Raw genomic sequence first — 68483 nt, forward strand, 5'->3', positions numbered from 1 at the left:
TTTAGGACAGTTATGTATAATTATATTGAAGAATGAAGAAAATACTGTAGAAAAAAACAGGGCCTGAGTAAATGAGAGATATAGGTAAAGAGAGACAGAGGTTATATAGTATATAAGCAAAAGACCCTCAAAGCCAATTGGATCTTAGATTTTCAAGAAGTCAGCTATAATGTTGGCATTCTTTAAAACTGTCATTCACAGCATCAATTTTTCAAATTTCAATAGCACTTCCTGTAATGATGAAAATGTTCTACATCTGTATATCCAATATAGTAGCTGCTAGCCAAATGTGGCTATTAACCACTCAAAATATGGTTAGTACAACTAAGGTACTAACAGTTTAATTTAATTAATTTAAATGTAAATAGGCACATGTGTTTAGTGTAGCACTAAACTATTGACCCTCAAGATACCTGGAATAACTTGTTCCAAGCTTCATTCATTCCTTCTCTTGTGCCCAACCCTGGATTTTGTTTAGAGACTTTGCTCCTTTCTCTGATCCAGCCTCCTATTCCGTTTTCTTTGACCTGTGTACTTAGATGGGCTGTAATAATATGCAATTTTACTTAATTTTTATGGAGAACTTTTCTTGTATTTGTGTGTGTGCATGTGTAACCATTCTTACTTGGAAGACTCTATAAGGGATTCTCATAAGGGTAGAATACAAACAACATTAAGAGCCTCTGCAGCACTGCTCTTTCATTCAGTCCTGAACCCTTACCAGCTGTGTGGCTTGGGCTAGCTTCCCAAAAAGGTACTAGCTCAGCTGTGCATGTGGATATATCTTCCTTAAGATAACAGTAAATAATTTAAATAGGAGAACTCTAATTATGTGGCACCAAGATTTTAATATCAATTTTTGTCACTGCAAGTGTTAGTCATTAATGTCTATAATGGCCAATGGGTCTATCTAAGCCTTATTGGAGTTACTGTAGGAAATACATTTGCTGGTAGCTTGGGGTACAGTGTATTAGAAGAGCCACAAAGCAGTATGAAATTCAGACCATGAGAAGTTAAGTCTAGTTGAGTTTCCAACACCGGGGCTTTTGAATTCAGACCAATGTCACTTTCATGACATTCAGACCACGTAAACAAAGTTTGAACCAGTCTTTGGGAGATACTCCATGAATAGATTTTGTCTGACTGAACCAGTTGCAAACTGTAATACTCTTTGCAAGTACTAGAGGGCATTCTGCTCCATGAGGTGTAGCAGAGAAATAGATCTCAGAATTCCTTTCCAGATATACCTGAGGACAGAGAAGTCCAACTGCCATGAAAAATGAAGAACATACTGTAGAAAAAGACAGGGCCTGAGTAAATGAGACTGAATGGGAAGACTTGGAATATTTCTGAAGATGTGCTAAAGCAAGTCTTTGCTGGCTCCTCCAGCTATATGCTTTTTATTAGTGTGTCTGTAATAAAAATTGCTACAAACCTAGTGCCTGTAAATAACTTATTATCTCACAATTCTGTAGGTCAGAAGTCCAACAATGGCTTTCACTGGGCTAAAATTAAAGCATCAGCAAATCTGTATCCCTTTCTCAAGACTCTAGGAAAAATCCTGTTGCCTTGCTTTTTCCAACTTCTAGAGGCTACCCATCTTCCTTTGCTCATGGTCCCCTTCCCTTATCTTCAAAATTAATAAGTCATGTTGAGGTTCTTTCATGCTGCTATCTCTCTGGTTCTCTGAAGCTGGGAAAATGTTTTCACTTTTGAGGACTCATATGACTAGTTTTGACTTACCTGCATAATCCAAGATAAATTTACTATCTCAAGATCTTTAACTTCAATCACATCTGCAAAGTCCCTTTTGTCAGTACAAGCTGGCAAATAATTAGGGCTCTAAATAATTAGGTCTCTAACATCCTTAGAGACTATTATTCTGCTTTCCAGGGTGTGTCTTTCCAAAGTTCCCTGGGAGACAAAGTAACTTATCCCCCCACTGCCTGTTGCATGTTCAGGTCTTTTTCATACCCACACACTCCTAGGAATGTAGAAGGCCAGAGTTGTAAAGTCATTAAGAGGATTTTTCTCCTCTGTTCTATATCATGCAGCCGAAAGATTGAATACCAAAGAGAATCATGTCTAAATCTCAACAATTGAACATCACAATCAAGATATACACATATGCACACACTTGCACATCTGTGTTTATGAATGGCCTGTATGTTACGTTTGTGTTTGCTAATATTTCCTATATGGGTATGGGCATCAGTGTTCATTACCTGCATAAATGTGCAATGTCAAGTTCTTCCTTAGCAAAGAAATAAGACAGCTAACTCTTTGATGTTTCTACATGAACTCTTTCCCTATTGGGTGGGGTGTTGATTGAAGTTGTTTTATCCCCCTTGCATTTTAGTATATAATGTTCAGTAATAGAATTATTACTTCATGGGGCAGGGCCATTTGTTTCTTTATAGGGCTGTGGACATGAGTGTGTTAAAGTAAAATTTAACTCACTCTCTCTTAGGACTACCATCTCATTACTTACTGCCACTGATTCGTATTGAAGACTGTTTGACTTAAGTTTTTCTCCTTTCGCCTACTCAGACTTGCATTCCACTATGCCACCATTCAACCAAACTACTGATAACCAGCAGACCTTCACACTGACTGGGATTCCAGGAATGCCAGAGAAGGACTTCTGGTTGGCCTTGCCCCTCTGTCTCCTTTACAGTACCACAGTCCTGGGTAATGTCATCATCCTTATTGTTATCAAAGTTGAGCAAAGTCTTCATGAGCCCATGTATTATTTCCTGGCTATGCTAGCTGCCACAGACCTCAGCCTTTCACTATCTTCCATGCCCACTATGATAAGTGTTCACTGGTTCAGCTGGTACTCAGTAACTTTTGATGCCTGCATCACTCAGATGTTCTTTATTCACACCTTTGGGGGAGTGGAGTCAGGGGTTCTGGTGGCCATGGCCTTTGATCGCTTTGTGGCTATTTGCTTCCCTTTGCGCTATGCTACCATTCTCACTCATGGCGTCATTGGCAGCATTGGGGCAGCAGTCCTGCTGCGGAGTGTGGTGGCTGTGCTCCCTGTGCCTTTCCTCATCAAAAGGCTACCTTTCTGCCACTCCAACATGCTATCTCACGCATACTGCCTTCATCAGGATGCCATGAAACTTGCCTGCGCTGACACCCGTGTCAATAGCATCTATGGCCTGCTGGCTGTGATCTTCATTATTGTACTAGATGCTTTGGTCCTTTTGGTCTCTTACATTCTAATCATCCAGGCAGTATTGCACATTGCTTCCCCAGAAGAGAGAGTCAAAGCTCTCAACACCTGCCTCTCTCATATCTGTGCAGTGCTACTGTTCTATGTGCCTCTCATTGGCATGACTCTGATTCACCGATTTGGGAAGCACTTGTCACCAGTAGTACACACACTCATGGCCAATATCTACCTGTTGCTCCCTCCTGTGCTCAATCCTGTTGTGTACAGTGTTAGAACAAAGCAGATCAGGCGGCGGATTGTCCAAGTGTTTTGTGGGGGCAGGATTGCTCCTTAATAATGTCTACTACTTCTGTGAAAATGCAATCAAGTCAGAGAAGAGTGTCAAACATAACACTGTCCAGTAGAAATTTATGCAGTACTGGAAATGGTCTGAATCTCTGTTGTTGAATACAGTAACTATTAGTCATGCATGGTTATTGAGCACTTGAAACTTTGCTAGTGTAACCAAGGATCTAAATGTTAAAATTTTAACTAATTGAAATGTCAACTTAAAGTCACTTGTAGCTTATAGCTACTCTATTAAAGAGTAAAAATCTAATGAATTATGACATGCCATTGTATAACAGTTTTGATGAAATCAGGAATTTATATTAGATAGCTTGATAAAAATTGAACTTCAAAATGGTGTATAAAAACTTTTTCAGCACTTACATACAATCAGATTTACTCTTTTTGGTATATAGTTCTGTAAGCTTTGACAAACATGTGAACCATGAACCACCAGTGACACCAATGTACCAAAAAATTACATTACTTCCCAAAATTCCTTCATGATGCCCCTTTGTAGTCAACTTCTCTATCCATACCCAGTCTTTGGCAAACACTGATTTGTTCTCTATGACTATAATTCCTCTTTTTCCAGGGTATCTTGGAACCCTGAAGTATGTAGTCTTCTATGTTTGGCTTCTTAGCACAATGCATTTGAGATTCACCTATGTTGTTTTTTGTATTGGTAATTAATTTCTTTTCTTGCTGAGTAGTATTCCATTGTATGCTATATTATTGTTTAACCACTTTTTTCAATAAAAATTTCCAGATTGTTTTTGTTCTATTGTGATCACTCTTGTATTCAATGCTGAGAATGGCATATTTTCTTTTGCCTTTTCTGTTATTTGTATGTTCTTGAAGTATTTTTTTAATAAATGCAATGTGTGTATGTGCAATGGGTTGGAAGCAAGACAGAAACATATTAAAAAGAAAATAGCACATGAAGAGCATGAAAGCATACTGCATTCAGTGGCCCAGATAACTAAGGAGCTCTCTATACACTTTAGTTATCTGTGTCAACCTCACTTCAGTCCAGAAGGCTTTTCTGACATGCCTTTTACTATGTTAGAGTTTCTCACACAGTATATAATTGCCTAGCAGCACATCTTCCCTGCTATTTTATATACTTTATAAAAACAGAAACCCTTTATGTTTCAGTTCAGTCTATCCCAAGTACTCAATGTAGTTTAGATTCTACTTTAGAACTTATGGAGGATACTCAATATGTATTTTTTGAACTAAACAATGAGTAAAAATTTTACTTTATCAAGATCAATCTTATGCTTCCCATCTTGTTTGTCTCATTTAATATTAGTAAGTCTCATTCAAAATTTCCAAAGGCATGCATCTTTCTTGATGGAAACCAGTTTATAGTTTTCCATATAAAACAATACAATAATTAATAAATAATAATACAAGACTAAACTGTGTTTTGTGTACTCACAACTGCAAACCTACTTTTGCCACACCTTGTGTATGAATCTGAATATTACTTACTATGGAACTTTATGGACTTTGTCTAGTCATTGGGATAGTCAGCTTTGCTCAGTGTTCCTGATAAAAATATAGTGAGAATATGAATGGAAAAATGTTTTAAGGAAGATAAAAAAAGTCAGTGATTATTAGATATGGTCAACATTATCTAGTGCTTATGATAGAGAGGTAAATTCTGGTCAAATGAGCCTTAAACCAGATGTGGGCATGCAGTTGGGGATCAAGCAATCCATATGATGGATGAATTGAAGACAATGTGTTGGAACCATATTTCCTGAATATATGAGTGGAAGGAATTGACCACAGAAGGTAGTACAGCAATATTGGTTAAGATCAGAAAGAGCTTTAAAGTAAGATAGGCATGGGCTTAAATATTAGCTAACTTGCTAACTTTTAGTTAAGTAAATTTATTTAAAAGCCACCTGAGTTTCAATTTCTTTAATTGCAAAATAATGGAGAATAATACTTAACTCATAAGTTTGATAATGAATAAATACAACAATGTATTTAAAGGGTAAAGTGTAATTTTTGTTATGTATTATGAGTTTATCAGATGTTTAGAAGGGGAGGCGGGCTGTAGATGTGACTCAGGTAATGAGGTGGCTTCTTAGGAGAGGTACCCGAGTGAGAGGAATAGCCAGGGGAACATTGGGGAAAAAAAACACAAACAAACAAACAAACAAAGAAACACCAGAGGGGTGACTCCTTTTTCATTCTCCAGATCTCTGTCTGAAACTCAGGGAGCTGCCTTGGCTGAGAATCTGTAGCCTAAGGCAAGGTGAAGAAGGATGTTGTAGTTGTCTCACCCAGGCAGGCAGCTTTTGAAGGTACCCATTACTGTCAGCCTCCAGCTCCAGAACTCTACTTATAGCCCCTGATGTATGGAGTTTGCTTGAGCCCCTGAGCAAGATTTGAACATGTGTCAGGGAGATATGTCTGAGCTGTTGTAGAGGAACACATCCATATGGGTCCTGCAACTCTTGCTACAACCAGTATACTCACTCATTAATGAAAATAGCTCTCTGTTGCCTGGTGACTCTACTAAGCTGCTTATAAAGCTCACACCCTCGGGAGCTAGTTTAGTTCCTGTCCTGTGATGGAAATGAAGTTGGTCGTGTTTCCCCCAGTATAAGCAGGTAAGAAGAGTGCATAAATGCAAAGGGATAGAAGGGGAGGGGTTAAAGAATGAAGAAGGAGGGAACAGTGATAAGTGATTAAATGAAGAAAGGTACAAGTAAGGTGGGATGGAGAAATGGAGGAGTGTAATGGAGCCTGGAAGAAATGGAAATTGGATTATGAAAGACATGAAGGAAAGATAAAAGAGCAAAAGAAATAGGGCCCAGAACTATCTGTCTGTGGTCAAGATTATTCAACAGTCATTCAGCATTATTAACTGAAGCTCTCTATTATTCCAGATCCTACTTTAGTAGCTCACATTGAGAGATGATAAACAGGCATATCAAATCTTTTAAAAGACTCACATGTCAGGCAGATAAAAGAGATAACACTTGCATATAAAAATTACTACTATCAAGCATAATTAAGAGTCAAATGAAAGGTATAAGCATTAAATGGTGCAGAGATTTAGAAGCAGAGGGTAAGTTTCAGGTTAACATGGCCTGGAGCTGTCAAGGCAGGTTCTAGATTATAGAAAAGAGTAGATTTCAATGTCACCCTGGCCAGGTGCTTCAGTTGATTGGGGCATCATCCCATACACCAAAAGGTTGTGGGTTCAATTCCTGGTCAGGGCACATACCTAATTTGAAGTTTCTATCCCTAGTCAGGGCATGTCCCAGAGGCAACCAATTGATGTTTCTCTTTCACACTGATGTCTCTGTCTCTGTCTCTCTCTCTCTCTTCCCCTTCCTCTTTTTCTAAAATCAGTAAACATACCCTTGGGTGAGGTTTAAAAAATAGATTTCAGTGTTGAGAAATAAACAGAGATGGGGATTTATAAATGAAGAGTATGGATCTATACCATCATTGATAACACAAAGCAGGGATGTTGACCTTTGAATCACTGAGTTATTGAGTTGGTGGGATAATATCCTCATTTAATCTAGCTTTCTGTATATGAATTGGAAGATGTTACCTCCTGCCTGGCCAATCAAATAGAGAACTAAAGATAGAAAACTGTAGCCTATTCTTCTGGTTAGTGGGCAATGCAGAGAAAACCTTGATGAACTAAGGAGCAAAATTTGTCCTACAACTGGTTCCATAGTGTATGAGCTCACTGGGTCTGGAGAAAAGACCCTTTGATCCTTTTCCTGTCCATTGTTCTGCATTCTGTAGGAAACAAGTTCTTCACCAACAAAATGAGCTACTGTCTCTTCTCCTCCTAACCCTCACATCATCCAGTGTCATCTTGTTGTCCTTTATGACTACAACTCGAATAACAGAAGATAATAATTATCTGTTTTTTAAGAAGAGTAACTTATTAATTACTCTGTCATTCCAAAAATTCGTTTCTACATACACCAGCTCATAGAGACCAACATACAATACAGACATGTGGACATTCATATATTCTTTTAAACACACATGGACTGAATCTACACACATATTCTTTTTAAAACTATGAAGACATTTTTCTTCCTTTTACTTATTTTTCTGTTCCTCCTCTAAATCATATATATATATATATATAATTTATATATATATATGATTTAGCATGCAATATATATATGCATGTAATTCTTATATTTTAAAAAGAGGAAATTATACTGTCCAACTGTTCAAATTTTCTCATAAACCTGGCTTCTCTAATGGTCTATGGTTAAATAAAAAATAAGACAGTTTGTAGTTAATAAATCTGGCTTTTAATTTTGAATCTGTATCTAATTCTTTTACTTTTGAAATACAGTTTACCTTGAGGGGTCATTTTTGTTAATAAGAGAGAGACATCTATATCATTTTTCCTGGTATTATATAACATTATATATAAGATGGTTAACAAATGTTGACATATACAAAGGATCTTAATTCTTTTTCTTTTCTCTTAACCTACCCCTTTCTTCTTCCAATTAATGAGAAGACAATTACTCTCCTTCTGTTCTGTGGGCTCATGCTTCCCTCAAAACTTCCATGATCAATCTATATTTCTCTTCTAGTCTTTATCCATCCCTGTAACATCTATTATTTATCCATTCCTCAATACATTTAATATTAATTAGACTATTAGAGTTTGTATCATGTACCAATAACTGTGTTTTTTCTGGACAAAATATAAAAACGATCACATACATGGTATGCTACCAACAAACCAGTATTTTAGGGGCAGAAAGAAATGTGATAAGAAAATAAGATTGTAATGGTATAAAAATCATATATGAAATACTGTTGGAGAGGAGTGAATACACTGAGCAATTTTGCATTGCATAGAGATTCCTGAATTGTTGTCACAGAGTCACAGAGAAATAGATTTAATATCTGTATATATCAGATTAAGAAAAAGAAGAAGAATGAAACAAATCTTAACAGCCTTTTAATTTCTTGTCTGGCTAGTCTTCCCTCATTTTCCCATAGAATAATTGCTTTCCATGAACATTTTGCCTTGGCTTCTCACATTATTTATATCAATAGGTTGAGAGAGGTTAGAATACAGAAACTGTTCTTTACTCATTTCCATCTCCCTAGCCACCCACAAAGTAACTGGCACTAAACTAGTCATTCAGAGTCTGAGTGGTTGATTTAATTCAGCACGTCTAATCCATATCTTATTTGGCACTAGTTTTCCCGATTCTTAGTGTTATTTCTCAACTGCGCTGTAATGTAATAATACTAAATATTACAGCAGAAAAAGCAATTAGTCCATTTTCTCCCTTTGGAGTAACAAGTGATTATTTCTATCACCATCACCAGTGGACTGAAGGAAGGAGAGAAAAGTACTAACAATTCCTCATATTTGTTCTTCTATAAAAACTGACAGGGTCTGGTACTAGCAAATTTCTTGTATCTACTCAGACACAAAGACAGAAAGCCTAGACTACTGAAAAATAGAATACTTTGGACTGGCTATATCCACACAACAACTGGGCCAGGTATTTCATTCCTTGTTAGCTCTCTGTCAATAACTAAATGTCTTAAGTAAAAATTTGAAAATCAGCAGTGATGATACCAACACTCAGTGAACAAATCATGAATAGAATTGCAATGGTAATCTTAAATCTAGATTATACATTTTGCCTCCTCTTTAGACACCATTTCTATTGCTTTGCAGCTATCATTCTGTGTATTTTTTCACTCAGTGTACTACTTGACATTCCAGTTTGTAGTGTCACCTGATATTTGTAATGCTTATCTATCCCTAAGTGACTTCCCCTTAGTTATTAATTTCCACTTCTATCCCATTCATGTTTTTTACAAAGTTATTCATCACATGTTGCTGAGTGCTCCCATGATTTTCATATGGTGTTTTTTTCTAGGCTTACTTCCTGTGCCTAGATTACTATGCCTCGAGTCATGTATTTCAGAGTACTATTTGAAAATTTTCACAGGATTCATATGGCAGTCAATTTACCTTGGGCTGGCTCAGAGTAACATGGTACAATAGATATCCAAGGGAAGGGGTAAAAATAAGTACCCCAAGGTATAAGATGGAATGAAGAACAAAAAGACCCATTGTTTCAGTAGATCTGGACAAGTACAGAGAAAAACAGAATTAGAGCACCAGGTGACATTGTCTCATACACATGTGGAGTGGAGAAGGGAGGAATTATAGGAAACGGAGTAAAGAATCCCTGATACAAAAAGATACTTCTAATTGAGTCTAGCAGGAGAGGGTGATGGATGATTCAGGTACAAGGATGCTTCCGACTACAATATCCCAGATCAGCTTCTAGCAAGGACATCATAGAATTTGCTATCATAGGTGCTTAGTGGCTCTTATGTGCTTCTCCATTATTTCTGGAGCAACATATAATTTGGAGACAGAGGCCCACTGGTTGTAATTGTTGCTGTTTTGCTGGTGTGTGTGCATTTATGTAATATAAGTCTACAAGCATTTTCTATTTCAGGTCAAGGTTTGTCTGTGCAGTAGAGTGAGGATGAGCTTAGAGAGTTTGATTGTTATAATTGGGAAAGGCTAGAGGAAAAAAAGTCAGGCCAGACTCTGACAAGAAAAATTCAAGATACTATGGAATTATGTGATAAGAACTGTAATTAGATTTGGGGTTTTGAATATAGAGAAACAACTGTGTAATTTGAAGAAGTCTATAAAAGAGTCAGACTTGAAAAAGGGATCAATATGAAACTCTCATTTTTGTCTCTCTTTCCAGGGTGTGTGCTCAACCCACCATGGTAATTTTCAATAACACCACATCCTCCTCCTCCAATTTCCTCCTCACTGCATTCCCTGGGCTGGAACTGGCTCATATCTGGATCTCTATCCCTGTCTGCTGTCTCTACACCATTGCCCTCTTGGGAAACAGCATGATACTGTTTGTCATCATTGCTGAACAGAGTCTCCACAAGCCCATGTACTACTTCCTCTCCATGCTGTCAGCTGTTGATCTGTGTTTGACCGTCTCAACCCTCCCCACTGTGCTTGGGGTTCTCTGGTTTCATGCCCGTGAGATAAGCTTTAAAGCTTGCTTCCTTCAAATGATCTTTGTACATGCCTTCTCCTTCCTAGAGTCCTCAGTGCTGGTAGCCATGGCCTTTGACCGCTTCATGGCCATCTGTAACCCACTGAAGTATGCCACTGTCCTCACAGACATGATGATCATGGTGATTGGATTGATTATCTGCCTACGACAGCTAATTTTTGTTTTTTTCATGGCTCTAGCCTTGAAGAATGTTTCTTTCCATGGAGGCCAGGAGCTCTCCCACCCTTTTTGCTACCACCCAGATATGATCAAATATGCATATTCCAACCCTTGGATCAGCAGCTTTTTGGGCATGTTTCTTCAGCTCTACCTGAGTGGCACTGACTTCTTGTTCATTCTTTTCTCCTATGCCCTAATTCTCCGTGCTGTCCTGAACATTGTGGCCCCTAAGAAGCAACAAAAAGCTCTAGGCACTTGTGTCTGTCACCTCTGTGCTGTCACTATTTTCTATGTGCCAATGATCAGCCTGTCCATTACACACCGCCTTCTCAACTCCACCTCTACAGTGGTTTGTAGCATTTTGGCCAATGTTTATTTGCTCTTACCACCAGTACTGAACCCTATAATTTATAGCTTGAAGACTAAGACCATCCGCCAGGCTATGCTCCAGCTGCTCCAATCTAAAAGTTCACGGGGCCCCAGTGTAATGAATCTTAGAGGTGGATAAAATTGAAGGGGAAAATTTGCCAGTACATAAATTATATTTAAGTAGGAAAAGGATTTGGATTCACCTCATCCTCAGGTACTTTGACTACTGAAGCAGTTTCAATTAAATTATAGGAGCAAGAAGAAGAGAATAATTTTCTCCAAAGCTTATCAAAAAGTTTTTTTTTTTTTTTTTTTAGATTTTATTTATTCATTTTAGAGAGGGAAGGGAGGGAGCTAGAGAGCGAGAGAGAGAGAAACATCAATGTGTGGTTGCTGGGGGTTATGTCCTGCAACCCAGGAATGTATCCTGGCTGGGAATCGAACCTGGGACACTTTGGTTCCCAGCCTGCGCTCAATCCACTGAGCTACGCCAGCCAGGGCTTATCAAAAAGTTTTAAAAAACCCCCACTACAATTCAAAACCAAATTAATTATGCATATACTACTCAAACATTTAAAACAATTACATGGTCTCTGGTGCACATTAAAAACATGATATGATCATTTATTCAAGCTGAACAATTTAATTATCTACTTAGAAATGATAATTCTTAGGCCAAAAATAAATGACAATAATTTTATTTTTGTATTTAGCTGAATAGAATAATTTATTAATGTGGTAAAATTTCCTAGAGGCAATGAAGATTTTTATTTTGGGCTGTAGATAAAACAGTTGCAGATGTGTGCAAAGGTATGTACACAGAAATTTTTTATTGAAAATGCCATGAAATTCTTACATTCATTTCAGTTCCTAGAGTCACCTGTAGGGAGCCCCATCTCCTTACAAATGTACTCCCTAAACTTCTATTTTTCCATTAATCCTTGTTCTCCTCAGTTAAAGTGAAATTTTCACACTTCCAATTGCTATTTGTTATATCTGAAATTAGTCCAATCAATATATAAAATCATATATTGTCTTATTATTTTTCCCACTGCCTAGATATTCTAACACAGTTTTGACTCTGATTCCATAGTCCCTCTTCAGTGTCTACACTGCCTCAGGAATATACTTTTTAATCTATTTGCCCTTATTTCTTGGGTTGTTCATTTTCTATTGAGCTGTTAGTGTCCTCAGACTTTGGTGTTCTTGTCGCTGTAGAATTGCATAGTGACTATGTGGCTTTTTAATAGAAAGTCTTTGGATAAACTTTATTTTTTTTTTGTAACAAAGTAACTCCTATATAGAGTTGATAGGATGTTGGGAGAATGCTCCTAACTTTTTGTTCACACATGGAGTTATGAAACCCTGATAATTATTCTGATAATTGTTTCACTCTCAATAATTCATGTCTGAGTCCAATGAACTAAGCAGGTATTTTGATCTGAGACACTTGTCTCCACCCCTACATCAACTCCTTACTCCTGGCTGACAGGGACTACCACTCCCAAAGTCTATTTGGTTCAGCTTTCTGTTTGACTTAAGCAATGAAAATTTTGTGACTCTACTTTACCCAACATCCAAGCCCCTTTTTTCCTAATTATTAATGACAGTATCCACATATTATTTCTGGTTAATGTTGTTTATGTGATTTCCCTTTTATACAGTATATTCAGGTACTTTTGATATTGCCCTGGTAGTGTGTCCCACACAGAAGACTGCATTGCAGAAGCCAGTATTTTAAATGGAAACTAAGCAACATGGGATCATCCAGAAAATAGTGCAATTGGACAAAAAATTCAGTTTTTCAGAGTTCAAGGTCAGCAATGCAACCAGAAAGTCTCTTGGCCTCATACACTTTCTGGGAAGGCTTTGTGTTCCATTATACCACAATTTAGTATTCCAAGTTTCTATTTTTCATTCTCTAATTGTGACCAAATAAATGTCTATTTGGCTCTCTCCCCTTCAATAGGATAAAATATAACTACTATGCAAGAGTTCAAGAGTCCCAAGAGGCATTTAGTTTCTAGATATCTTGTTCCAGAGCAAGGATTAAGGATAGAAGACTTTTTCTTAGTCACACAGTCCCTTAGTAAGCCCAGAATAAAACAGCCTAAAGATAAGAGAATTCAGAGAGTTTGTAAATGTAGATAAGGATTTTAGACATGTGGTTTAGCTGAGAATTGGGGGCCTGGGAATGGGGCAGAGAGAGCTGTTACAAAATTGAGCATGTTAGAAGTGCTAGATTGGGTGACATGGTATTTTCTGAGGACTTTAGGGAATGATACAAAATGCTAAATAGTTGTCAATATTCATGATTTGGAGCCCAGGCATTGCTGTGCTTAGAGAGGGAAAAAAGCTTGTTCAGCAGTTAAGAAAGGCCAGTAGCGATGAACTAGGAAACGGGAAAGAAGAGAGCATTACACAAAAGTGGAGACCGTGCCTGAAGTCAGCCTGTGCAGAGTAGAATCCTCTACCACACCCTAATCTAACCAGCCAAACTTTTCTTCATCAGTTCTCACTAATAACAATGGCTCTTTAACTGCTTCTTGGGAAGACCTTTCTAAAACTTTTTGGGCTTTTTTTTTTAGATCCCCAGCTATTCACAATTCCTAAATTTCAAAATATCTGGAAAACACTCAAAAATTTTTTCCCTAAGTTTGATACCAAAACATATTGGTAGCAAAAGCTAATATGAACTGATATGAATATGTTTATGGTCATTATAAAGCACTTTTTCATGTTTGGTGCCAAAACTTATTAGCTTCAAAAATTAACATGAACAAAAAAAATTAACATGAACAGATGTGCATATACTTATAGTCATTATCTATTCAGCATTGAGTAAATAGTCTACACATCTCACTTCAGAAATATAGTGTGTTTGAATACAGAATGATGCCTCAAGGGTTGCTGTGTCTTTTTAATGTATGAAAAATTATAAGTTCTAAAGGTTTTGGATAAAAAATTATAGAAATGTGCAATTATTCTTCCAGTTTTACAATGGTTAATATGTAACACAGCATGGAATATGTGCATTAATCTTTTATTTCTGTAAACATACTTTTCACATCTGGCTCAAAATATCACTTACCTGCTCAATACAAAAAACATTTTCTAAGTAATTGTTAATAGAACATGAATTTGTTCTTTGTTGTTACTTCAAAAAATGTTTTTAATATGTTTGGAAATTGTTCTGGTTGTAAATGTTACATATACACATATAATTCTACATGCATATACAGTGGGGCAAAGGTGGGTTTGCACTTGTTCATGTGGAAAATAATACAGTGATTAATAAATAATAATACAAGAGTAAACTCTGTGTTTTGCATACTCTCAACTATAAGCCTATTTTTGCTCCACCTTGTATTGTATATCATTAAAATTTTGAATATATTGAGAAACAGAAAAGTATTACAGAGATAAAAATCACTCAGAATCCTTAATGAGAGACTATATGATCTATGATGTAATTTTTTAAACTAAGCCAATATATGTACACACACATACATATTTATAAACTAGGATAATACTGCATATTCAAATGCATATCTTATTTATTCACTTGATATTATTCATTGTTTTCTATTATATCATATTTTATATCAGATCTTACTTCCTCCAGGAAGCTTTCCTTTGATTCTCTGCTAAAATAGGCAAGTTGTCATTTTTTTATTTGTACTCTTTACTACATATGCTTAAACTTACCATACTTTACTAAGTGAATTTATTTGTTTATTTGCTTTCCCCATCACCAGATTGTAAGCTCCTTGACAGTGGGCCTACATTTCATGTTTTATTTAATCTTTAACATCTACTTCAGTGCTTAGTAAATACCACTTAGTGGTTGATGCTGTGATGCATAGGTGGGTAATATTTAATATCAATATTATTTGTATATAATGGTTTATGTGACCATTTTCTATTATTTAACATTTTCATAGTTGGCAGTAGTTTTATTATAGAAAATAACCCTCTCTATATGTTCTTATAAATATCACACCTGTTGTGTGTGTGATACACATATGTTCTTAGACTCCAAGAATGTAAATAATTAAATATCAAAGGCAGTAAAACGACAGTTTCTCTAGCTTATTGGATGGGTTTGTAGGCTCTGGAAACATTGCCTGGATTTTGTTCAAGCTCCTAACACTTTATACTTATGTCCTTAGAAATGTTGCTTAATTTTTCAAAACTTTATCTTCTTAATCCACAAAACATGGGGAGGTAATAAGATCTAACTTCCTACATCCTTGCAAAAGTTGTTAGAGTTAGTACAGGCAAATTTATAGCTCAATGTCTGGTACCTGGTAAGCACTAAATATATCCTATGTTATTATCATCTAAACTATAACTATTTAAATGTTATTTATGTATCTAATTGCTTTTCAATGAAATACATAACCCTTTTTCTGCTTTTCCATTTTTGTCATTTCCTAAGAAAATTGTTTTCATCTACAGAGTACTTACAGAGTATTTATTTACATATGTTTAAGTAAGTTTTAAAATTATTTTTGTATTTAATTCTTAATTTGTTTTAGTTTATTTTGTGTGGATAAATGTTCACACACAAATATGGTTTTTTAAATAGGTTGTAATTTTTTTCTGCCAATATTATTTGAATAACCAATCTATTTTCAACAATGTTCTGGTATTCCCTAATTACATGTTATTTTCATATCATGTATAGTATATTGCAATGTGTTTATTTTGGTGTGGATGGATACCGACAAGCAGTATCCATCTCGGCTGTGGATGTTCATCAACATGCGAGAAAAACATACACAGAGACAACCAGGTCCTGTGGGGGAATAGGAACAGCAGGGCCACTCCTCACATGGGGAGCGCCTTCACCACCCTCTCTCCTGGAGGGCACCGCTTGGCCACCCTCCCTGGTGGGGAGAGCGCCCTGTTCCCCTCCCCTGTTCCCCCTCTGGAGAGGCTTTTTACTGGTTTTGTCTGAATAAGAATTCAGGTAAAAGCTCATTACTCATTGCTAGGAAGTAAGGATCAAACAATAGATAACAAGGAAGTCTGAGGGCCTATTTTGAGTCAGGGTCAAAGAGCTATAAAACTTTAAAGAACAAATTTACTTCTTCCTTGGACCCTTATCATTCAACTGAGAGCATTCTAAACAAAGCAGGTTTCACAGGACTTTACATATTCTTTCTTAGGCCTGATCACCCGGGGTACCCTCCCTTTTCAGCACAGAGCTGCACCACGCTGTCATTGTTTCAGGCTTAGGTGGAACAAGGGAACTAAGGCAACCAAGAGATTAGGAGATTTTCTCCCAGATGATGAGGACTCAGGCTATGTCAAAGCCGAGGAGCAAGGGTCCATCACCCCTTTTTGCTGTAGCCCCCAAAGTCCTTCCTTGGGGGCCTCCTACATAATCGTGCCTGTCTTAGATCGTTCCCCCCTTGGGGAATCTTACCTGTCATTGGCTAACTGATGAAGCTTTGGGGTTCAGTTATGAATGAAGCAGCAGAAGCAGTGCTCCTGCCAGGGAGATAAGCTTTTGTCTCCTTGCTGGTTTATGGTCCAAGGCCACTCCCTCAGCCTTAGCCTTGGTGGGGGTTACAGCTTCTGATACCAGGCAGGGCAGTTCCCAAATTTTGGTTTTTCTTTTTCTTATTGATTTATTGAAGAAACTACTCACAATTTTAATCTTTTTAATAAATGTCACTATTATGTGAAACTTTATTATAGTTTCTATTTTTTTGTCCTACATATATTCTCCACTTTACTCTTATAAATCTATTTTTAGAATTGTTTTGGTAAATTCTCAGTGAAATATTTCTTGAACCTTGATTGAAAATGTACTAAATCTGTATTATAATTGAGGGAAACAAATACATTTTACTCTATTCACTCTTCTGATTCAGAAATAACCTTTATTGACATCTCACCACTTGGGCTGTTTCTGACTTTTAAAGATTTCAGTTTCTGAGTTGAGGACACATACTAAAAGGGGAATAAATATTCTTCCATATTTCTTTCATGACAAGCTTTTTCTTGTGCTTAAACAGGACACAAACTGTTTTTCAGGGCAGGCTTTTTTGACTTAAAATTTACAGTTACTTCTTATTGATTTGGCAGCAGGTTTTCTGTCATTTCAGATGTTCTTTGAGCTTGTAATTTATCATCATATTCTGCAGCAAAGGATTTTTTTTGTTGCTGTTACAATTTTTTTCTAGACAAGTGGGAAAATGTCATTTATATACACTGTACAAGTACTGGAGATATGCCAACAAATTTGATGTGTACAGTTCTTTTGAGAAAACAAAACATGAGTAAGAAAGACGGACATGTGAACTGATAATTATAGCATAATTGGAAACCACCTGGAAGGAGGCGTCAAAGGCTGTCCTCCCTTCCTGGATTAGACCAGGTGTTACAGATAGGCTCAGCTATTGAATAAGAAGAACTCAGTTGAACTCACCTGGGGATGCACAATGTATAAGAATATTTATTTATCAGAGAACTTTTTCAAAATGATTCTTTAAAATAGAAATGATGTTAATTATTTGTGAGTTCACCTCAGCAGTGAAACATTGAAATTCATTACCAATGGTTTTCTCCCAATTCACGGTACAAAATTTTAAGGGTTGGTTGACCTACTCTACATTTTATGTTTTATATCTTTGCCTGCTAAGAAGTACTTACAAGTAACAGATAAACATGAAACAAATGAATTTTATAGAAAATAATTTGAGATAGCTAATCATATTTAGTTTGCTATTTATCTTTTTTTAAATGGAACCATATATATATGAATATAATTTCATATTGCTAACTATATGGTCATTTTTCTGCTAGGTAAAAATGATTTTTAGCTTGTTTAATGTAATTGAATTATCATAATTAAGAATACCAAGTATCCAAACAAACATGAGAGTCATTATTTTAGAACCTATATTTCAAGGTAATCAATAACATCAATGCTTAAAAAGTTTCTTTGCTATTAGCTTTTCTATTTCTCTCCAGTAGCAAAATAGTCCCTCTATTCTCCTTTTAGTAACTATAACTTTTTGGAAGCCTTTGTATAGAGAAAAAATGGCTATATTAAAGAGAGAGTTTATAGTCATAATTCAAGGCTTAGGGAACCCTACATTAAGGAGAACCAATGGTCATTCCTATGTGACTATTAAGGAAAGTGCAAAGGGATAAAATCTTCAACCAATTCTTCTGACAACAGACTTCATTCACTTAAATGGGAGATCAGGAATTTGCATTAAATTGACTGAAGACTCCTCAACAAATACAACATGTCTGAAGCTGCTTGAAAGAAAATCAGTAACTGGATTGGGGTGGCATCCTTTAACTTCCAGCTCCTTTAGCATTCATTCTCTATAAAGGGGCACAATCTTAGCTTCCATGCACATTTATTCCAGTGCTGCTAACAGTGTCACTGAAATTCTGTGTCAGTGGACTGACTCATGATTTTAATAATATTGCCCATGTCGGTCTCAAGCTCACAGACATCAGTACCCTGTCCATATGTTGTGCTGTTTGTAAGAATGGTTAAAAAAATGTAGATGAATCATTCATAATACTTAAATAGAAAGGTATTATTTAATTCTCTAATTCTGGCTGACTCTGCCTCACTTTTCCCCATACCTTTATTTTAGACCCAATTTTCCCAGGATTTTCTCACGAATTTGCTGTGTCTTTACACAGTATACAATGGGGTTCATCAGAGGTGGCACTATCAAGAAAATGTCAGCAATGAGGATTGTGGCACTTGGGGACTCATGCTTGCCAAAGCGGTGCATAAAGGCCAAAACAGTGATGGGCACATAGAAGATGAGCACAGCACATATGTGTGAGACACAGGTGTTGAGGGCCTTGAGCCGTTCCTTATGGGATCCAATTCCCATCACAGTCTTCAGGATGAATACGTAGGACACAGCAACAAGCACACTGTCTGACATCATACAGAGGGCAACAAAAAAACCGTAGAAAAAGTCAAGTGTGTTGTCAGAGCAAGCCAGGTTCATGACATCCTGATGGAGACAATATGAGTGAGAAAGCAGGCTTTTCTTACAATATGTCAAACTTTTGAGAGCTAAAGGAAATGGAAGCATTAAGAGCATGCTTTTAGTGAAAAACACCAGGCACAGCTTAGCAACTCTGGCATTGGTGAGGATGGAGCTGTATCTCAGAGGGTTGCGTATGGCCAAAAAGCGGTCAAAAGACATTATCAGAAGCACTGAGGACTCCAAATCCATGAATCCATGGATCAAGAATTCTTGAGCAAAGCAGGCATTTGGGGAAATTCCAGTAGCATTAAAAACAAAGGTCCTTAGCATAGTGGGAAGGGATGAGAGAGAGAGGCCCAGGTCAGCAGTAGCCAACATGGAAAGGAAATAGTACATGGGTGCATGGAGTGAGGGTTCTGTTCTGATCACAAAGAGGATGATGCAGTTGCCGAGGATGGCCACCAGGCACATGAAGCAGATGGGGATAGAGATCCACACATGAAGGTGCTCCAGTCCTGGGATTCCAACCAGGAAGAAGGTGGTGACCTCAGTGTTAGAGGAATTGAGAGTGTGCATGATAAATCAATTGGAAAATATTTATTCCCAGATCTGAAGTGGCACTTTCAATGTGTCTATTACACTTACCTCACTCCTTTAAGTGCTTTCGTCTGAGACATAAACAAAGAAAATACAATTTGAGAGATTTCTCATATTAAAGAATAAATGAATGAGCTATTTCTTTAAAAAAGACAATTGGTGATAGTCGGATAATGTAAATTGACAGAGAGAACCAGAAATCTAAATACTGTCTTGATCACTCACACTTCTCCACAATGTCCTCAGAAAAAACTACCCATGTACAGAGTAGTGACCTGCAAATAAATTCCCCCTTTACTCTTTGGCTTGCCTGTCCGTATTCTTACTCCAATGAAAAAATTTTATAGTCAAGCTGAACTACAAGATAATGTTTTTTCCTTGTTCCAGAGTGATCCTAGATTTTTTTTTGAAAGATGAAACTGCAAGAATTAGATTTTTTAAATAGCCAATAATAAGTAGTTTCTCTTTTCTAGAGATTTTTGCTCCAGGCAGTTTTTGGGCCAGGCCTGGAGCTTCTAAAGGTGATTTTACTTAAAAGGTGATTTTCTTCATAATTTCTCCACAGGAAGCAATACAAAGATAGGACAGAAAATAGGTCTTGTGAGCTTCACTGTTAATGCTCTCTTCACAGTGAACAGATAGAATGTCCTTAAAAATGACTAATCCATAGCAGTTTTCTTCATCCTTGACCTGGGAGGAGAGAAGGGATTCTTGAACTTTCTCTACAGTCCAACATAGACTATATAATGTGGCTTATCAATTGGACTGTTGGTGATGAGGGAGACTGGTATTGTCTGAATCTATTTTTTTCTGACACCCTAAAATACACAGATGTTCTATAACTATATATTTTTTCACAGACAACTGAAAAGGTACCTATGCACCTTTGAGAGGTTTCTTTTAATGGAATTAAGTTCATCATGGACAATGAGGTTCCAAGATCCAGGCAGCATGTTAGTTTCTACCCTTTTACCTACAGAAAGTGAGGGTTTAATTGAGAGGCTCCACTGTGTCAGTGGACTCTTGGCAACAGTGTTAGGAATCAGAAACACAGCTTTTCAAGTGGTTCATTCTCCAAAGCGAGGAGTTGTCGCATTCTCCAAAGTGAGTTGTCATTAAGGACCGTTCTTCTAGGAACCTGAGCTGCCTTTCCCAAATGATAGAGCAGTTAAGTCATGATCTGTGTTAGGCCACCCCCTCCGCTCTAAAATTTCCAGTGTGAAAGTATGCAGAGGTCTTTTAAAACCATGTTACTAGCTCTTTGACAACTCTAATTAGGTCAACTCAGGAGCGGCTTGTTCCTGATCACTCCAAGCAGAGTTCGTGTAGCTTTACCATAACTTGCATTCTAACTCTGATACAGTACTGAAATTGTCCTGTGATGTGTTATTTACTTATCTGCCTTCCTCAGTAGCCAGTGAGTTCATGAAGAAGATCAGTCTGTGCCTTAATATTAATGATCTTGATATTAGCGACACCAAGCACATTTCCTGACAAATAAAGCATATTCAATCACTATTAATTGAATCTTTTTAAATGAATTGGTTTACATTCTGTGTAGTGGAAGAGGAGGGGGGCTTCCCACACAACACCAAGCAATTGTCAGAACACCAGCAGGGTGTCATAAAATTATTCAACTCAATTCTGACCCTATCTCTTCTGAGATACCATCATATCTTGCAGGTTAAGGGCTCAGTCCTACAAGATAAACCCTCTTCTCAACTTCAAATGCCAATCAAATTCCAGGTTATCAACTGTGCTTCTGATCAATTGGCTACAGATAGGAGGGTTCCACCACCCTCTTCTTGGACTTCAGATGCCAGTCACAAGTCTGGGTTCTGCTTGTGACCAGATGGCTATAAATCAAAAGTTCCCACCACTCCCACCTTGGGTTTGATTTATTTGCTGGAGCAGTTCATAGTACTAGAGAAACCCATTTACTTACTAGATTATCAGTGTGTTATAAAAGTACATAACTCAGGAAAAGTCAGATGTAAGAGATGCACAGGGCAAGCTATATGGCAAGGGCCCGGAACTTTCATGCTTCCCTGAGTGTGCCACCCTGCTCCACATCTCCATGTGTTCACCCACCTGAAAGCTCTCCAAATCCTGTCTTTTGGGGCTTTTATGGATCCTTCTTTACATAGGCATAATTGATTAATCATTGGTCATTGGAAATTGATTCAACCTCTAGCCCTCCCCCAACCTGGGAGGTCAGAGATTGGGAGAAGACTGAAAGTTACAACTCTCTAATCTACAGGGTTGGTTCTCGTGGCAACCGGCCCCCAAAGTAGGTGAGGTCCAAAAGTCACATCATTAAGGTGACAAAAGACATCTTTCTTGCTCCTATCACTTAGGAAATTCCAACAGAGCTCTGTGCTAAGAACAGGAATGAAGATCAAACGAGCATTTCTTATTATAAATCGCAATAGCACAAGGACAAATTCATTTAACTCATAAAACATTAATCTCCCTAAATATCCCCCTACTAAGTCAATCTTTTTTTCAGCATGGGTTTAACCTTCTGGCTTTGGAAGGATCAGAAGTGCTGCTTGTATCTTTAGATACACAGATGGAAAATAAGCGTGTAAGAAGATACTGAATCCCATTAGTCATTAATGAAATGCAACTTAAAACCACAATGAGATGTTACTCCACACACATTAGAATGGATAACATTTAAAAGACTTACTCTACAAGATCTTGGCAGGGAACCAGAGCAACCAGAACTCATATACACTGTGAGGAATGTAAAATGATACAACAGTCATTTTGGAAAACTATTTAGCATTTTTTAAAAAAGATAGACACAGTTGTCTACCATATAATTCAGACATTCCTCTTCTAGGCACATAAGAAAATAAAAGTCTATACTCACACAGACTTGTAAACAAATATTTACAGCAGTTTTATTTTTAATAGCTAGAAATTATAAATAACCCAAATGTTTATTAACAAGGAAATGGGTAAACAAATCATATCCATAAAATGAAATACTACTGAGGAACAAAATGGAATGAAAAATTGATACAATAACCTGGATGAATTTCAAAATAATTATGCTGCATGAAAGCTGCCAGATGTAACAGCAGACACATGCCAGACCGCATGCATCCTAATCCCTTGTACAAGCAAGCCAATGTGTAGTGATGGGAAGCAGATCAGCGGTTTGAGGGGAAGGGAGGGGGAGGGAGGCATTACACATGGGCCTGAGAAAGCTTTTGTGAGTGATGTATATGTTCACTGTCTTGATTGTGTTGATGATTTCTTGGATGTTTACAAATGTCAAAATAAATTGTATACTTTAAGCCTGTGGGGGAAAAAAAAGGAAGTGCTGCTTGTTTCTTGTCTCTCTTCCTGATTCCTGGGACCATTTTTCAACTTCGTTCTATATGCCATCATCAAAGTTATTTTTAATGCCGCCTCTCCTTTCCTCCTTGTTTGCAAAACTTGTCTAAGTAATATATGGATTAGATAAACTTTTATTTAAAGGTTCAATTATCAAAATAAAAGCAGCAAAATCATAAATGGAAAAGTTTTTATTATGCAACTTATCTCTCATTTCTTTGGTATTTTCCTTCATACTTACAATAAAATCTATAGTTTTTAATGTAGCTGATAAGCACTAATAAGATAAGGCCTCTAGAAACCTCTTTAGTGTGCTACGACCACATTTCTTTGTGCTACTCCTCAAACATTGCAACAGTCTTCCTGTCTCAGAACTGCTATAAATGCTGTTTCCTTGGCTCTAATTGCTCTTTCTCAAAAGTCACATGCTCAGAGAGGACTTCACTGACCAGTATAGTCATACTCTATTCCATTGTTCTTATTTCTCTTAAATAGGTCTCATATAATTTTTACTTTAAGAAGGCAAATTTAATTGCCTTTGTTCACCTCTGCCATGAGGGCTTATAAGAACTTAATTATCATATTTTATGGCCCCAAATTTGGATTTTTGTAGCTTGGGCTCTTAAGCTGCTTGCAAGGCATGATTTTGTCCTTTTGGACTCCAGAACCAGCAGCCCCCTGCCCCACCCCTTGCTGATTGCACTCTTTGATAAGTTGTACTCCTTGCATTGCTGATAAATAATACTCCCCATACTATAACTGTGTGATCAAAGACAGACTTTTTGTTCTACAGCTCTGAGCTGAAACTAGGACTTGATAAATGTTTAATCATATATTATCCATTGCTCTCCCCTTACAATACCACTTGCTTAATCACTGAGTCAGGCAACCATTGAAAGTTTAGTTGTCTTCACCAATCAGAAAACAATTAATGTAAGTTTACGGTCCTGTTTCCCCTACAACCCATCCCTTTGATAAGCACCTCTTTGTAACTTTTGCTTTAATAAACGTTGCGCAAAATTCCTTAATCTGTAATGTATTCTCAGTTCATATAGAGGGCTATATTTCTGCGTTTCCAAATTATTACCTGAATAAACACTCCTTAAAACTTCAGATTTTTGTTTATAGGCATACAGTAAATTCTCAATAATATTTGTTAAATATTATTAACAAATATTAAATGAACAAATCATGTTTATTAAGACACTATCACATATTAATTGAAGTGACAATATATTTCCTGTATTTTAAAAATACAATATAGAAAAACAGGGTTAATATTAGTTTAAAAGAGTATTTTTTATAAAATATTAAAATAATTAAATTTAAGTGCAATGAATAGAATATGTGAAATTAAAAATATACTTATCAGGATAGCTATTAGCCTTTGTATATGTCATTATGTAATTATTAAATACATAAATAAATAAATCTCTTCATAAATAGATACATAAGAAACTTTACTTTGTTCCCAGATGCTAAATTTGGGGAAGAAAAAAAGAAAATTAGAGTGGATTGAAAGAGAAAATAGGGTAATAAGATGGGTGGATATTAACCTTTATTGCATTGTGCTGGATATTTTATATTTGTTATTTTATTTAGCCCTCACATGATATTATTATTCCTGCTTTTCAAATTTTAAAACTGAAGCAAATTTTAAAACTGAATCTCTCTAAAAGATAAATTTCTTGAAAAAATATTGTTATAAACACATATGTTTTGAACTGTTATTTGATTTTAAGCTTTCAGTTATACCATGTTTCTATCTTGTTTTGATTAATATGTTTAAAAACTGAATAAAGCACAAGGAAATTGCATTATAAGGGAGGATATATAAAAATTAGTGATGTAATAGGTAATATAAATCTCAAAGTAGGCTGAAGCCTTAAATTTATTACATGCCAGTCCCAGTGCCTTATAGCACTACCTCTAAAACTATTTTAATTAATACAAGTCATTTCAATTTTATTTCTGAAAAAGATTGCATCAGAGGGGAGCTAAATGGCCCATAGAAATTGTTGGGGGCAAAATTCAGCAAGTAGCACCAGCTGTGAAACTGTAAAAAAGCAAGGGCACATACATAGTCAATACCTGCTCAGCCAGATCCAGAGGTGAGGAAGATAAGAGATGGCTCTTAATAAGGTGAGATGGGAGTAAAGCATGGAAAGATAGTTTAAAAAGAGGGGAAAACGAGAACACTGGGGATAATTACTATATGCAGACATTGCGTTAGGCTAATTTCATATGTAGGTAGTTCTATTTTCAAAATGTTTGCTCTACTTTTTATGTGAACTTGAAAACAGGTATTTATATGTGAAGCCTCACAGCCTTACTGCCGAACAGGAAGTAGTAAAATATCAGAATTATGTTAAGGATAAGAGATATAGCTGGTAAATCCCTGATCAATTTGAAACATAATAAACATCTTACTAACAACAGTTATTGTCAAAAGAGTCGAATACATTTACTTTCTAAGAACAGTGTCTTATGTAGAAAAGTTACTCAAATATTTCTCAAGTAAAGTGTTATGAGAGAAAGCCCCAAATCTTATTGCTAATAAGAATTAAAATTCAGGGATACTTTCTCAGATGAATGATATCTTAAACTCTTTCTATATGTCATTTTATTTAATTCTTAGAACAACCTCACAGGGCAAGTACTATTATTACCTCTACTCTATAAATTGGGAAAGAAAGAAACAAGCAGTAAGAAAGAGAACTGGAAGTCAAACCTAGCTGTGTCTTACTCTCCTTCTGAATGCCAAGCACTACCCTCTACTGCTTGTATATTACTTCCTCTCCAATTGCATATGACTCATTTGACATAACTAAGTTGTTCCCTGGTTTCTATTAGAAACTTCTTCTAATAACCTGAGATCATAATGTCATATCACTTGTCTTTACTCCCCAGACTAAAGCCTGGGGAGTATTTTTTAGTCTAGTGGCCAATATGGTTATCCACAGCTTGACTTCTAAACCTGGGAAATCTGCCTTCCAATTCTTTGCTTAGCCAGATAAAATTTAGCCTTTTGCCAGACTAGTTTTTCTGTTTCTCAGTCTCTATGTCATATAGAGCTCTGTCTCTAGCTAGCATTTTGTCTAACTGTGCATGAATAAGTGGATGATTTTTTTAAAGACGAACCATAGATAGGTGGGTGAAGTGAATAGTGAAAATGGGTGGCTATAAGGAGATTTAGTGCATTTTTAACTTTCATAGCTTCTTCCCCAAATTTAAGTTAAATTCTCCTCTTGTCAGGCAAACATAGCTCCAAGAAAAAGCTCCTTCCATTCCCCCATGACAATTAATTTTTTTAATTAAGTCCCTTCTATATAAAAATTATGGAGATTTCAGACAGTCAGGCTTATTCATAGCTTTCTTTAAGTTGCTGTTCTTAGAACACTCTGTTTCAGACACCAGGAGACTAAGACCTATTATAAGACAACATTATGTTAGGACCCTGCTAAACTTACCATATCACCACAGAGGGAAACAGAAAGGACTTTAGGCTAGAGGCTTCTCAGCTTCAGTGCCCAAGATCTTTATTTATAGATCCCAGATTCCCTGAGCTGCCTTCTGAGTTTTGTACTCATGGGACACCAATTCCTCCAGCTTCACTACCCTCTCCAAACAAACGATTTCCCTGAGAAATTTCCCAGAAATACCCAGAAAAGGACTGGGTTCAAAGTCATAGTTTTAGTTTAGACTAAGGTGTTCCACAGATTTTGGAGCCCTGACCAAATTAAGAAGAGCCTGCTCTACCCCAGATATTAAGGAAAACAGTTGGGCCTACAAAGAAACTAATTTCAAATAACTTGACATATTAGTTTAGGTTCACCATATCTTTGTTTCTTTTTTTCTCTTATAATCATTGTAGGTGTTTTTTCTGTTATTATTGAAATATAATTTACATATACTATGATGCAGAAACCTGAAGGGATCAGCTCAAATGGTTTTACCTACATCTGCAACCAAGTAGCATTCAACCAGGGAAGTGCTAAAATCTCCAAATCTGATTATGAATTTGTCTTTTTTTTTCTACTTCTATTCCTTCTTCTTTGTGATTTTTGAAGCTTTCTTGTTACATGTATAAGCATTAAGGTTGTTACAAGTTCTTTTTATCTCTGCAAAATCTCTTCTTTTTCTTGGTGATATGGCTTGCTTTAAATTCCATGTGCTCTGAAATATTATGGCTACATTCATCATATACATTGGTATGTATTACATGTCCTCTTATACTTTTAACCTATCTTTGTCATTATAGTTCATCTGCAACTTTTGTTTTGTCATTGAAGTCTTCAGCCAATCACAGTTACTATAATTATTAACACCTTTGTTTTATGTCCACCATTGTTTTGTTTCTTCATTGTCCTGTTTTCTCTGTTATACCTTTGCTCACTTTTTTAATCTTTAAATCAAATCAATTCACGTGTGTTTCAATATTCTATTTTATTTTCTCAATAGACATTTTGACAATTCTCTGGGGTTTTTTGTTTGTTTGTAATTGCTCCTTGGATTATGGTATGTAACCTTAATTTACAGAGTCTACCATGAATTAATATTATACTGCCCTGTAGGTTATGTGAAAACTTTCAACAGTTTAATTCAATTTATCTATTTTTAACCTGTATGAAATTATTGCCAAATACATAGTTCTACATATGTTATTAATTTCTCAATACCTGGTAATTTTTTAACTTTAAAATGTAAATTATTTTTCCATAAATTAAGAAAATAATACTTTATGTTTAGTCACATATACTCCTTTTAACATTCTTCATTCTTTTTTGTTTATCTGAGTTTTCATCTTATAGTTTAGTTTACTTTAGCCAGATAATTTCTTTTAGCATTTGTTGTGTGCAGGTCTAAGAGCTTTGCATTTTCTAAGGTTTTGCTTATCTATAAATGTATGTATTCATCTTCTTTTTGAAAGATAATTTAAAACATTTACTAACCTCTTCCAGAAAAAAGAAACTCCAAAACCCATCTCTTCCAGTTGTTATTAGTTTGGGTCTACTATTTAAAGTAGGATTCATTAGAGAAAGGACTCTTAAATGAAGATTAGCATAAAGGATATTTTTTTTGTTCTTTAATTCTCTGTCTGTGTGTAGACTTTCAATAAAAACACCCATAAGTATATAGAAAAAAATTCCTGAGTATGTTACTGGAAGAGGTGGTAAGTGGAGCCACTCTTACTTTGTATGTCTTTGTCCCCAGACACATGTATGCTCATTATTGAGGTCCATATGGTTGTTGATGTATTATACACATTGTATCCGGAATACATTGTCCCATCTTCACAGAATATCACTGACTCGATCAAAGTAGTCCTGTTTTTGGTATTTGGATAAAAATGTTGGAAAACTGACACTTTAGGATAAATTGTTATAAGTGAAATTACTATACTGGAGAACATAAACAGGTTTAAGAATTTTTAATAAATGTTGAAAATTGCATTTTATTAATACTATGTCAAATATGCTTCTGAGTACAGTATATAAAAAAACTGCTTTTCCCTATCACACTTAATTTTATACAAAAGTATGACTTCTTTTCGCTTATGTGATTTTCAGATCTGGAAAAAGAGCTCATATTTCCACTCATGTCTATTTTCAATAACTCTGAGGTCCAGCCTTTTTTCTGATTGGAGTCCCAGGACTGGAATATGTCCACATCTGGCTCTCCATCCCCACTTGTCTCATGTACCTGGCTGCCATCATGGGCAACAGCATCATTCTCTTTATCATAAAGACAGAGCCCTCATGTCACAAGCCTGTGTGTTATTTCCTTGCCATGTTGGCCATCTCTGACCTGGGCCTCTCCTTTTCCTCCCTTCCTACAATGCTGAGAATCTTCTTGTTTAATGTCATGGGAATTTCACCCAATGTCTGATTTGTCCAAGAATTCTTCATCCATGGATTTGGTGTCATGGAATCTTCAGTGCTTCTAGTCATGTCTTTGGATCGCTTTCTTGCCATTCACAATCCACTGAGATATAGTTCCCTCTTCACTAGCAAAAGAGTTGCTAAAATGGGACTGATCTTAGCTGTCAGAAGCATTTTATTCATGCTTCCATTCCCCTTCACTCTAAGGAGACTAAAATATTGTCAGAAAAATCTCCTGTCTCACTCATTCTGCCTGCATCAGGATATCATTAAGCTGGCCTGCTCTGACAATAAGATCAATGTTTTCTATGACTTCTTTGTTGCTCTCTGTACAATGCAGGACTTGGCATTAATTGTTGTGTCTTGCATGATTATCTTGAAGACTGTGCTCAGCATTGCATCTCTGGCACAGAGACTCAAGGCCATGAATACTTGTGTCTCCCACACCTGTGCTGTGTTTGTTTTCTATGTACCCATCATCACCCTATCTGCCATGCACTACTTTGCAGAGCACAAAGATCTCCTCATTGTAGTTCTTATTGCAGATATATTCTTGTTGTTGCCACCCCGATGAACTCCATTGGGTTGTGTAAAGACTTGACCAATCTGGGAGAAGGTCTTGGGGAAGTTGTTGATGATAAGCAGGAGATAAGAACTTGAATGTTGAGGTAATAAATTATTAAACAATAAGTATTTATTGTCACCTACTATGTGTTCAGTACCACAGTGCTCACTATTTCATGGAAAACTAAGGGGACATGTGAAAAGCTGTGCAGCATAGAATTTATAATAAACTCCAGAATATGATTTTAAACAGAAAAGATGAAATAGGTGATGCACAGAGGTTTAACATTTTAAGAGTAGTAGAAACAAAACACTATGCAGTGGAGCAAGCAGATTTACCCCTTAAAGAAGGGACAAAATTTGGACAGATCGAGATTATTTTTCAAGTGGCATCTATTAAATTTATATGTATACAATGCACAGTCACTATACTATGGAGAAGAAGTAGACTAGCGGGAACATAGCAGCTATAAAGGATGTTAGTCTGGCTGGAATAGAGAGTATAATTTGGCAAAGAGTGAGAAATAATTTTGCATGATATGGGTGAAGCAGATTTTGGTGTACCCAGAAAAGGCTTGAAATGTCTAAATTTAGGAGGTCCAGAAAAGACAATTTCATCTCTACAACAAACAAGATGAAAAATCAGATGTTAAGAATGGCATGTCTGCAGGTATAAGTAATACGGACTGATTTGAGAGATGAAGACAGCAGATCAACGGGACCTGTTGTAGTAATTCTACTAAAGTGGTGGTTCTGGGACTGGGCAGAGAGAGTGAGAATAAAATTATTTAGGGTTTTTGTTGTTTTGCTTCAATAGTCAGATGTCTCTCTGACCACAGGCAGGAAAGGTTCTCTGCTCTTAAAAATTCATGTAATTATGTTGGATCACCTGGATAATCCAGGATAATCTTTCTATCTCAAAAATCTCTAATCTTAAGTACATGTGCAAAAATGCCCTTTGTCATTTAAGGTAATGTATTCACAAATTTCAGTGATTAAGACATTGAAATCTTTTGGGGGGAAGGGGGTGGGAAGATTTAATATGCCTTAGACAAAAGCATTTCCTCAACTTCTCTTTCTCCCATTTAGCTATTTAGCAGGATTTGGTTTAAATATACTGTTATTACTTTGCTAACACCTGCCTCCTTCAAGTTTAATAATTTTATATCTCAATTTTGTTTCCTCTCACCATATACTGATTTCTATAACATAATTTTAACAATCATTAACCTGTGATTATTTAAACATTGTTTGCATTTGCCATATTATAAATCCCATGATTTATGAATGTCTGATTGCTTAACACATACTGGGACAAAGAAGGGCTCCATTAATATTTGTTAGCCATTTTGTGAATTGATGAGTGACTATCATTGAATAAAAGTACTGCTCATTTTCTAACCTCAAAATTTTGAGCATCTCTGTGGACAGAGGCCTGACATTATACTGTCAATCATGTCAGATTAGTGTGTATGATCATTGCCTTAGGCAGCTCCTTTCTTGCTGCTACAATCATGTCAAACCTAAAGCAAAGGTTACTGTCTGCTGAATTTTGCTGTCTGCTTTGCTAAAGACCAGGAAATACCTCCCCTACTACTCCTCTCAACCCAAATGTATTCTTACATCTGTGTTCACTATCTCACCTTATTTTCCATATCCAAATTGAGACAATTTCTCTAGAAGTTTTTCTCAACCATTTCTCATTTTCCCTGTTCTTCTCATCCCATCTACAAGAATCCTCATCTCCAATCATCATCCTCCCATGCAAGAACTTTTTATTGCCTTCTAATTGGACCCTTTGCATCAATCTCATCCTCCAATTTGTTCTCCACTTTGCAGTCAGTTATATTTAGTAAAACTAACACAGGTTATATTATTTACTCACTTAAAATGCTCTCATTCTCTCACTACAATTGGGGTAAAAACCAAAGACCATGCATGGAACCCCCCACCAAAATACTCATGATCTGGCAACTGCTGCCTTATTTCATGCCAATGGTCTGAAAACACCTTGACATCTTTCATTGTAGGTAGATATCGGAAAACTTCAGGCTATAACAGACAATAGCCAGAGAACAAAGACTCTTACAAGAAGGAAGGAGCCATAGAATTCATAGATTAAAAATCTAAAATTTGAAAAACTGAATAAATCTGAGAGGTTAAGAGTGAAAAAAAAAAGAATGGAGCTCAGAAATTTTCCATATGTTCATATATTTGACTCTTAATCTCAATCTATTCGAGAAGTTATTATAAGCCCTGATAAAGTCTGAGACAAAAATCCAATATATAAAAGAAAGGGAGAAATTGGATGAAAGGAGAACTTTTTCTGGTCAGACATACACCTTATTTCTCGGACTTCCCAAGGTTAGGGGCCTGCAGGTTTAGTCCTAGGTCTGGTAACTGGAAGAACTGAAATCATGAACAATGAGGTAAGAGAGATGTTGGGATTTCACCCTGGTTTATTTTTTTGTGGTAAGACTGGTAGGAGGAAGTAAAATATTGGATTGATAAACTTACTGCTCTTGAAAGAAAAGACCATGGAACTGAGACACAGATTCACCACATATACTTAATTATCAATGTATTATTTGTTCCATACTTTACCAAATATGCTATGTATAGTATCTCATTTATACTTACAAAAATGATCTGAAGTAGATAACACTCTTCTAAAATTTACAGCTCAGAAAAGTTGAACAATTGTTAAAATTACAGACTCCAGGCTGGACTCAGGTCCTTTTGGGGCCACAGCCTTTATTCTCAAGTCTTATGCCACATTGCCTTTTGTGATATAAAGGGGAAAAAACAATGGTAGAAATAGGTTCTTTTTGTGATACTGATAGGCTAGAGTGCAAACTAATGGTCCACAGGACAAAGCTTGCTGCTATTTATTTGACCCTTGGAGTGTCAAATAAATAGCAGCAAGTGGAGTGTTTAAATAATTATTTTTCCCATAAGAATCTGAAATTTTATTTTATTTTTAAAAACCAGCACATCTACTGTAATAACTATTCTTGGTGTTAAGTGACTGACTACTAGTTTTAATGACAGGGGAATTTAAGAGTTAAACATTTTAGCTATAGGCATAGTTGATGGGCTTATGTGATTAATGCATGTGGAAAGGTGTTATTCCAGGAACTGGAATTCATGACCATGTGACTCCAGGAAGTTGACAAGCAATTCAACCTTTGTGCCCCAGGGATTCCTCAGCTGTGGAGATGGTATCTGAGCCATTGTGTTCTAGGGAGGGAACTCCTGAGATGCAAATAAAGAAGTGTTGATCAAAAAACTATGGTACATTTACACAATGGAATTCTCCACAGCAGAGAGAAAGAAGAAGCTCCTATCCTTTGAGATAGCATGGGTGGAACTGGAGAGTATTATGCTAAGTGAAATAAGCCAGGTGGTGAGGGACAAATACCATATGATCTCACCTTTAACTGGAACATAATCAACAAAAGAAAAAAAAACAAAATATGACCAGAGACATTGAAATTAGGAACAATCTGACAGTGGCCAGAGGGGAGAGGGGAGACGACAATGGGGAGAAGGGTTTTCAGGAACTACTATAAAGGATACATGGACAAAACCAAGGGGGAGGGTGGAAGCAGGGGAGGGAGGTGGGTTTGGCTGGAGTGGGGGGAAATGGTGGGGAGAAAATGCAGACAACTGTAATTGAGTAACAATAAAGTAATTAAAAAAGAAGTGTTGATCAACAGATAAAAGAAATTCTAGGAAAATCACCTGCCAGACCACAACTATTATCCAATTAACCTTTTTTCCCAAACCCCTCATTTACCCTTCTCATAAAAATGTAGGTTTCAGATGAGACATTAAGATGGTTTTTATAGGGTATATAACTTGTCTTCTGAGATTGCAGGCATTCTAACAAAGCACTCATAAAGATTCAATTCAATCTTTGAAAAATATTAAAAAAAAGAAAAACATCAGTACATTTAGTAATAACAATCTCACATTCTAGAGCTGAGTAGCTGTGTCCCTTTTGTTAGAGTTCGCCACAGATCACAGCCCAGCTCTTGTTTGTCTTCTACCATTTGACTTCACTCATTTACCTGACTGCACAGCCTGTGAGGGATTCAGGTTTGTCACTCTAGTTTTAGGCTTTCTGTGAGAGAGGGAAAGTCTCAGTGGTCTTGCCTTACTCTCAATTTAATATCACAGGTCATGAATTCATTCCTATACCTTGGCCTTCTCTTGCAAGCTGTAGGTTCATAGATACAATGCCTTATTGACTCCACTTTTTAGTAAGAATAGTAATAATCATATCTCATAATTATTGTTCATTTATTAAGTACCACATATTGCACCAAAGGCTTTATACAATATGTGGTGCATTATCACATTTATTCCTATATTAAAATTAGGAAAGTGTTATTACTTATACCCATTTGACAGATGAAGAAGTAGAAGTTCACAGAGGTAAAAAGTCTTTCCTGGGACACACAGGTAGTAAGTGATGGGATCTGGATGCTGGGAGACTACGTTAGTTGATCCTATTGCAGAGCCTGAGTTCCTAAACACTCTGTGCTCTCCGTGATACACAACTGTCTGCCTCTCAGTATCTTCAAAATGCAATTAATTCCTTCCTTTAAGCCTGTTCCTTATAAAGTATTCTTTAACCTACTAAATAGTACTCTCATACCCTTAATTCCTCAAAACTGAAATCAGGGAGTAATCTTTGTTCATTCTTTCCTCTTATTCAGCCTGTATATCCTATAAATAGGTAAGTCATGAAAAAAACTGTTTCAACCAAATGTCTACTGATACTATTCACTCTTTTCCCCACTTATTCTATCATGGTACTTGTTATATGATTTCTTACCTGGATGGCTATAACATTTTCCTATTGTCTCTCCCTTATTAATTCTTTTCATCTCTTCTCTAATTAATTCTCTATATTATAGACAGAGTGAATATCTTAAAATGTAAACGTGACTATTTTACTTTCCTACCTAAATACTTCATTGGATTCCCATTACCATGAAGGTCTAGTTTCTCTTCTTTAGTGTGGCTCATACATCTTATTAGCTTTTTGCCTCACTCATGGTCTCATCTTCTGTCACACTTTTTATTCTTTCCACTACTATATCTAAAGTTTATCTCAATTCTATAAATTTGTAAATTCTTTACCCTTCTATTCATTCCATCCATTCTTCCATTTCTTCTTTGGAGTAAAAAGGGAAGGAAATATAATGATGCAAGAGCATCTGGTAAATAAGAGAAAGGCAAAACCTATAGGGCTCTATAAAACATCTTTAACTTTTAAAAATAACAACAGTAGGCGATTGAGGTTATAAGTAGAATGACAAAGCAGATTTGCATTTTCTAATGTATTGGGAAACACTGGCAGAGTGGCTTAGTTGGTTAGAGTGTCGTCCTGATATGCCAAGTTTGTGGGTTTGATTCACATTCAGGGCACATAGAAGAATCAACCAATAAATGCATAACTAAGTGGAGCAACAAATCTCTTTCTCTATGTCTCAAATAAAAAAAAAGAAACTATTAATAATGAGGTGGGAAGAATAAGAGATAACTAAAAGAAACAGGAAGAAAGCTATTGCATTGAGCTTGGTGAACATGGAAGAGAATGGAGAAAGTCAGAGATCAACAACTAGATATACAATAGTGCCATGCACTTGAGTTAGAACACAATAATTCAGATTTAATTCTATTGTGTTGAAAGGTCTAATACTTTGTTTGAGAGTCTCTGAATTTGTTTTTCTCTCTGTCTGGAAGTGCCTGTGAGCAAAGCCATGCTACTTACATAGGAGAAAATGAACAGGACCTATTCCTTGTATAGAACATTACCTGGAGCAGAAAGTATCCATTCTGCACATGCTATAAGAAGAAATAAATAAATGAAATAATGCATGTGGTTACTGTTGGTGTCTGGAAAAGTATCCACGGGTCTTCTTAAACTTGGGGTTGTTTCAGGGATTCCTCTTTTATTAATCACACACTCTCAGTGACATGTTTTACTCTGTGGAATTACGTTTTATTTTAGGAATGAAAGTACATTTATTGTGAGATGAAAAACATGCTAAGATTTTTCTTTGAAACTTTTATATATATCATATATTTATTCATTTTAATATGTTTATTGATATTAGAGAGAGAGGAAGGGAGAGAGAAAGAGACATCGATTGTGAGAAACATTGAGCAATTGGTTGCCTTCCATGTGCACCACTAATGGGGTACTGAACCCTCGACCTAGATGTGTGACCTGACCAGAAGTCAAATCTCCAACCTTTTGGTGTTTGGGATGATGTGCCAACCAACTGAGCCACCTGGCTATGGCAATATATCATATATTTAAATTTTGTAAATAGCATTGTAGGATAGATATTGGTAAGTTTTTTAAAAAAGAAAATAGAGCTTATATAAGGAAAATACTTTTCTTAAGCCACAGAGTTAGAAAGTAGAACTTTCTAAATCTAACAGCAAGTATGATACACTTTCTAGTGTATCACAATAACTCTTTAATTCATTATAAGATGAGAACATGACTTTCACATGAGGACAAAAAGTGCAAGTACACAGTCTAGATATAGATTCCAGCTATAAATTTTTATGCACAACTATACAGTGGCTTTATGGTTTTTCTGAAGTTTTGTGTGTGTATAGACACATAAGATATAAATCACCCATGACACTCACATATGTTTTTCACTTTATTCTATTTTCTCTGTACAAGTAACACAGGATCTTTCACACAATGACACCCAAGGGTTACATGTACCTATCATTGCAGAAACAGACAGAGTGAAGCACTAGTGGCGGGGTGGGTACATGATCTGCCAAGAGTTAAATGTCAAGTGTGTTAGATAGCCTGGGAAGATACCAATTTCTTGTGAGGCCTGGCTCTGCATAACCCTCAGAGTGGAAGATTTTGTCTTTGGCCCTCTGCAACTCACTTTCTTGATCCTGAACTAAAACTATGCAGTAATATGACAGTATCATACCTCCCTCTAGATTTTTCAAAGTTTTTCTTATTTTGTTTATTTATTTTATTCATTGACTTTTAGAGAGAGAGAGAAGGGGAAGAGGGAGAGAAGGAGAGAGAGAGAGAGATCAATTCATTTTCCACTTATATGTTCATTGGTTGATTTTTGTGTATTCCCTGACCAAGTATTGAATCTGCAACCTTGGCCTATTGGGCAAATGCTTCAACTAAGCTATTTAGCCAGGACCTAAAGCTTTTCTTGACAGCATCTTATCTAGGTCTGCTTACCTCACAGATACTTTTTTTTTTAATCTCAGGCAATGTGGAGGTACAATTATAATACAAAGTGGGTATAAGCAATTATCTCTTTTTGATTCATTGACTCATGACCTTTTTGATATAAGTAGTGTCTCAACCTATTTCCACTTTGTCCCCCACCATCAACCCATGTTCTCTACTCTTTCTTGATATGCAAGAGATCAATGATTATGACAAAAATAACTTCAGATATTTCTCTTAATGTATTTCCTGTCTCACACTTCTGCCTCAGCTTTGCACATGCTGTTGCTTTGGACTGTAATTTCTTACTTTGATTTCCTAACTCCTATATGCCCCTTAAGGCTGTCAATTCAGAGAATCTTTCTTGACACTCTCTTCCCCCTGCTACAGGACAGTGTATTTTTGTTCCTATATCAACTTCTATTTACTATGAATAATACAATTTCCTGTATATGTTTGTTGAGTACATAAGTAGCAACCTCCTTCATTTTATGTACAATTGATATTATAAGGATAGGGGAGTAATGGTACATTTAAGGAAATATTGCCTCCAAGGCTAGATCCAGCTACTAACAAAAGACATGGGTCACACGATCTCGGATCTGTTTTGTCTTCACACTGTAAATGATAGGGTTCATTAGGGGAGGGAATAAAAGATACACAAAGCCCATGATAACTTGGACCAGATGAGGTGCCTGCTTCCCAAAGCGATGGATGATGGACAAGCCAATCATGGGAGAGTAGAAGAGAAGCACAGCACAGATGTGGGAAACACAGGTGTTAAGAGCTTTGAATCTCTCCACCTTGGATGCAATGGACAGCACTGTACGCAGAATCAAGGCATAGGAAAAGAGAATGAGCAGTGAGTCTACACCCACTGTGGAAACAATAACAAACATGCCATAGATGCTGTTGGCTTTGATATCTGCACAGGCCAATTTCATCACCTCTTGATGGAGACAATAGGAATGTGAGAGGACCAGTGAGCCACAGTAAGGGAATCTTCTGAGCATAAAAGGCAATGGGAAAATGAGTGCTACACTGCGGCCCAGGGAAGCTAGGCCAATTCTGCCAATGACTGTATTGGTGAGAATGGAAGCATAGCGCAAGGGATGACAGATGGCCACGAAGCGGTCAAAGGCCATGGACAGTAGCACAGAGGACTCCAGGAAAGACAAACAATGAATGAAAAAGAGTTGGGCAAAACAAGCCTCATGACCAATATCTCGTGCCCCAATCCAAAATATGCCCAGCACTGTAGGAAGTGTGCAAAGAGACAGACCTAGGTCAGTCACAGCCAGCATGGACAGGAAAAGGTACATTGGTTCATGGAGTGAAGGCTCCGTTTTAATGATAAAAACAATTGTGCAGTTGCCCAGGATGGAAACCAGATATATGAGACATAATGGGATGGAGATCCAGATGTGCATGTGTTCCAGCCCGGGAATGCCACTCAGCAGGAAGGAGGAAGCAATACTACTGTTGTTTTCCAGGGGTCCCAATGTCATTGTGTATGGAGGAAAGGGGGTGTTGAATTCCCTTCAAATTCCTGAAAGAAATGAATTGAGAAAAAGCTAGTGATTGTGCCTGGAAAGGAAGTTTTTAAAAAATGATTAGAACTGTACAGCTCCTCCAAAGGTCATTTCTTTTTTGGACCCTAGCACCCTCTGATCATTTTTTAAAAAATTACTTTCCTTAAATTTTTTCTTTTTGCTCCTTCAGACTAAGAGTTTTGAGCATCTTTACTATTCCTGTTGATGATACTTAACTTTGCCTACCCCTTATGAGAAGACCTTTAACTAATTTCTCCTCACATGTATCTTTTCTGCCAGGGCTCTCACTAACATTTTAAACTTTCTTTTAACTTTTCTTCCTTTCTCTTCACTTTACTTCCTTTGCTATTCCCCTTCCTTCCTTCCTTCCTTCCTTCCTTCCTTCCTTCCTTCCTTCCTTCCTTCCTCTCTTTCTCTCTTTCTTTCTTTCTTTCTCTTTCTTTTTCTTTCTCAACCACATATAATTGTTAATCTTAAACACTGACAAATTCTTCACACACCTTTTTTTCCGGTCTTCCTGCTATTGAAGTCTAGCTTAATTCAGATAGAGCATAAGTGCTACTCAGCTCACAGAATTCCAAAGAAAACTGGAGAATATGCGAATGGCTGTCTATAAAGTTATTCTTGATGGCTGGAGTAAGAAATCAAAGCGCTGATTTTTATGTCAGTCAGTAATTGGCTTTCCCTAGAAGTCTAGGAATCAACTGATGTGAATGTGTGGGAGAAAAGACTAAGAATGGGCACAGTGCCAATCAATGCAGAGTCCATGGAAGTCCACAGAACAAAAGGCAATGATGCTGGTAGGGCTCATTCTTCTTCAGATGAAGAAAAATGCTCAGGAGGGGACAGTCACAAGGCAGAGGCTACATGCTTATTAGAGTCTCCTGGTTTCTAGAGCAGTGATCATCTTACTCACAATTTATATTCCCAGTAGAGTATGAGCTCAAAGTGCACAGGGGCTTTGCTTTGTTCATTTCTATAAAGACAGTGTTTTAGAATGTGCACTGGTATACAGTATGTGCTGAGCAATTTTTTTAAATGTATGAATAAGAGTTAAGTTTTGTTTATCTAACTGTTGCTAACTTGGTCCATGTTTTATCTACTTCAAATAATTCTATGAATAAAGTTCTCTTAATACTATGATATTTTAGATGAGGACACAGAGGCTTAGAGAAAATTAACGTTTCTTACATCACAGTCAGGCCAAAATGGGATTTGAACTGAGATTTAATTTTTCTCCAGATTCCAGGCACTAAAAAATGATTACATTTTCTTCTCACACTGATGACAATTCACTGTCTACTAGCAGCCCTACAAATCAAGGACTTAGTAGGGACAGGCAAAATACACAGTGGTTAATAATATAACTCATAAATACTAAGGCGGAGAATATTTTCACCTGAAAATAAAGTAGGTTGGTGAGAAAAAACTATAATATCTAATGAACATTCACTATTTATCAGACAATATACTGGGAACATTGCAAAAGAAATAGCATGAGACCTTAGAAAAGCCTTGGAAGTTAATATTATTACCTCAATTTGTAAACAAGGAGAGACAACCTTAGAAAATTTGATCGCGTGCCTAATGTCATGCAGCCATCAGTGACAGAGCTGGAACTCAAAGGCACATTCTGAAATTTTGGAAACATTTAGGTTAACAAAGCTAAGCAGTGAACAGATGTGAGAAGGCTGTTGTCTCCTTTCTTAGCCAGTGCTAAAACCAGACCTGGAATCCCATGAAGTCTGTTCTCTCTGACCATAGCAGTCTCCATTTTGGGCAGGCAACCTCTATAGGCTTTCTTGTGTCTCAAACTTCTTTCTATTTTTTTCTCTGTCTCCAAATCTCTCGCTGAGACCTCTGGGACTTCTTGGTTCCACCGCTCAGCACCAAATACCTGCCCACTATATTGACCCTTCACACACCAAGGCTGGGTCCAGAGGCTCCAGACCTTACATAGGGAAGAAGGATGGCTAAAGCTAGAGACTCCGGCTCTGGGGTTATAAAGAGAACAGAGGGTGAATGCTTAATTACCTGATTTTTATGCAACTGCCTGGAGTTCCCATTGAGAACCTTTTAAGGATCTTTAATCAATTCCCCAATCTGACTGTCTTCCTCAACTTCATTATCTCAGACCTTGGGAATAGGGAAAAGAGAGAAGAAGAGAATGACCTTGTGAAATGTTTAGAACAGGAGCCCAGAGGATATTATGTGTGTAGTTATAGCTGAAAGATCTGGAGAAGGTTTTAAATAACCTTCACCAATTCAGAAAAGCAGAGTGGGTGATGTTAATAGTTCTTTATGTGTAATGTATCATAACTGTATAATTTATGCACATTGTATGTGACAGTGTACATGATATATCTATATCTATATCTATATCTATATATATCTATATATATCCATATACAGTATTTAAAAGAGTTTTTTTGATTAATGCCCTTCTTATCACCAAAGAGGAAGCAAGAAGTCAGACCAAGTTCTTGGAATATTGTGATTGTATGGATGTTTATTCTTGGTATCCTGTGCAACCCTATGTGCTCTTGACCCCTGCCTACACTCAGAGACTCCATCTCTTCTTCCTGTCTCTGATCTACTCAAAACTTAACCCTATGTTTCTAGACATCAAGATGAAAATTAGAGAAACTAACCTATTCTTATAACTTGTGGGCAACATAAGCCCCTGCAAAGAGTAGTTAAATCCAAGAAGGAATTTTATATGTTAATACAGGGATATGAGGAGTTAATCATCTATTTTTGGCCTCTGAAACCTGATAGAGAAGAAGTTTTAGACAGAAGAATTAAGGACCATTTCAGTGTTATCATTACCCAGGTAATTAGTATCTAGCTTATTGGATTCCTTTTGGGAATATAAAGGTATAAATAGTAAGGAATGCCCTAGAATAGGGGTCCTCAACCTCCAGACTATGAACCAGTACCAATCAGGGCCTGTTAGGAACCAGGAGGTAAGTTTGAATAAAATGTGCTTGACACATCCTGAAACCATCCCCTCCACCCTGGGCTGTAGAAAAATTGTCTTCCATGATGCCAGTCCCTGGTGCCAAAAAGGTTGGGGACTGCTGCCCTAGAATCCTCAATCCAATCACAAGAGATTATTCCAATTTGCTGACTTGACTGGAAACTTTGAAATGTGGTGGGCATCCTCTTGTGGTCACACTTTATTAATCTCTGGTTGAGCATGTGTACCTATTTGAGTATTATGAAGCAGTATTTTTCAAATCGTAGTTCCCAGATAATTAGGATCAGAATCACCTGGGATGTTTGTTAACATTCAGATCTTTGGGCCTCATCTTTACAGAACCAAAATTGGCATTTTTAACAACAACAAAGGTTTAGGAATTTTCATATACCCCTTTTTTATGATTTATTTTCAATTCTAATTTCAGAATTTTCTATTTTCTCTATAATTAAAAAGGCATCTCCACTTTTAGCCTGAAATTTATTCCAAAATATAAAATCTCTTGTATCAGATTTCTAGGACAGCAGCAACAAAACCACCACAGAGTGGCTTTAACAACAGAAATGTATTTTCTCACAGTTCTGTAGCTGGAAGTCCAAGGTCAAGGCGTCAGCAGAACAATCTTAGGCCTTTATCCTTTGCTTGCAGGTGGCCACCCTGTCACTGGGTCCTTATATGGTCTTTCCTCTAGGTATCAGTATCATTGGTATCTTTTCTTTGTACAAGGACACTAGCTGTATTGGATTTGGGCCCACCCTAACAGCTTCATTCTAACTTAATCACCTTCATTTTAACTTAATCATATTTTTAAAGACCTTACCTCCAAACACATTTTGAATTGCTGAGGGTTGTAACTTCAACCCTTTTGGGAGAGCCATTATTTAGTTCATAACATTTGTTTATTTATACTTTCTATCATTTTTTCATCTATTTAACAAATATTTTATGATATAAATAATACTCCTTCTATTCACAAGTAATATCTCTTTACAATCTCTGAGTCCAAGCACTGAAAAGAAACAGGTAGTATTAGATGTGTTTTGGTAGAAAATTGGTTCAAATCTCAGATGTTATGGAGGAAAAGAAAGACAGACAAAGATATATAGAGATAAAAAAAAAAGAGAGACTGCCCTTCCATTCTAAATGAAATGGAATGTAGGTCCTTGCTTTCCATGACTTTGAATACTTCTTTCTAGCCCCTTCTTGCCTGCAAGGTTTCTTTTGAGAAGTCAGTTCATAGTCTTATGGGAACTCCTTTGTAGATAACCCTCTCCTTTTCTCTTGTTGCTTTTAAGATTCTCTTCTTATCTTTAATCTTGGGTAATTTAATTATGATGTGTCTTCATGTGTTCCTTCTTGGGTTGAATATCTTTGGGACTCTGAGCTTCCTGGACTTCCTAGAAGTCTATTTGCTTCAGCAGACTGGGGATGTTCGGAACTGCCTTGCCTGATTTCAGGAGTTGTAACCCCCCACCCCCATGGCTAAGGCTGAGTGAGTGACCTTCAGACCATAAGCCACTAAGGAGACAAGACTTATCTCCCTGGTGGGGATGCTGCCTCTGCTCCTGTTAATTCACCCTGCCTGGCTCCCAGTGCTTGATTGGTTAGCCAATGACAGGTAAGATTCCTCAAGGGAGGCACGAGCTAAGACAGGCATGATCATGGGGGCCCCCAGGGAAGGACTTGGGAGCTACAGAAAAGGGGTGATGGACTCTTGCCCCTTGGCTTTGACATAGCCTGAGTCCTCATTCTCTCTGCAAGAAGTCTCCTAATCTCTTGGATGCCTCACTTCCCCTACCTGACTTAAGCCTGAAACAATGACTTAAGCCTGAAACAATGCCAGTGGTGGGTGCTGCCTTGTGTTGGAAAGATCAGGTTCCTTAGGGTGATCAAGCCTAAGAAAGAATATGTAAAATCCTGTGAAACCTTCTTTGTTTAGAATGCTCTCAGTTAAATGATAAGGGTCCAAGCAGGAAGTGAGTTTGTTCCCTAAAGTTTTATGGCTATTTAGCTATCTGACCCTGACTCAAAATAGGCCTCCAGAATTCTTTGTGTGTTATCTATTGTTTGATCCTTACTGTCTGATAAAGATTAATGAGCTTTACAGAACACACTGTATTCCTATGCAGATTGAAGACAATAAAAGCCTCTCAAGGCAAGGGTCTGGGGCACTCTTGTCTTGAGAGAATGGCTAAGGTGCTTTGAGGCTTGCTCTCCCTTTGAGAGAGAAGCCACACCTTCCCTTTCCTCTACAAGACTCAATAGTCCCTGTGAATCTGTCTCATATCTCATCCGTAACGCCCCAGACACTGCGGGCCGGTGTCCACATCAGGGGAAGTTTTCCTTCATTATTTGTTCAAATAAGTTTTCAATTTCTTGGTCTTCCTTTTCTTCTTCTGGAACCCTTATGATTTGGATGTTGGAATGTTTAATGTTGTCCCAGAGGCTCATAGTCCTCTCCAAGATTATCCAGCAAAACTATGATTTAGAATGGAAGGGCAGATAAAGTGCTTCCCAGATAAGGTCAAATTAAAGGAGTTTATCATCACCAAGCCCTTATTATATAAAATGTTAAAGTGAATTATCTAAGAAAAATAAGATCAAAATTATAAACAGTAAAATGACAATGAACTTGCAACTATCAACAACTGAATGTAAACAAAAAACACAAAAAACAAACTAAGCAAACAACTAGAACAGAAACAGGTTCATAGAAATAGAGATCACATGGAGGGTTATCAGCAGTGCAGGGGGGAGTAAAATGGAAGAAAAGGTACAGGGAATAAGAAGCATAATTAGTAGGCACAAGATAGACACGGAGAGATTAAGAATAGTATAGGAAATGGAGAAGCCAAAGAACTTATATCTAAGACTCATGGACATGAACTAAGGGGGAGAATGCTGATGGGAGGGTGTGTGCAGGACAGATGGGGATAAAAATAAAGGGGAGAAAGAAATGGGGCAGCTGTAATAGCATAATCAATAACACATACTTAAAAAAACAGAGAGACTGGATTAATATTTCAACAGCTTTGATTATAAGGGCCATAAAGTTTGATCCTTTTACAGGGAAGACAATCCCATCTGCTTTAAATTTACCTATGAAGCTTCTTAAGGGAAAAATGGTATATGATGTGTGGAGAGATAAAACAAAAGCCCATGTCTTCTAGCCAAGAAAAAAGTGGAGAAAAGAAGCAAGCTTGAGAGAGAAAAGGCAGAGAGAGAAGGTATAAGGGAATATCTTGTATACAAAGATGGTTCCTTGAGGAGACACAGCACTAAGGAGAATAACATTGATCTATAGGGAATATTATTGGATAGGACTGAGAGAACTGAAGCTAAAATGAGCAATTAAAAAAATTCAGTTTTTTTGTTATTGCATTTTTTTCATGATCATTAATTGGTAGAAGATTATGAAGGAGACAGATGACGTGGAAAGAAAATAGTTAACATTCCCCTCATATATCCTACTTGTAGTGTGAGTAAAGTTGTTCACATCTATATTTACCTGGTACCTGCAGTGTCTAGTTCTTACAAACATTCATGTTATTTTCACATCTATTTGTTTCTTTATTTCTATTACTACAATAAAGATGCATCAGTAATCCCAAATGTTAGTATATGTGGTAAACCAGAGTTCAGAAACACTAAACAGCAGAAAGTCTAAATATTTGTTGAGAATTGATATATGTTAGGCACTGTTAAAGATTTGCATGAATTATTTCATTTAACCTTCACAACACCCCTGCATGAAAGGTATTGTAATTATTTACATACTCATTCTTCATTTGAGGAAACCAAAGAACAGAGAGGTAGATAATTTTCTTTTTTATGACTGGAGTTTGTCATTTTGCCACAGCATTGCTGAAACAAAAATTATCTATGAGACTTATTCCACAAACTTCCTCCCTTTATCCTAACTTAACCCTTTTGAAAACACCTCAGTGTTTAAAAAATTCAAACTTCTTAGCAATGCGTTGGCGGATTTGCTTGGTCTTGATGCTGTAGACAATGGGGTTCATGAGAGGCGGTACCAGCAGATACACATAAGACATGAAGAGGTGAACAATGTGGGGCAGATGTTCACCAAAGCGATGCACAAGAGACAAGCCAATCATGGGGATGTAGAAGAGTAGAACCGCACACATATGGGAGACGCAGGTGTTGAGGGCCCGAAGTCGCTCCTGGCGGGAGGCAATGCTTAGTACTGTACGGAGGATAAGGGCATAGGAGAGGAAGATAAGCAGTGAGTCCACACCTACGGTGCAGGCTACAACAAAGAGCCCGTAAATGTGATTGACAATGATGCTAGAACAGGCCAGCTTCATGATCTCCAGGTGCAGACAATAGGCATGGGCCAGCACATGGGAGCGGCAGTACTGGAAGCGCTTCAGGAGGAATGGCAGGGGGAGGATGAGCAGGGCACTTCTAAGCACCGAGCTCAGCCCCATCTTGACAATACGTGCGGGTGTCAAGACTGTGGAGTAACGCAAGGGGTTGCAGATGGCTATGTAGCGATCAATGGACATGGACAACAAGATCGAAGACTCCACTAGAGACAAGGTATGGATGAAGAAGAGCTGAGTGAAGCAGGCAGGAATACCAATCTCTCTGGCATCAAACCAGAAGATGCCCAGCACAGTGGGTAGTGTAGAAAAGCAAAGCCCCAAGTCTGTGAGGGCCAGCATGGCCAAGAAATAGTACATGGGTTCATGGAGGGTGGCATCAGTACGGATGACATGGAGAATGGTGAGGTTTCCTACAATAACTGTCAAATAGATGGAGCAGAAGGGAATAGAGATCCAGCCATGGAGATCTTCAAGGCCTTGGAAGCCCGTCAGGAAGAAAGTGGCCTTTTGGAGGCTGCTATTATAAAGAATTGTCATGGCTTTACAATCTTGGACTTCATCAACCTTCAATATAGAATAAGATTCCTGAAGAGTGACAGATCACTCACCTAAGCATCCTGGTTCCAGAGAGTCAGAATGGGTCTGCAAATTAAATGGGAAACAGTTGGGTGACCTGATATATTAGCTTTTTCTGAAGGGCTTTAGAAAATGCTAATAATATATAGGAAGGGGACTTTAGAAGGTATTTATTTATTTATTTTAAAATACATAGTTTTTAGAACAGTATTAGGCTCACAAAAGCATTGAGAAATAATATAGAGAGTTCCCTGAACCCAGTCTCTTTAATTATTGATATCTACATTTGTACTGTATATTTGTTATAATCATTGAACCAATATTGTTATTAACTGAAGTCCCTATTTTATTCAGACTTTTAGAGGGAGTTTCTTTAGCTAATGGATAACATGTGATTTACCTTTATGGTACTATGCCCTCCAGTGTTGGACTCAGTGGTTCAATGAGGTCATCTCAGATGGAACCTTTTTCTTGTGTTTCTCCCTGAAAAAAAAAATCTCCAGTTCAATCAGTAAAGCATTCAGAATCTACATCATACAAATGGGGAGTTGATACTACACATTATTTTTCATAATTTTCTACTAGTATCAGGTGCATATCATGTACCTTCAGATGTATTTATAATTTAGCTGGGGATGGTATTTCATTCCACAATGCCTAGCCTGCAAGGGAGTTCATTGGAAGCACTGAGTAAATGTTGAGCTCCTTGAACTTGTAACTTTTTACCAGTGATGCCTTTCCTGAATCTACATAAAATCCTTTAGGGACTCCAGAGGCAAATGGTGGTGTGCAAATCTAAAGTCCGGAACTGAGAAATGCCTGAGAAGAAGCAGGGTCTCTGGAAAACAAATAATTCTGGGAAAGGGTGCTTTGAGGTTTAGTTTTGATAGGTATCTGGAGACATATGTGTTTCCAATATGAGAGTGGTTTGACTGGGCTAGATGTAGACATGGGGATGGTATGTATCAGATCTGAAACACAAATAATAAAGAGAAACCTGAAATGGGCAGGGAAAGCCTCTGATCTTTAGCTTATAATGAGGAAATGAAATCTTCAGGGTTTCAGAGTGAGCTATGCCTCTGGGGCTTGGATCAACATGACATGCAAGAATTGGTCTGTCTCTGTTATAACTGACCTGCAATCTCCTTTACTTCCACCCTTGGAAATTTTATTCAACCACATTTCTTGCAAACCACAATAAAATGAGTCTATATATGTTAATATGGTGTGGCAAGTATATTTTTATCACATGCATAAAGAACTTAAAATAGTTAATACTTATTTACTATGTTTCTGACTCTTTAAGTGCCTAATGCATATTATGCTTTTCTACTCATACAACACTCTGGGATGAATTCTTGTCTAAGGAGCATATTGCAGGCAAGACAATGGTGTCACAAAAAATGTGAAGTGATCTGGGTGTGGTTATAGAGCAAGTAAGTGTGGAGGATGAAATTCAACCCTATATACTGCTGAGTTTGTATTATTGTCCTATATCACATTTACTTCTCTTACTAAAAGTCACAGAATTAAGAAATTAATTTTTACAAAGCCAAACTGTAATTTTTGTACCTTGACACATCTGGATAGGCATCTCCATTATATGCATAACATTAGGTAGACCAAAATAGGTAACAATAGAGAGGAAAAATATTTTGGAGACTGAGTTTAGTTTGGAACATTCTGAATGTAAGCTTAAAAAAGAATTCTTAGAGAGAGTATCTAGAGCATGTTATATGTAGTGATCTTGGGTTTAAGTGAGGGTTTAGATACAGGGCATCTCCCATGAATATGTAGACAATTGCTACTGGATGTGGTGTGGAAAGAAAAGACAAGAGCTCGGTTCATAACACCAGAAGCTATTTTAAATGAGGGTAGGACATAAAACTTGAACTAGAAAAGAGACAAAAAATGTAGAATCAGAGAAACAGGATGAGAATAGTAGTCTATAGTATCTCTAAAGGCAAGTCACCATTGTTGATTACAAAAAAGAGATGACAGAGGATGGAGGTTTTTAAAAAGGTATTCTACTTAAATGATGGTGAGGTTATTGTTGATTTTTCAGAGGATATTTTAATAGATTGCAGGGAGACTCTAAAGGCTTAAATTATCAGTGGGTAGGGAGGAATAAGTAAAAAGTGTATATTACTTGTAATTTTCCTCTAAGAGAAAACCTATAGGATGGGTGAAGATGTCAGGATATTTTAAGGAAAAGAGATAGGAAGTTGAGCGTACTCCTTCGGAAAGCTTCCTTTTTTTCTCGTTAAGATGGAGGGGCATTGAAGGGCTGAGGATAAAAAAGGAAGAAAAGTCCATACCAGCTTTTACCATTCACACTTCAAATCAAAACAAATAGTAATAACATAATAATTAATATAGTAATAAAACACCTCCTGTTGTATGATTCCAAAGGAGAAACAGGAAACAAATACAAAGAGAGGCATCTAGGAAAGAGAAAAAATGGAGAGAAGTGGAGACTTGGAAAGAATATAGGCTGTGGAGGAAAAGGAAATATTTAAAGATTTGGAAAGCATGCTTACAGTGGCATAGGCAACAATACAATCTTGCTCCAATATTGAGAGAAAAAAATGGCAAAAAACTTTTTGAAAAGAGCGATAACAAAAAAGGAAAATTTTTCCATCAATTAAAGGGAGATACAAGTAAGAATTTCAATACATATGTGGCTTTTCAGCCATCAGGCTTACAGTGAAGCTGGTTTCCACACATCACACATTGAGCTATTTCAGAGAGTTTGTGAAATAGAGGAAACATGTAGCAGTCATTTATTTCATTCAGACAGGAAAGGGTCATTATGCCTGTTTAGTGAGGACCTGCATCCATAGTATCCTATCTCTGTTATTGTCTTTCTTCCAAATACATTCCTTGCATATTATATTTAGGGTCTGAGTAAGAGGCAAATATGCCAGGTAGGAGGTTGAAGAAAAAGATCAAAGGAAGTCAACTAGCACTAGAAGATGGAATTACTGTCTTACTGAAGTCTTGAAATGTCCACACAGATTTGGAATCTAATATAGTTTACTGAATAAATGCATGAATGAATGGATAAAAAAAGGGATGAGATGCAGTTAAGGATTAAACAGAACAACTTTTAGTGCAGTGGCTCTACATTTTCTTCTCTAAGGCACTCACCTCCAGATTTTTCCAGATTGGAAAAAGTGTCAGCTGACTTCACCACTAGATGATATCAAGCACCCTTGATTCTCCCAGCAGCTCCAATTTATTGAGGTAAAGGGATGTCAACCTAGGGTGTATGGCAGAAACAGAGGAGCGCTAGGCTGAGCAGTGATTTTGATAACACTCTCTCTTTCTGACTCTTAACATAATTGCAAACAAAGCTATTTAAGGTTGTCAGCATCTGTGTTGAGGACAGTTTGCAAAATTACTCCCAAGTACAATCATGGCCTTACATGAGTATAAAGTTTGATTGTTAAAAAACACTGCCAAATCCATTTTAATCTTTAATTATCTTAATACAATTTAAGGTAAAAAAAGATAGAGATTCCAATTTCAATTTTAAAGATAAAGGAACTATTGCTCTGAATGATGAGAAAAAAACATGAAGAGAAATAAATATTAGAAGCAGGGAAGAATCCCTTAGACTCCCCATTTCTGCTTTGTAAGCACTGTTTTATAAAGCCCAGAGAGCCCTTTGGGATGACAAGCAAGAGCTATTTGGACAATAACACCACACTTTTGGAAAATCTTCCATGGTGTTGACTCAAGGGAAATTGATCTAGCACTGAGCTCATAATGCATTCTCAGACTGAAGAAATTGAGTTTGATAAGATCTTAGAGGCAATCTTCAAATTTAATAGCTCTTCATTAATTTTTGCTCTTGGATCATTTCCCAGCATATCCTGGGACAGGTTTGCTAGGCATTTTAGAATCCCAAGTTTGGAAAGAGAACAAGCCATCAATATTGTGTATTAATTTTCTTCTAACTTGAAATTACATACCTCTATTTATATGTTTATAACAGCCATGTATGTTCCTTTTTTTGGAAGCCTCTGTTTAAGTCTTGTTGATTTTCTATTGACTTATCTGTCTTTCCCAAATTCATTTGCAAAAGTTTTGTTTTTATAAATACAAGCTAAGCCATTTGTTAGTTACATATAGCATATATGTTCTCCTACCTTATGCTTATTTTTTTAGTCTTTTAATTCTGTTTATTCAATCAATGAAGTCAGCCATATTAGGTTATGTAGATTTATACTATATTTACTTTGAAGGCAGGAGATTCTCTGTGGAACAAATAAGAGCAAACCATAGGCCAGCAACCACATGTAGCCAGCCTGTCTTTATAATATATCACATCTAATTTATTTAGTATAATATCCTCATAATCTAGTTAGAAAGAGACAAATTCACTATGGATTCTCACTTTTTGTCTATAATTTTTGTAAGCCTTCTAACCGCCATTAATACACAATCATGCATAAGTTTCCATACATTTGGTAATAATAAAGTGCTTCAGTGAAATGTTTTTTAATGTAATAAAAATCATCTTAATATTTTGTTAAAGTAAATATGATTCAATATATGTTGAAAGGATCACTAATTACTATATTGTTTATCAAGTTTCTGGGTGATGACTATGTTGGTGGTCCAAGGAGATATGCCAATCAATTTAGTTATCAATCTTCTACTACATGGTTTTGGTAGATGAAAGAAAATATGTCAGTCATGTTGGATTTGCTTAAGGGTGACTTAGTTTTGTCTAGAAAAAAGGAAAACATGAAGATAATTATCAAGTCTTCCTTTAAACTTAAAAGTATAACCCATTTGTTAGTTTGCTGCCAAGAAGAGAAAAATTACTTATATAAATTATCTATCTTCAATTATGTTGACTAAAGAGCATTTCTCTGTGTTAAAGTGTCTATGCACTTCTTATACTTTAAAATTTATTACTATTTTTTCAATTATGCCACATTTATTTCTTCTCTTATTTGTTTATACTTATTTATCCTGCATTCTCTTCAGGTATTCTTGTATGTTTGCTCTACCTCCCAAGTTATCATTTGCTTTTTCATCTTAGTGTACTGACTGAGGCATGAATCAAAATAGAAGTGATGCCTAAGTTGGATGGGCTCTGTCCTGAAAACTGAAAGGTCTCTCATTTGGTTCCAGTCATGGCGTGTGCCTTTGTTGTAGGTTCAGCCATGTGAAAAGAAACCAATTGATGTTTCCCTCTCACATTGATATTTTTCTCCCTTCCTACCTTCTCCTCTCTCTAAGGAAAAAAAAATGTGACAATATAGGATTATCTTGGTCTTTTTTAAATTTTCTGGAGATGTTTTAAAATTTTTTCAAGGACTTTTAAGTTTACTGTTTGTGGCTTAACTTGGGAGTGCTTTAACGTTCACTTTCTAATATTAAAGGGATTATCTTCTGCTCCTTGGTTTATAAGAATTGTTTGAAATCATGGATAACTATTATACTGTATTGAACTATTTTTAATTTTTGTTGCAATCATATATTTTTAGTTGATTCTTGTAAATATTTAAATGTGTATTTTAAAAAATTCTGATGTATTTTAAGAATGGCAATGGTCTTAAACAACAAAAGGAGAAGCCTTTCAGGCCTATATACTTCAGAAACACTTACAAACTGAGAAAACTCATGAACAAACACATACATGGGCACACACATGCTCAAATATGTTAGACATGTTTAATATGTGGTATGCATGAAACTTCAAATTACAGAGAAATAGTAATTCATTAAAATTAATTCACTAGGTTAGTTATATTCAGTTAACTGAAATGTATTAAAAAGTATTTTTCTCATTGTATTACTTTTTTATAAACATGTAGTAACATGATTATAAGAAAGATATTTAACAATTGGCTTTTGAATAAGCTCATGTCACAATTAAATACACATGCATTTTATGAACACTTTAATAGACACTTATAATAAGAATTTCTGCAATTTCAGGCATCAACAATTTATCAAGCATCATGAAAAGACAAAAAGGAAATCATAGGAAATCATCTCTAACTAAAAACTGAGGATCTCAGGAAATAAATCTGATTAAGAAATGGTCATGCAGAAATAAAAACAGAGTTTGTGTGAGAGGAGGAAACTGATAGAAAAGGGAGGAAGAGAAATTGATAGAAAAGGGCAAAGAAACTATTTTCTAAATGTGTGCAAAAAATGAAGGCATTTACCTCTGAGTTTCTTGCCATAGATGACCTTAAGATTTATAGCACACCTGTATTTCTGAAAATGTCCTTAGACAAAATGGCCAGGAGCACCTGCTTTATATAAAAAATACTGTATTTTATATATTCCAACATGTACATTCTTCACTTTTTTAGCATCTCAACATCTCTATATAAGTAATACTGTATTTTAGTATGTACATTCTTTATGTTTTAACATCTTTGAAATTCAAATTCATATTACAAACTATGGTATCTTTGATTTGATGCAACATGGACTTGTGTCTCCATGTTGGAACTGGATGGAAGTCTAGAAATTAGCAGGCTTCCAACTTACCTGAGGTCTTATGTTTATGAGGTCATCTTTCTGGAAACCATACTGAAGAAAGATCCCTAGTAAAACTAAGATATTTAGGTTATACAGGCAAATAGATAAATAGGTGATCTATTTTGAAAATTATACTAATGTGCTCATATATCCCGAATATCACAAGGGCATATTATCTCTGCCTAATTGTAACACATCTATATCTAGGCCCTTTTGGCCCCTTCAATTTTATATAGTGTACCACCTCTTGCAATGTTTTTCTGTAAACCTCCCACAAAAGTCCAATGTCTGATCGAAGAACCAAACAAAATAAACAATAACAACAAAAACAAAATATAGTTAAAAAAGAAATCTTTCCACTGTTGTCTCCTGGTAAGGTTTGTATCCACTCACGCATGTCTTTGATGTTCTCCACTTGTAATACAAAAGTGTTTTTCATGTCTTATAAGTGGATTCATTTACTTTTTCAGAAATTTCCTTTTTAAAATTTTCTTTGTATTATTTTATTTTTTTAAATTGTTGTTCAATTACAGTTGTCCCAATTTTTCTCCAATTTCTCTCCCCTGCTTCACCTACATCCTGCCCCCACTGTTAATCCCCACTTTGTTGTCTATGTCCATGGGTCCTTTATACATGTTCCTTGACTAGACCCTTCCCCTTCTTTCCTTCATTATTGCTTGACCCCCTCCTTCTGGTCACTGTCAGTTTGTTCCTTATTTCCATGTCTCTGGTTCTCTTTTGCTCATTTGTTTGTTTTGTTCATTAGGTTCTACTCATTAGGTGAGATCATATGGTATTTGTTTTTTGCTGCCTGTCTTATTTCACTTAGCATAATACTCTCCAGTTCCATCCATGCTGTCATGAGGGTAGGAGCTCCTTCTTTCTTTCCCCTGTGTAGTATTTCATTGTGTAAATGTACCACAGTTTTTTGATCCATTCAGTTTTACTGATGGGCACTTAGGTTTCTTCCAGTACTTGGCTATTGTAAATTGTGCTGCTATGAACATTGAGGTGTGCAGGTTCTTTAGAATTAGTGTTTTGGGATTCTTAGGGTACAGTCCCAGTGGTGGAATTGCTGTGTCAAAGGCAGTTCCATTTTTAGTTTTCTGAGAAAATTCCATACTGTTTTCCACAGTGGCTGCAACAGTCTACATTCCCACCAAGAGTGTGCTAGGGTTCCCTTTTCTCCACCACCTCACCAGCATTGGTTGTTTGTTGATTTATTTATGATGGCCATTGTGGCCTGTGTGAAGTGGTATCTCATTATGGTTTTAATTTGCATCTCTCTGATGGCTAGTGATGCTGAGCATTCTTTCATATATCTATGGACCTTCTGTATGTCCTCTCTGGGTAAATATCTGTTCAGGTCTTTTGCCCATTTTTAATTGAGTTGTTTGTCTTGCTGGTGTTGTATGAGTCTTTTATATATTTTGGACATCAAACCATTGGCTCAGGTAGCATTGGTAAATATGTTTTCTCATACTGTTGGATCTCTTTTCATTTTGCTGATGTTTTCTTTAGCTGTGCACAAGCTTTTTATTTTGATGTAGTCCCACTTGTTTATTCTTTCCTTTATATCCCTTGCCCTAGGAGATATATTGTTGCATGAGATATCTGGAATTTTTCTGCCTATGTTTCCCTCTAGGACTTTTATGGTGTCATGACTTATATTTGTCTTTTATCCATCTTCAGTTTGTTTTTGTGTATGGTGTCAACTGGTGATCAAGTTTCATTTTATTGCATGTAGTAGCTGTTCAGCTCTCCCAACACCATTTATTGGTGAGGCTATTTTTACTCCATTTTATGCCCCTGCCCCTGTGGTCAATTACTAATTGACCATAGAGACATGGGTTTATTTCTGGGCTCTCTATTCTGTTCCATTGACCTATATGTCTGTTCTTATGCCAGTACCAGACTGTTTTGACTATAGTGGCCTTGTAATATAGTTTGATATCAAGTATAGTGATCCCTTCTACTTTGTTTTTCTTTCTTAAAATTGTTGAGGCTATTTGAGGTTGTCTATGGTTCCATACAAATTTTTGAAATATTTGTTCTATATCTCTGAAATATGTCATTGGTATTTTAATAAAGATTGCTTTGGGTATAATGGATATTTTAATAATATTAATTCTTCCAATCCCAATAAAACTTGGAAAGAAAAGAGCTGTGATCCCTTCCACTGAGAACATGCTTTCTTCTAAGGAAACCACAGTTGTGTGAATGTGGGTAGACTTTACACTGGGATGAGTTACTCCAGCATTTTTACCTGCACATTCCGAGTCAGTGGGCACATCAGTCCTTTCAGCAGAACCTGCCTTAGGCACTTAACCTTTCATGGCTCAGGTGTGCCAAGACAAAAAAAAAATGGCCCAAATGGAAGAACAGATCAAAGCTCCAGAACAAATACATCTAAGCAAAGAAGAGATAGCCAACCTATCAGATGCAGAGTTCAAAGCACTGATGATCAGGACGCTCACGGAATTGGATGAATTTGGTCACAAATTAGATGAAAAAATGAAGGCAACACTAAATGAAATGAAGGAAAATACATAGGGACCCAACAGTGATGGAAAGGAAACTGGAACTCAGATCAATGGAGTGGACCAGAAGGAAGAAAGAAACATCCAACCAGAAAATAATGAAGAAATAAGAATTCAAAAAAATGAGGAGAGGCTTAGGAACCTCCAGAACATCTTTACACATTCCAACATCAGAACCATAGGGGTACCAGAGGGAGAAGAGGAAGAGCAAGAAGTGGAAAACTTATTTGAACAATTAATGAAGGAGAACACCCTCAATTTGGCAAAGGAAATAGACTTCCAGGAAGTCCAGGAAGCTCAGCGTCCCAAAGAAGTTGGACCCAAGGAGGAACACACCAAGGCACATCATAATTACATTATCCAAGGTAAGAATGAAGGAGAGAATTCTAGAAGCAGCAAGAGATAAGGGGACAGTAACCTACAAAGGGGTTCCCATAAAACTGTCAGTTGATTTCTCAAAAGAAATCTTATAGGCAAGAAGGGGCTGGAAAGAAGTATTCCAAGTCATGAAGAGCAAGGACCTATATCCAAGATTGCTCTATCCAGCAAAGCTTTCATTTAGAATGGAAGGGCAGATAAAGTGCTTCCCAGATAAGGTCAAGTTGAAAGAGTTCACCATCACCAAGCCCTTATTATATGAAATGTTAAAGGGATTTATATAAAAAAAAGATTAAAAATATAACAGTTATATGACAACAAACTCAGTTATTAACAACCACACCTAAAACAAAAATAAACTAAGCAAACAACTAGAACAGAAAAAGAATCGCAGAAATGGAGATCACATGGAGGGTTATCAGCGGGGAGGGGGAGAGAGGGGGAAAGGTACAGAGAATAAGTAGCATAGATGGTGGGTAGAAAATAGACAGGGGTAGGTTAAGAATAATATAGGAAATGTAGAAGCCAAAGAACTTATATGTATGACCCATGGACATTAACTAAAGTGGGGGGAGGGAGATGTGGGTGGGAGGGGGTGTACAGGGTAGAGGGGAATAAAGGGAGGAAAATGGGAAAACTGTAATAGCATAATCAATAAAATATATTATTAAAAAATAAAAAATTCTTCCAATCCCTTAATATGGTATATGCTTCCATTTATTTGTGTATTCCTTAATTTATTTTTTCAATGTTCTATAGTTTTCTGAGTAGAGGTCTTTTACCTCCTTGATTAAGTTTATTTCTAGGTACTTTATTTTTCTTGTTGCTATAGTAAATGGGACTTTTTCGTAGTTTATGTTTCTGATATTTCATTGTTGGTGTATGAAAATGCCTTCAATTTCTGAATATAAACTTTGTATCCCACTGTTTTGCCAAATTCACTTATGGGGTCAAACAGTATTTTGGTGGGGCCTATACAGTTTTCTATGTATACTATCATATCATCTGCAAACAATGGCAGTTTTACTTCCTCCTTTCTAATCCTTTCTAATCTATGTAAGATTTCTAATCCTTGGCATTACTGATATTCTGGGCTGGATAATTATATTTGCAGTGGGCTTTACTGGGCATTATAGTATGTGCCCTGTAAGATGGTTAACAGCAGCCTTAGTCTTTATCCAGCAGATTTTGATAATACACATTATCTCCCAGGTTGCCACATCCAAAAATATTTTGAGATATTGCCATATGTCTCCTAGTGGAAAATTGTTCCCAGTTGAGAGCCATTGTTTTAGCAGGCCCAGAGTTTGCCCTTTTTTCCTCCTGGTACTATAGTCCATATTTCAGGAACATGGGGAAATAGTCACGGTGACCATAAATTCCCCCTGCCCTTATGGGTATTTTTTTTTTAGCTTTAACTTTATTTTCATTTAATTTTATTATGGAGGTATGAAACAGGCTTAACATACAGATTTTTTTGAGAGTGATGAAAATGCCATTTTTGTACAATATCCTGGAAGAATTAAATACCCATAAAACCCATTTAATTATGCCTCTTCTTACTAACCGAGGCAAGGGAATGCTTTGCTTTGTGCTGCCTATCCTCACAATGGGAAAATACGAGCTGAATTTCTTTGCTGTGCTACAGCTCTCAATGTCCATGGTTGCATGTGACATTTTAGAAAATTATGCATCTCAGACACAGAAACACTTAGTGCCCTGATCTGATGATGGAATTTTCTATACTAAGAAAGCATTGTGGGTGGGAGGTGGGGATGGCTGGGGTGGGAACGGAGAGAAATGGAGCCAACTGTACCTGAAAAACAACGAAAAAATAGAGAGGAAAAAAATAAAATTCTATGGCACACAGGAAAAATAAAGATAAAAATAAATAAAACTACCACTCTTATAATCATAATAATAAAAAAAAGAGCATTGTAGAAATAGATGCAATCCTTAATGTGAAAGCTGGAATGTAGCCAAGATAACACAATCCTGGGATATAAAATAAGGTTGAACTCTAAGTTTCCTGTCTTTGTGGAATTCATTAAGCCAACCTATCAGAATCTCAATCTTGTCAACTAAAAAAATAAGAAAAATGTGCCCTGACTAGTGTGGCTCAGTGGATTGAGTTCCAGCCTCAGAACCAAAGGGTTGCTTGTTGGATTCCCAGTCATGGCACATGCCTGGGTTGTAGTCCAGGTTCCCAGTTGGGGGCATGTGAAAGGCAACCGCACATTAATGCTTCTCTCTCTCTCTCTTTCTCCCTTGCTTTCTCTCTGTCTAAAAATAAAATAAATACAATCTTTAAAAAAATAAGAAAAATGCTTTGTAAAAGATGAGTTATTTTGAAAATCAAAAGAGAAAATATGCCTAAAAATTCCTGGAAGCATATCTTGTATATATTAGAGGTTAAAAAGCAATGCTTATAGTTATAAAAATTTTTTATTAATTGTTAAATACTAGCTAGTTACAGGCTGATTATTGCTCTTTAAACATTTGACACTGATGGAAGTCCCTTCTTTATTTACTTGAGGAGAAAAGTATAGGAGAGTTGACTTGGTGTGGCATATGAAGAGGACTTAGGTCAATGAGTGGACATATGAAAAAGCTAAAAAAATTTGTACTGTGATATAAAAGGTTTGTAGATCATGTTAAAAAGGGAAGTTGGATTTTTTGTCACTCTTCAAACCCAAGACAACAAATTCTTCCCTAAAACCACATGCTTTTTTCTACTTTAAAAACCTTTGCATATCTGTGATATGCCTAACTTTGAAATACACAACTTAAAAAAGTTATATTTGATCTATATGAATTATTACTGAACTCTTCAATATACAGTTCCCAATTCCCCAAACATAGCCTCATTTTCACCTTCAATTGTTAACAATTATTTATTGGAGACCTACTCTGCATTACAAACAACCTAGATTAGGCAAAAAGAAAAAAGATATTTTCTGTCCCTTCACTGATGGCACACTCTACTAAGGAAGTAGAAAGAAAGAAATAAACAACCATACTTGTAATTAAAATTATAATAATGAGTAAAAGAAATAATAAAGGATAAAAAAGCAATTAAAGGAATTTTTAAAACAGGATCAAAATTAGAATTAAGGGATTAGATAATCTATAATAAAATTAAGTTGAAACTTAAAAGAAGTGATAGAAAGGAGTTATGTACAATTGAAGGAAAGAACATTCTAAGAAAAGGGGTCAGGTATGCAAAATTTGTAAATGTAACAAATTTTCAGAAGGCCAATGGGGCTGAAGTTTGATTTGTGATATTGTTGGAGAGGTAGGTGAAGGTCATCTATAGCCTTATAGTATATACTTTATTGCTATAATTTTATTTCAAAGAAATAAGAATTGATATTTACATCATTCACATTGTTTTTTTAAAAGATCACTCTCACTTGTGTAGATAATCACAATGCTACAGGAATAGACACTTAGAAATCAAAGGGGTTACTGAAATATTTAACAAAGGAATGCTGGTAACTATGAGGATGATTAAAACAGAAATAGAGAGAAGAAAATATAAAGATATAATTTGAGTCTAGAATCAAAAGAACTTAGTATAAATAGATTGAATATGGAGATAAGGAATCAATTTTTGTCAGAAGGATAAACATTACCATTTGTCTGTTTTGATTAGAATTTGTTGCTTTTATCAGAGATGATATCATAAGGCATTTATTTTATTTTATGTTAATTGAAATTGAGACACCAGGAAATGGGCTCCCTGTTTCAGGTTTTATGCCCATTCTCAGTAACTAGTTTAAATGAAGTAAATCTGATGATATTAACAAAAATATATTCATCATTATTTGTGTCAAATACTAGGTTTTCCTAAACTCACCTAAAATTTCTTACCCAAAACATTCCTCCAATGTGGGTTTTACTCTATCTGACTGTTATATCTACTTTTGGCACAATTTTGCTACAACTCTTACTCTAATCTGTCTAGTTTTTACATAGTACACAACTGGGATCATCACTGGAGGCACAAGTAAAAGAACATTTGCCATGAGAACTTTGAAAAGAGGAGACACATGTTGGGCAAAATGATGGACAGTGGTAAGCTTGAGGTTTGGCAGATAGAAGATGATCACTGCACAGATGTGTGAAACACAAGTATTGAGGGCCTTGAGCTGCTCCTTCTGGGATGCAATTCCCAGCACAGTCTTGAGGATCAGGAAGTAAGAGACAGCTATGAGCATAAAGTCTACCATAACACAAAGTGGTACAAAAAAGCCATAGATGACATCAATTTTGTTGTCAGAGCAGGCCAACTTCATAACATCTCAGTGCAGACAGTAAGAATGGGATAATTGGCTTTTCTGGCAATATTGCAACCTTCTGAAAATGAATGGTAGGGGAAGAAACAGGAGGAAGCTTTTGAAAAAGAACATCATTCCTATTTGGCCAACTCTGACAGTAGTGAGAATGAAGCTATATCTCCGGGGGTTGTGGATGGCTAGAAAGTGGTCAAACAACATGATCAGGAGCACTGAGGACTCCAGTAGCATGAGTCCATGGATGAAGAATTCCTGGGCAAACAGGCATTGGCAGAAATTCCAGGAGCATTGAACAAGATCCTCAACATGGTGGGCAGAGAGGATAAGGACAAACCCAAGTCAGACAGGGCCAACATGGACAGGAAATAGTACATGGGCTCATGCAAGGAGGGCTCTGTCTTGATGACAAAAAGGATGGTACAGTTTCCCAGAAGAGGAAGAACATACACACTGCAGATGGGGATGGAGATCCAGACATGTGCATATTCCAGCCCGGGAATTCCAACCAAAAAAGAGGTGGTTATTTCAACATGTGATATGTTGCTAATAGACATGATACACTGAGGGCCCTGCAATAAAACAGATTCTTGAATTAGTAAAACATGAATATTTGTAAGTTTGGTAGAAAAACAGTTGTTGAAAGTTCTGGTTTATTTCCAGCCTCATTTGAAAAAAAGTTTAACAAGTCACAAAGTGACAAGGGGAAATAAAATAAACTTGCCTTTTTTCTTTGCTTTCAATTTTTTCCTTTTATTTTTAATTAAATGTATTTAGGTGATATAAGTTAATAAAATTATATAGGTCTCAGGTGTACAGCTCTATAAGACATCCTCTGTAAACTGCATGCTGCATTCACCACCCCAGGCCAAATCTCCTTTCTTTTTATTTTTTAAGTTAAATTAAGCCCTTTCATTCCTGCTTACTTTATTGTCATCTTGCAGCAGAATATCTGGACAAGAGCAGCAAGGAGACACCTATTTTTAGCTGTCTAAATCTAAGATTTTATGAATTAACTAGATAAAAGGGATTTGAAAGTTATAGCAGAACCAGAGTTAAAATTTATATAGCATTGATTGCATTTATTGTTTGGGGTACTAAACATAATGATTTCCACAATTACTCTCGAGGGGGCCTTAAAATTCACACTCAGATTGTAGCATAGCCCTCAGGATATGATAAAGGTGATAGGGGACTTAAGAGTTGGAGAATTTTACTTTAAGGCAAATAGTTATAAGTCTAGTAAGTAATGCATATGCTAAGCTTTTCTTTTCTTTTTTTATATTTTAAAGTATTTATTGTAAATCTACAATAATTGAAACACTTTGGTACAATGCATTAATAGATAGACAAACTCACAAAACAGGAGAGAGTCTGCATATAAACCCAAATACAAATTGAAATTTGGCAGATGATAAAGACGTAGTTGAAATCAGTGATTAAAAAATAGATTATTCAATAAATGGAATGGAAGTGACTGCCTAGTCATTTACAGGGGAAACAACAACTAAGATGGAAACCCATTTTTTACCTCAAACTCTCTCCAAACATAACACAAAACCCCAAATTCATTTTTTTAAAAAATGACCATTAAAAATTTCTAATCTGTATGGTTAAAAAGTAAGTAACATGGAAATAATTTTTTTTTAGTTTTCTTTCCTTCTTTTTTTAAATATATTTTATTGATTATGCTATTACAGTTGTCCCATTTCGCCCCTTCTCTCCCCTCCACCCTGTACCCCCCTCCCACCCACATTTTCCCCTTTAGTTCATGTCCATGTGTCATACTTATGAGTTCTTTAGTTTCTACATTTCCCGTACTATTCTTGCCCTCCCCCTATCTATTTTCAACCTACATTCTATGCTACTTATTCTCTATACCTTTTCCCCCTCTCTCCTCCTCCCACCCCCCTGCTGCTAACCCTCCATGTGCCCTCCATTTCTGTGGTTCTGTTCCTGTTCTAATTGTTTACTTAGTTTCTTTTGGTTTTGCTTTAGGTGTGGTTGTTAATATTTGTGAGTTTGCTGTCCTTTTACTATACATGTCTTTTCTTTATCTTCTTTTCTTAGATAAGTCCCTTTAGCATTTCATAAAGTAAGGGCTTGGTGATGATGAACTCCTTTAACTTGACCTTATCTGAGAAGCACTTTATCTGCCCTTCCATTCTAAATGAGAGCTTTGCTGGATAGAGCAATCTGGGATGTAGGTCCTTGTCTTTCATGACTTGGAATATTTCTTTCCAGCCCCTTCTTGCCTGTAAGGTCTCTTTGGAGAAATCAGCTGACAGTCTGATGGGAACTCCTTTGTAGGTGACTGTCCGCTTACCTCTTGCTGCTTCTAGGATTCTCTCCTTTGTTTTTACCTTGGCTAATGTAATTATGATGTGCCTTGGTGTGTTTCTTCTTGGGTCCAACTTCTTTGGGGCTCTCTGAGCTTCTTGGATTTCTTGGAAGACTGTTCCCTTTGCCAGATTGGGGAAGTTCTCCTTTATTATTTGTTCAAATATGTGCTCAATCTGTTGCTTTTCCCCTTCCTATTCTGGTACCCCTATAATTCGGATATTGGAATGTTTAAAGGTGTCTTGGATGCTCTTCATCTTTTCCTCAATTTTTTGAATTCTTATTTCATCATGCTTTCCTGCTTGGTTGATTCTATCTTCCTTCTGGTCCACTGTATTGTTTTGAGACTCAGATTCCTTCCTTTCACTATTGGCTCTCCTCCGCGTGTCTTCCTGCATCTGTTTTATGGTAATCTGCATTCTTTCATCTAAATTTTGTCCAAAATCAACCAGTTCCGTGAGCTTTCTGATCACCAGTGTTTTGAACTGTGCATCTGATAGATTGGCTAATTCTTGGTTGCTCAAAAGGATGAGTCCCGGGGGACTGATCTGCTCTGTTGAAAACATATTTTTTTTTTCCCCTGTCTCTCCCTTTTTTTTTTTTCCAGTCTGGTTGCTCTTGTTACAGTGGGGGGCGGAGCTTTAGGTGCTCACTGGGGCTCCCACCCCAGTCGCTAGATTGTGACGTTATATGTGGGGGCGGGGCGGGAGCGGGGTGGGAGAAAACAATGGCGGTAGTTCCATTCCCCTGGACTCAGACCCTTGTCTGGGCTTCTGGGCCGCGAGTTCTGCCCTGGTCCACAATCGCTACCCCTCTGGGTCTGCCAGCCGCAGCTTGTGCACTCAGGGATCACCGCTGCCTTCTTGCGCCCCCAGATGGCTTTTGCGCCAATTTCGCGCCAAACCTTCCCCCGACCTCCACGTGCCGCCGACCCGAGCCAGCCCCGCGCCCCCCCCGTCTTGTCTTCTCCTACCAGTCCGGATGAACGCGTCTACTTCAACTTCTTGGCTGCCCGACTTCCATTCAGATAAATCCTCTGCCGGATCTGGGTGTTATTCTGATAGTAAATTATTGTTGTAAATTATTGGTTTTCTAATCTTGGTTGTACGAGGATGTACGGTGCGTCCACCTATTCCTCCATCTTGCCGGAAGTCCTAAGCTTTTCTTTAAGAAACTAAATGTAAGGCCCATCCTGGCTCCTGGGAAAGATAGCTGAGCTCCTGGGGCACTGCTAAAGATTATTGCCTGGGGAACAAGTGGAGGCATCTGGGCCATTTTGTTCCAGGGAGAGACAGAAGACCACCCACTCCTGGGAACAGCTAACTGCTCAGGGCAAGAATACTACATTTTTAAAATCTAGTTTTCCCTGAATTCCAAAACGACTCATAGCACTTCTTTTTCTGTTGTAAACATCTGTCCTTGAAAGAAAATGTAAGATGGTCTGTTAGGGCATGAACCCACCATCTTTTCAGATTGCCAGCCATGTGAATAAAGTGCTATGGTACCTTTACCTTTTACCTTTTACCTTTACCATTATGGTAAAGGTTCAACCCCTGTCTCTGCTTATTCATTTTGGTATGTGAAGGGGGCACGAGCTCCAGTGTGTTTTCTGGCTTTAAAGGCATGACATTTGATATAACTCCCCAAGAAACGAATTGATGAATTGCAATAGGAAAATTGATTATGTGGGTTTTTCCCCATGTAGTAAAGAGAAAATTGAGGAAGTGTGGGACAGGTCATTTATAATAGTGACAACACTGTAATCCTGGCCTCAAAGGGACATTTATTACCACGTTCAGCCCTCTCCTTGCCCACTGTGCCATTTATATTCCAGTCATAGTAATTATGGCTCACTTAGTGATATCTATTTTTAGTTTTAGAGACTTTTTTGTGGCAGGGCATATTTTATATTTATTTGAAATGCCTTGAGGCTCTGGGTCATTTGGTTCTTAATTGTTATTTGTTGAATAAACATAAACTACCTTTTTTAACAAGAATCTAAAATAATGGAAAACTAAAATAAAATAAATAAAGGTAAGCACTGAACATGGATGATTGTCTCCCTCTGGCACTAATTCTGTGTCCTAAGTGTTGGTTATGAGTGAGGGAATCATTAGCCCCAGAGGGTCAATGTTAGTTTACAAGTAGAAAGACACAAGGAATAAAGGTAATATTTAAATTAAAATGCATACATTTCAGTGTAAAAGTGCCTGTCTGATGTTTAGTGTTGGCATAAAAGAAATTTTGTTGAAGATAATGTGTTTGTGTCATTTAAAAAATATAAATATTCCCAAGTGTTAATGGATATACTGTAAATAAATATAAAGTTAACAAATGTGTTGTGCTTTTACAACAATTCTTGATCACTAGATTTGCTATTAGTTATAAAGTAGAATCCAGGGTATTGCTCATTACACTACCTTGTTCTTTTCTTGATTGATATTGTCCTCTCATATATTGCAAGAGACTTACTCATTTCTCTTGTATATAATCAATTACTTCACATTTTTCCAGGTCCTTCTGCCCTACACTGCCATCCTATTTTCCAATGCACTTTTTCATATACCTTGTATTTACCATAAAGAATGTTCTGCTTGGTTCATCTGCAACCTAAATACTACCTGTGTTCCACTTCAATATTTTGAGACCCTGACTTGGGTCTCATCATGTCTACTACCTTGTAAGTCTAAAATATTGTGTGGAAATTTTGCTTGTATGCAGACATTAATACTCAGGATCATATATGTCCTCAAATTCAACTTACATGAACCCAGGTACACAGCTTAAAAGTTCCTTTAGACTTAGTTCCCTGAATGTTAAAAAGCAAATTTTAGTTTTTTCAGTAAGTTGTAAATGAATAATAAAAGTATAATATGTCATCCTTCTCCAGAATACATCTCACATATATCTATACCTCATTTTGTAATATAGCTCTCCCCAGGGCATTTCAGGCAGCCATGGAGCGAAGCCAAGGTGGTATTTGCTAGAGTGAGATCCCCACACATCCCAAGCCATCTTCCCTACTGAGGTACATCACCACACAGAAGTCTGGTCCCAGATTTCAAACTGCACTTGGTTATGTTGTCTCCAAGGAGGAGTATTTCCTGAAAGCTGTACTAGAATAATGTGCTGCTTTTTGAGGAGGCTTATTAGAGATGAGTCATTAGTTTAGGATTCTCACACATTCTCAGTTTCCTAGGCAGACTCTTCAGTGCTCTCATACTCCCTTCCTGGTATCTGTCCCTCTCTGAGCCACTTGGGTGGCTCAAGACAACTGGTTCCCAAAAGACAAAGATACCCAAAAGGTATCTGGTTCACATGAAAATGTAGCCTCTCAGGCTGTCAGCACATCTGTTTTCTTAGTCGTAGACAGGACATGCTTATCTTGTACTTGTATTGAGTCCCACTGAACTCTCACCACCATGAATCCACTGAAATTCTGTGCCATGGGCCTTCCCATATGTGAGTGGGTTGGCAAGAAATGGCAGGTGCTCATAATTTGCGCATCCCTTCTGCTTATGTGCATGCTCCATTGTCCTCTTGGACCTCACTTGTAAACCCAAGATCTAAGATAAAATTATCAAGAATCTCAAAATGGTGACAGTGGAGCATTAAACACAGCACTGAGTGCTCTTGAGTGTCCCCTGTGAGGTAGCACAGGCTGGATTCTCGTGAACTTGCTCTGCAGCTCTGTTCCTTACCTAAGTTCACATCCTGGTCTTAGGACATTTTGAATGTGTGAACTTGAGAGGGTTAGCAAACACTAGGGAAGCTCAGTTTTCTCATTTGTAAAATAAGAATGCACATACTGCTTGTTTTCAGCATTTGTAGAAAGCCTTTGTTCAGTATCTATCATAGTGCTGACCAATAAAATGTAATGTGAGACTTCAAGCCAATAGGGAGGGATAGGTAGATACACTGTGCCTCCTTACACAATCAAAAGAAGGACAACAACACATTTAAAAACTAAAAACAATGAGACATGACAGAAAATCAAATTGTATGGAAGTCTGACAACCATGGAGTTAAACAAGAAACATTCATCCAGACTGGTAGGAAAGTCAGAGAGGACTTGCAGCAAGGCTGAGTCTGGAGGACAGGGCAGGTCAAGGCAGTGGATGGTGGAGTGGGTGGTCCCACATTTGCCTGTGGCAAACAGGGAGGAACATCTGGGGAGCAGGGAAGGCCATGCAACCCAGACTTCCAATGTCGGGAAATAAAGCCTCAAAACTTCTCAATGAAAACAGGTTCAATGAAAAAACCTGTGGGGGAGTAAGGCAGCTGGAGAAACTCCCAGCCTCACAGGAGGGCTAGTTGGTGAGACCCAAAGGGTCCTAAAACATACACAAAACCACCCACCTGGGAATCAGCCCCAGAAGGGCCCAATTTTCCTGTGGGCAGTGGTGGAAGTGAGTGAAAGCTGGCAGAGAGGTTAACAACTGGCATTGTTTTTACTCAGACCACTCCTCCAAACAGCATGCCAAGGCAGAGACAGGGTTGCTCTGCCCTGTAGAATACCTAAGGCTCTGCCCCTAACTATGTAACAGGCACCCTGAGATGACAAAAAAAAAAAAAAAAAAGGGCCAAATGAAAGACCAGATCAAAGCTCCTCAAAAAATACAACTGAGCAATGAAGGAATAGCCAGCTTATCAGATGCACAGTTCAAAACACTAGTATTGGGATGCTCACAGAATTAGTTTAGTATGGTCGCAAAATAGAGGAAAAAATGAAGGCTATAAAAAGCAAAATAGAGGAAAACATACTGGGGACCAACAGTGACAGAAGGAAACTGGGGTTCAGATGAACAGTTTGGAGCAGAAGGAAGAAATAAACATTTAATCACAACAGGGTAAAGAAACCAGAATTCAAAATAATGAGGAGAGTCTGAGGAACCTCTAGGGTAGCTTTAAACATTCCAACACCCAAATCACAGGGGTGCCAGAAGGAGAAGAGTCTGAAAATCAAGACATTGAAAACTTTTTTGAAAAAATAATGAAGGAGAACTTTCCCAAACTAGCAAAGGAAATAGATTTTCAGGAAGTCCAAGAAGCTCAGAGGGTCCCAAAGCAGTTGGACCAAAGGAAGCACACACCAAGGCACATCATAAGTAGATTACCCAAGGTTAAAGATAAGGAGAGAATCTTAAAAGCAGCAAGAGAAAAGGAGACAGTTTACCTTCAAAGGAGTTCCCATAAGACTATCAGCCACTTTCTCAAAAGAAACCTTACAGGCAAGAAGGGGTTGGAAAGAAGTATTCAAATTGATGAAAAGCAAGGACCTACATTTGAGATTACTCTATCCAGCAAAGCTATCATCTAGAATAGAGGGCAGATAAAGTGCTCCCTAGATAAAGTCAAGTTAAAGGAGTTCATCATCAGCAAGCCCTGATAATATGAAATGTTAAAGGGACTTATCTAAGAGAAAGAAGAAGATCAAAACTATGAACTATAAAGTGACAACAAACTTACAACTATCAATAACTGAACCTAAAAACACAAAAGTAAAAACAAACTAAGCAAACAACTAGAACAGAAACAGAATCACAGAAATGGAGATCACATGGAGGGCTATTGTTGGGGTAAAGGAGTGAAGAATGGGGTGAAAGTTACAGGAAATAAGTGGCATAAATGGTAGGTAGACAATGGACAGAGGGAGGTTAAGAATAGTATAGGAAATGCAGAAGCAAATGAATTTTCATGTATGATCTTTGAACATGAACTAAGGTTGGGGGGCATCCAGGTGGGTGGTCCTGTGCAGGGGAGAAAGGTTAAATGAGGGAAAATGTGATAAATGTAAGAACATACTAAATAAAATATGTATTTAAAAAATAGAAATACAATGTGAGTCAACAATGCCAGTCCCAGTCCTGACTAGTGTGACACAATTGGTTGAGAATAATCCATCAAGGGAAGGGTTGCTGATGGGTGGGTTACCAGCCAGCAGTGATCATGGAACGCTGTGGATGGCTCGAAATGCGAGAAAAACATACACAGAGACAACCAGGTCCTGTGGGGGAATAGGAACAGCAGGGCCACTCCTCACGTGGGGAGTGCACCACTTGGCCACCCTCCCTGGTGGGGAGAGTGCGCTGTTTCCCCTCCAGAGAGGCCTTTTATTGGGTTCGTTTGCATAAGAATTCAGGTAAAAGCTCATTACTCATTGCTAGGAAGTAATGATCAAACATTAGATAACAAGGAAGTCTGAGG

General features: G+C 37.0%; 6 protein-coding genes and 1 pseudogene across 6 annotated transcripts; 3 read left to right on the plus strand and 4 right to left on the minus strand.

The window, feature by feature from the left end:
* The first annotated feature begins 2557 nt into the window (after window positions 1-2557).
* On the plus strand, window positions 2558-4161 carry LOC114498882 (olfactory receptor 51H1-like). Its single transcript, XM_028514893.2, has one exon. The coding sequence runs from the start codon at window positions 2565-2567 to the stop codon at window positions 3513-3515; it is 951 nt and encodes a 316-aa protein (XP_028370694.1). The 5' UTR covers window positions 2558-2564; the 3' UTR covers window positions 3516-4161.
* A 6121-nt stretch (window positions 4162-10282) lies between these two features.
* Window positions 10283-11275, plus strand: LOC114498416 (olfactory receptor 51T1). Its single transcript, XM_028514291.1, has one exon. It carries the CDS (start codon window positions 10298-10300, stop codon window positions 11273-11275), a length of 978 nt encoding a protein of 325 aa, XP_028370092.1. The 5' UTR covers window positions 10283-10297.
* Window positions 11276-18054: 6779 nt separating this feature from the next.
* LOC114500604 (olfactory receptor 51A7-like) lies at window positions 18055-19731 on the minus strand. Its single transcript, XM_028517326.2, has one exon. The coding sequence runs from the start codon at window positions 19692-19694 to the stop codon at window positions 18759-18761; it is 936 nt and encodes a 311-aa protein (XP_028373127.1). The 5' UTR covers window positions 19695-19731; the 3' UTR covers window positions 18055-18758.
* Window positions 19732-28662: 8931 nt separating this feature from the next.
* On the plus strand, window positions 28663-29597 carry LOC114500617 (olfactory receptor 51A7). The gene is given in 2 exon segments (XM_028517339.1): window positions 28663-28690; window positions 28693-29597. Coding segments are annotated over 2 exon segments (933 nt in total).
* A 7282-nt stretch (window positions 29598-36879) lies between these two features.
* LOC114500081 (olfactory receptor 51G2) lies at window positions 36880-40314 on the minus strand. The gene is made up of 3 exons (XM_028516668.2): window positions 40034-40314; window positions 39841-39938; window positions 36880-38301 (listed from the first exon to the last, which is right to left on the minus strand). Exon 3 carries the CDS (start codon window positions 38258-38260, stop codon window positions 37322-37324), a length of 939 nt encoding a protein of 312 aa, XP_028372469.1. The 5' UTR covers window positions 38261-38301; window positions 39841-39938; window positions 40034-40314; the 3' UTR covers window positions 36880-37321.
* A 4803-nt stretch (window positions 40315-45117) lies between these two features.
* On the minus strand, window positions 45118-49474 carry LOC114500630 (olfactory receptor 51G1). The gene is made up of 3 exons (XM_028517354.2): window positions 49361-49474; window positions 46611-46693; window positions 45118-46276 (listed from the first exon to the last, which is right to left on the minus strand). The coding sequence occupies exon 3, from the start codon at window positions 46169-46171 to the stop codon at window positions 45227-45229; it is 945 nt and encodes a 314-aa protein (XP_028373155.1). The 5' UTR covers window positions 46172-46276; window positions 46611-46693; window positions 49361-49474; the 3' UTR covers window positions 45118-45226.
* Window positions 49475-59561: 10087 nt separating this feature from the next.
* LOC114500526 lies at window positions 59562-60493 on the minus strand (annotated as a pseudogene).
* Window positions 60494-68483: the final 7990 nt, after the last annotated feature.

Source organism: Phyllostomus discolor, chromosome 6 (genome assembly GCF_004126475.2).
Source record: "Phyllostomus discolor isolate MPI-MPIP mPhyDis1 chromosome 6, mPhyDis1.pri.v3, whole genome shotgun sequence".
NCBI classification, from domain to species: Eukaryota; Metazoa; Chordata; class Mammalia; order Chiroptera; family Phyllostomidae; genus Phyllostomus; species Phyllostomus discolor.

Excerpts from the sequence above, each read along its gene's own strand:
- LOC114498882 (XM_028514893.2), top strand. The coding sequence starts at position 2,565 with ATGCCACCATTCAACCAAACTACTGATAACCAGCAGACCTTCACACTG.
- LOC114498416 (XM_028514291.1), top strand. The coding sequence starts at position 10,298 with ATGGTAATTTTCAATAACACCACATCCTCCTCCTCCAATTTCCTCCTC.
- LOC114500604 (XM_028517326.2), bottom strand. The coding sequence starts at position 19,694 with ATGCACACTCTCAATTCCTCTAACACTGAGGTCACCACCTTCTTCCTG.
- LOC114500081 (XM_028516668.2), bottom strand. The coding sequence starts at position 38,260 with ATGACATTGGGACCCCTGGAAAACAACAGTAGTATTGCTTCCTCCTTC.
- LOC114500630 (XM_028517354.2), bottom strand. The coding sequence starts at position 46,171 with ATGACAATTCTTTATAATAGCAGCCTCCAAAAGGCCACTTTCTTCCTG.